At 38.2% G+C, this 72,089-nt stretch overlaps 2 protein-coding genes across 2 annotated transcripts; both read right to left on the bottom strand.

Moving 5' to 3' along the window:
• Window positions 1–51,125: 51,125 nt before the first annotated feature.
• Window positions 51,126–51,743, bottom strand: LOC128659576 (speedy protein 1-A-like). The gene has a single exon (XM_053713168.1). It carries the CDS (start codon window positions 51,696–51,698, stop codon window positions 51,126–51,128), a length of 573 nt encoding a protein of 190 aa, XP_053569143.1. The 5' UTR covers window positions 51,699–51,743.
• A 4,645-nt stretch (window positions 51,744–56,388) lies between these two features.
• On the bottom strand, window positions 56,389–57,006 carry LOC128659575 (speedy protein 1-A-like). Its single transcript, XM_053713167.1, has one exon. It carries the CDS (start codon window positions 56,959–56,961, stop codon window positions 56,389–56,391), a length of 573 nt encoding a protein of 190 aa, XP_053569142.1. The 5' UTR covers window positions 56,962–57,006.
• Window positions 57,007–72,089: the final 15,083 nt, after the last annotated feature.

The raw sequence follows: 72,089 nt of genomic DNA, 5'->3' as shown, positions 1-72,089 counted from the left end.
CCCTCCTTGTAAATCTCACATTTGATGATGGACCACAGGTTCTCAATGGGGTTCAGATCAGGTGAACAAGGAGGCCATGTCATTAGATTTTCTTCTTTTATACCCTTTCTTGCCAGCCACGCTGTGGAGTACTTGGACGCGTGTGATGGAGCATTGTCCTGCGTGAAAATCATGTTTTTCTTGAAGGATGCAGACTTCTTCCTGTACCACTGTTTGAAGAAGGTGTCTTCCAGAAACTGGCAGTAGGACTGGGAGTTGAGCTTGACTCCATCCTCAACCCGAAAAGGCCCCACAAGCTCATCTTTGATGATACCAGCCCAAACCAGTACTCCACCTCCACCTTGCTGGCGTCTGAGTCGGACTGGAGCTCTCTGCCCTTTACCAATCCAGCCACGGGCCAATCCATCTGGCCCATCAAGACTCACCCTCATTTCATCAGTTCATAAAACCTTAGAAAAATCAGTCTTGAGATATTTCTTGGCCCAGTCTTGACGTTTCAGCTTGTGTGTCTTGTTCAGTGGTGGACGTCTTTCAGTCTTTCTTACCTTGGCCATGTCTCTGAGTATTGCACACCTTGTGCTTTTGGGCACTCCAGTGATGTTGCAGCTCTGAAATATGGCCAAACTGGTGGCAAGTGGCATGTTGGCAGCTGCACGCTTGACTTTTCTCAGTTCATGGGCAGTTATTTTGAGCCTTGGTTTTTCCACACGCTTCTTGCGACCCTGTTGACTATTTTGAATGAAACACTTGATTGTTCGATGATCACGCTTCAGAAGCTTTGCAATTTTAAGAGTGCTGCATCCCTCTGCAAGATATCTCACTATTTTTGACTTTTCTGAGCCTGTCAAGTCTTTCTTTTGACCCATTTTGCCAAAGGAAAGGAAGTTGCCTAATAATTATGCACACCTGATATAGGGTGTTGATGTCATTAGACCACACCCCTTCTCATTACAGAGATGCACATCACCTAATATGCTTAATTGGTAGTAGGCTTTCGAGCCTATACAGCTTGGAGTAAGACAACATGCATAAAGAGGATGATGTGGTCAAAATACTCATTTGCCTAATAATTCTGCACTCCCTGTAATGTAGTAGTTTAACGTCTATATTCACCCATCAAATAAGTCATAATAAGCTGTAAACATATGAAGTATCCTATGGTAGCATTCATTGGAAATAGTAAAGTTCAGTACGAAAACAAGAAAAGTAAAACTGAATTGCCTTATTTGGTAAATTAGTTAATGTGGAATAAATTCAGAGGTACAACTTTATATATGTTAACATTTTATACAATAATTAGAATTTGGGGCAAACATTTATATCAACTTCAAAATAACATGTTAGAATACAGCAGGTGTTCTGTAATATTTGCCTACTGTGTTACGTTTTCCTACCTACGTAACGCTAGATAGAGCACTTTCCTATCCTCCATTTTCATTTCAAACGATGATCAAATGGTTATATTTGGCTGTTTTGATTGCAGATCTCGCTCAAACATAAAACTTTAAAACCTAAACCAAAAATATTATATATGTTATTAGCTTGTGATGATAGCATTCATTTTATAAATGTAGTTTTTAAGGGTACAGATATGTTTTGATTATTTTTTGTTACATAGCCTGCAAAATGCATTTATAAAATTAACGTTATCATCAAAAGCTAATACCATACATATGATTTTGTGTTTATGTTTTAATTATTTATGTTTGAGCGAAATCTGCACTGAAAACAGCAAAATATAACGTGGTTGGAAAATTATACAGAACATAACCATACGATCACTATTTTAACATCAGCCTCCGTTTGAAAAATTGGCAGATATGAAAGTTCTCTATCTAGATGTAGGCTTGGCCATACCCATTACGTAGGTGGGATAACGTAACAAGGTAGGGAAATATTACAGAACACCGGCTCTTCTGCAAAACCTAAATCCATTAAGCAGCAGTGAGGAGTAATTATCCCTACTGCAAGGTACAGCACAGCAGCATATAGCCATTTCTATTGGAGCATTAATGCAGTTTAGTAACTGTGCAGGCCAGACAATTCTATATCATAATGTGTTCTATAATAGCCTCTAGTACTGTATATTAAAATCCTGTGTCTAATATTGCAAACAACAACTGTTATCAAAATACACAGCCTTAGTAAAGGTAAATCCATTACATTTTATAGCACATGAATGGCTGCTTATGTGATTTATAACCATACAAAGATCATGCATAGGTGTCTGACATTAATTTATGGAATCTGTTAGAAGGTGATAAATAAGACAGTGGACTAGATTCATAAAGACTTGTGAGGTTCCCATGGGATCTTGTTGTAAAGGTGAGATAAAATTCAGTGAGTCACACTCTGCCAGTTTGTATATTGGCATTCCTATCATTAGCATCTATAGATGTGTTAAGTGTGAAACATGAGCCACTAGCTATGTGGAAAAACAATAATTACAACATCAACACTTTGAAAATTCCTTATGTAAATGCAATTGTAAAATATTTGCATGTCTGTTTTATTAGGGTAGTCTGGCACCACAGAATGAGAGGCAGCTCTGAAACATCTCAGATAAAATGAGGGCTGACTGTGAGCATTCAGAGGCATGATCAAGGGTTTTCACTTGAACGTCAGCCAAGTATGTGGAATTCATATTGACTCTACTGCCTGCATTAGGTGTCTTGTCTTGCAGTAAAGTCTCACTATTAAAGGGACAGTCAAGTCCAAAAAAAGTTCATGATTCAAATAGGGCATGTAATTTTAAACAACTTTCCAATTTTCTTTTATCACCAATTTAGCTTTGTTTTTGGTATTCTTAGTTGAAAGCTTAGTTGAAGGCTCATATGCTAATTTCTTAGACCTTGAAGTCTGCCTCTAATCTGAATGCATTTTGACAGGTTTTCACTACCAGAAGGCTTTAGTTCATATGTGTCATATAGATAAAATTGAGCTCACGCACGTGAAGTTACCTAGGAGTCAGCACTGATTGGCTAAATGCAAGTCTGTCAAAAGAACTGATATAAGGGGGCAGTTTGCAGATATATAGATACAAGGGGTAGTTTTAACCAGCAGCGGATGCTGCAATCTATCCCCGTATTTTTCAGATGCTGGAAACAGGAGTTAAGAAGCAGCGAGCGTAAGACCACTGAGGCGGCAGAAAGCAATCAGCCCGATCGTATAAGATCGGGGTTTTTTACACCCTCTGCTAACAGCCGATTGGCAGCGAATGTGCAGGGGGTGACATTGCACAAGCATTTCATTAGCAATGCTTGTGCAATGATAAATGTCGACAGCATTTGCTGTCGGCATTTATCGATGTCCGCCCGCACAATGATAATTTGGCCCCAAGGTAGGTAAAACGTGTATTATTATAACTGTGTTGGTTATGCAAAACTGGGGAATGAGTAATAAAGGGATTATCTATCTTTTTAAACAACAAAAACTCTGGTGTTTGGCAAGACATCTTATCTATTAACCGGAAAGGGAGGAGCTACGCTGGGTGCGTTAGCTCAGAGTTTGCAGCAGGGAGAACACTACATCCCAAGGTGTTTGAGGCCTTAGGCATACACTTCGGTCATTTAGACCAAGTCGGCAGGGTCCCAGCTGAGAGACACCAGATGTGTAAGGAGGACAGCATACTACACGAGGCTGAGACATAGGCAGTGTCGGTCCTTCACAAACTGCTCCCATAACCCCTGTAAGAGTTAACGGCGGATTACATAACCTATGTACGGGCTCAGTTTGGTAGAGCTGACAGGGTAGTAGCACGCACGGTAAAAGCACCAAAGAAGGGACCCGGAAGGCAGTGCAATACACGCAGCAGAGCAATACTCTAGAACAAGGCAGTGATCAGCCTCTCCCATTATCCCTGAAAAGACAGCTACGGAGGAAGTGCAGTCTGCCCACGGGCACAGTGCAGCGATCTGACATGGTAGGAGCGAGCACAGTTACAGCACCGCAGTGAAGGAGGACTCAAGGGTAGCCGACAGAGATCAGACATGGAGCAACAAGGCCTGTCAAGATAAGTACAGCATGATAGTGCTATGACTGTATATTATTCCGCTTGAAGTGTAATTGGCCGCACATACAAAATGCCCTATGATTGTAATCTGGGTTGACTAGTTGAGGTTAATACCGGACATATCTCAAAAAAACGTATATGCACTTTATTCTTAAGTGTCTATTTAAACTTGGAAATGTTGTAAAGGTAAACATACACACACACAGACACACTCATACACTGAAACACACACACACACACTCACACATAAGGATTCACATATAGACACGCAAAGAAACACACTCAGACACAGACATCCAAACAGACACTCAGCACTTGTTTACATTGACCTGACAAGTAATGAGGTAAACTACAGTTTTGTTAAAAAAAAAAAAAAAGGAGATTTAGAAAACAAAATATGGATTTCTGATTATCTTTTTGTAAAGGAAGATGCCAACTAAATGATGACAACAGCATGCAGTGGCTGAAAGAAAGGGCCCTGAACTGCCTAAACAATAATTTAAAGGTTAAATGGTGGATTAGGTGACTTCCGGAAAGGTCTCATTAGTCTAAAAATCTGTAGAAAGATGTGAATAATCAGTAGTAATGTCAAAATGTCCTAAAACGGAACAGTCAATGGACACACACACAAACTTAAACTTGCACATACACCCAAGGAAACACCGACAGAGACAGCCTCAGAAAACACACAAAGACATACACACACAGACACCCACAGAATACACACAAATACATACACACACAGAGAGACAACCACATAAAACACAGAAAGACATACATACACACACCCTCACTGAGACATCCACAGAAAACACACAAAGACATACACACACCCTCACAGAGACCCCCACAGAAAACACACACCCTCACAGAGACATCAACAGAAAACACAGACATACATACACACACACACACACCCTCACAGAGTCATCCACAGGAAACACAGACATACACACCTACCCTCACAGAGGCATCCAGAGAAAATACACAAAGACACACCCTCACAGAGACACCCACAGAAAAAAAATACATACACACTTAAAGAGACACAAACCAAAGCACAAAGACATAAACACAAACACCCACAGAAACACTAACAGGAGGAAACATGTATGCACCTTGCATCCCCTAAATCAACAGTGTGTGACATGCATGATAAAAAAAATTGCAGAAATTAAGAGATCCCTTTTTAAAGAATCATATTTGTAAATGTGCAAACAAAAATAATTCTGTGAATTCAAAATTGTACATTAATGATCTGGGTAGATGGCTAGATGAAGAAAAGTACTTTTAAAAGGTTGACATATGTTTGTTTGTTTTTTCCCCATTTTCCCCAACCAAGAGCACCACTTCAAATATAGTGTACAAATTTTCCCATCTGTCAGCTGTACTTATGGATTTTGAAAATGCTGTACTCTATGTGGTCTTAGTGGAACCATAAGCTGTGGTACTCATACCATTAGATCTGGTTAAATGCAGGATTTAGGCTTGTTGGTATGTATTTTAAAATTAAGTCAGCTGTAGTGTAAATTGAACAGTTTTAAGTTAACCTGTATAATTTCAAACACTGAGCAATCTTAGTCTGAGAGTATAACATTTTATGCCTCCTTGCATCTGGAAAGTCCTTGTATAAAGGGTCAGTAAACTGGATTGTAATATTATATATATATATATATATATATATATATATATATATATATATATATATATATATATACAGGTGGCCCTCGTTTTACAATGGTTCATTTTACACCGTTTGAGAATAACAACCTTTTTTTCCAGTCATGTGACTGCTATTGAAAAGCATTGAGAAGCAGTGCATTGATTAAAATAGCCAGTAGGTGGAGCTGTCCGCTTTTGTTGCAGCAAAGCCAAGCAAGCTGAAATTAATCAGTTTAACCAGACCTGAGCTATCAAGTAGATTTCAAAGGAACAAGATCTTCCTGTCTATAACACAGTCCAGATTGGAATGCATAGAAAGAACAGTTTGCAGAAAAATGCAAGTGAAGTCTGTGTTGTGTGATTATTTTATTAGGTTTATAATGCTGTTTAGCAAATGTTTTTGTTCATTTAACTTAGTTTAATTATATATTTTGTGTTGTGTAATTATTTTATTAGGTTTATAATGCTGTCTAGCATTTAAAGTCTTCATTTCAAAGCTTTAAAAATAATGTATTAAGTGTTACTTATGACAATTTTGAGAGGGGCCTGGAACCTATCTCCCTCACTTCCCATTGACTTACATTATAAACTGGGTTTTAATTTACAACAGTTTCGATTTACAACCATTCCTTCTGGAACCTTACCCCGGCGTAAACTGAAGGCTACCTGTATATATATATATATATATATATATATATATATATATATATATATATATATATATATTAAAAAAAATGCATATCTGCCAAAAGGGCAACTACCATTTGTGTATTGAGGAAGAAACATTTTTGTATGGTCTTAAATATAGAATTTCTACAGCATTGTCAAACAATCATAAATACACTGCTGCTAAAAAAATGTGTTTTTATGGACCCCTGGCCCCACCATACAACTACTACCACAATGAAGTTACAATCCGAAATTGCACAAAGAAATAAAAAAAAAATTGCTAAGTAAGTCCTACCTCCTCTACAAATGAAAGTGATCTGCCGTCTGACTCAGGCACACACTGTACAAACAAAGTGCCAAGTCTGTCTCACACTGTGCATAGTGGTTTAGTGCACACTAAGAAATCCTCTCAAATGCTAATACTTTACTCCTTGTAATAACATTTCCCATGCTCAATTAGCACTCTGCTTTTTTTTTTAATTCTTGCCTCATGGGGCCCCCCTTGCACATTGGGCCCCTGACAGGAGTCACCCCTGTCACCCCCTGATGGCGGCCCTGCCTGGAAACATAAGCTTTGGGATGACCTGCTCGTATATATATGTAAGGAAAACAAGCTTACAAATTCTATTAAGTAAAGGGAAAGCTTTTTCAGTCCCCACGTTTGATAACAAGTGACATCGGTTGGCAACCGGTGTGGGATAAAGTCCAGAGAGGCACTTGAAAAACAGCTGGGCCATATCTCAAAGGCTGGTTTTCTTAAAAAGACTGCTGAACTCTAACAACGTGGTTGCACGGACAGAAAAGGCATTTTCTCTTTTTTATTTTTGTCATGCCCTTCTGAGGGGGTAATTGAGGAGAAAAAAAAACAACAAAAAAGGGGTTATCAGCAAGTAGAGGTTCAGAATCATCACTATCTAGTCTCCAAAAAAGATACTGTCCACAGGTGGCATGTTTTAAAAGTAAAGAAAAAGGAGACTATTGGTTTGGGTGGTAGAAATATCAGGCACTTTGGCACGTCATTACAGTGCCTTTTGTGATGATTATTTAATCAATAGAATCCAGTCATTTTGGTGTATTATTGTCATCATTACCCTTTTTGTGAGTGCAGAAGGTTGGAAAAAGAAGAGGCTTAATGAAGGGGTCTGCATCCAACAGTGAACAGCAGCAGAAGCTGGGAGACAACCTGGCTGGACTATAACTGCATTTACTAATTTAGGTGCAAAAATCTGTTATTTGTATTAATCATTTGTCTAGAATTACTAACTATCCGATTACTGTAAATTGATAAACCTAAGCAAGTGATATCCGATATTCTTATACAGAGGCAGGGGCCCCACCTGTATATAGTTAAGATAAGCTTGTTGGTGAAGATTTAAAAGATGTGATTCTGCCTATTATATATATGATATAATATAAGATTTTGTTGGAGATTTTTATATAGACAAAAACAAAAATCAGGCGTAGTTAAGCTGCATTGCTTGACTGAATGTTATAAGTTGTTACCATTTCTTCTGTGGGGTCAGGGGGAGAGATATCCCACTAGTTTTTACACCATTTTTCACAGTTATTCACATATTACTGTTTTTTTTTTGTTACGGAATAATTAAGTGTGTTCCCAGTTTGGGAAATTTTAAGTATACGAAATTGGAGAAGGTTAAGCACTACATAGGGTTTTCTTGAATATCAAACTGGACATTTAGACACGTCAAAGGGGGGAAGGTCCAATATAAGTGTGAGTTATTATCTTGTAAAGAAGATTAAGAACAAGGATCAGAAAGAGTGATAGTACAAGAAAGCGTAAGTCACTTCTACACCCCTTATTAGGGGTGCACTTACAGGAAGTCACATATAAAGTAATAAAGGGCACATTTTATTTAGTTTTTTGGATTGGCTTTTTCTCCTTATGGAGAAATACACTTTCAACACAAAGATTAAATCCCCAGGGATGGCCCCTAAACAGAGGAAAAATAAAAATAAAGCTAATGCAGAATTTTCAGCAGACAACATCTCTGAAATAGAGCAAATACCATCAATGGTAGCTTCTCAAGGGCTGGCAAAGCAAATTTCAGAGATGATGGCGCCACAGTTTGATAAGATAAGAAAAGATTTCTCTCAACTTTCTGCAGAAGTAAAAGAGTTTGCTGCAAGATTGGGAGTAGTGGAGGATAGAGTATCCGACTTAGAGGATAGCACTAATTCTTAAGAACAAGTATTACAAAATCAGGAAACTAAGATTAAAACTTTACAGAACAAGGTAGATTAATAAATGGAAGACAGAGCTAGAAGAAATAATGTCAGAATAGTAGGTCTTCCTGAATCAGTAGAATACCAGGACATTTTACATTTTGCCGCCAATAAATTACCTGAGATCCTAGGGATGCAAGTAAAAGATATTCCAGTTGAGAGAGCTCATAAAATCAACCAGAATAGAGAACAGGGACAGGGGAATAACAAGATAATAAAATGCCTGAATTTTTAGGATAAAGTTAATATCTTCAGACACTATACGAAAAAACTACCCCTGAAAATAGGTGAGAACACCATTCTAATTTTTCAAGATTTCTCCATAGATACCACAAACAAAATATGAGAAATGGCACCATTTTGTACACAATTAATTCAGAAGCAATTATTTTGTATCCAGCCAGACTGAGAATATATCATAACTCCGAAGTCATTTTATTAGATATGACTCAGGAAGCAAAGGGGTTTATGGATAGTTTAAGCTAGGAAGTGTTAGTCTGATATCGTCAGTAAGACGGTCAGGTTTTTTAAGAGAAAAGTTGTTTTTACTTTTGTTTGTTTTAAAGAAAAAACATTTTAATATGTGGATGTTGACTTTGCTGTTGATGGAGATTTCAGTTAGATGTTTTAAAATATTTGCAGTTGTGGAAAAGAAGAATAAGCAAATGCTTATAGGTTATCTGTTCACTGTGTTGATGATTTTGCTTTGGTCAATATTACTTAGTACACTTCCTATAATATGGGTTAAGGTGAAATCAAAAATTGACAGAGCTAAAGGGTCCAAGAGGATTTACCCGTTTCCCCCTTCCCCCTTCCACTTTCCCCTTTTTTTTTTCTTCTTTTTTTTTTTCCCCCTCTGGGGCTTTGGTTAAATACTAGACGTTTAGTAGAGCCCTAAATCTGGTTTAATGGACTGTGGGAGGTTTCACCTCCCCCATTAAAAGAAAAAGGGTGATCAAATATCTGCAAAACTATCACCCGTATATTGTTTTTATCCAGGAGACCCACTTAAATTGCCAAGAGAAAAGTAAATTAAAAATAAAATGGGTTGGCGGAGTGGTAACGACATCATGTAGCTCTAGGAAAAAGGGAGTTGCGTTTCTGTTCAATAGAAAACTAGATTATAAAATGATTATGCAGGAATTAGATAAAGAGGAAATGTTCTTAATAAATCAAATAGAGATCGCTAAGAATAGATATACTCTCAGTAATATATATGCTCCTAACCATTTTGACGGTAAATTTTGGGAAATAATGTATACAAAACTACTGCCTTGCACTGATTCCAATCTTACTATCGCAGGGGATTTTAACATGACCATGCATCCACTTTTAGATAGGATGAAAGGGAAGTGCATGAGGCAATATAACAGAGAAGCACATTTTCTAGCCGATATGTGTAAAAGACTAAAACTAAAAGATATTTGTCGGTCACATAACCCAGATAAGAAGCTATACACTTGTGAGTCCAAGTCACACAAGACTTTTTCTAGGATAGATTTTTTTCTGGTAGGAGAAAGTATGTTGGGACTGGATCTAGAGACGGACATAAAGGACATGTATCTATCGGACCACGCAGCAATTACATTGAAATTCAGACACAACATACAATCTAGTGCAAATGACTTCTTCTTTCCCAGATATTTGTTACATAATATAAAATTTCAGAACTGGATGGTAGAAAAATGGAGAGAATTTGTGCACTATAATAATTCTTATACGGAAAAGATAGAAATTGTTTGGTAAACAGCAAAGGTATTTTTCTGTGGAGAAATTAAGGCTTGGCTTATCAAATAAAAGAAGAAGTTGAAAGCTAGAGAAATACAACTTGCAAACAGCTTAAGGAATAGTTATGCAAGGTATTTGGAAAACCCGCCAAAAAAGATTATGGGATAAATATACAGAAGCCAAGTCAGAAAGTATTGTATAAACGATATAAAAAAAACTCTTCTTGCTTTCTTGCTTAGTTAACTCACGTAAAAAGAAAAATGATATAGATCCGAAAGATATACTAACACATCTCAAATTAAAGAGGCTTTCTATAATTATTTTAAATGAGTAGACTCTGCAGAAAACATTGATAGTCTAAGCAAACAGATTTTCTGGGAGAATCAATATTTGCGTACCTAGATTAGACAGGGAAAAGCTGGAAGATCTGAACGCATCTATCACTAAGAAAGAAATTTTAAGTGCTATTAAACTCGCCACGGCAAATAAAGCTTGAGGCCCAGACCAAGTCCCTATCAAATTTTATAAGATCTTAAAATACCAAATAGTCGCCACCTTACAGAGTTTTTTTAACAAATATTTCATACTTTCTCTATGGTCAATCTTATTTTTAAAAAAGTCCCAGAGTTAGTGGATTCGTATAGACCTATTTCTTTGTTAAACAACGATTATAAACTTCTAACAGCAATCATAGCAAATAGGCTCAAAAAAGTTATAGGGACCTTGATACATCCAGACCAATAAGGCTTTATGGACCGTCGTAACCCTACAAAAAATATGCGCAGAGTCCTATTGGCAATTGAACAAACGTGGGTTAAAGCATTACGGTGCAAGGGTTTAGAGAGAGGGGATGCAGCCCTAATTTTGATAGACAACGAATAGGCATTCTATTCGATCACTTGGGACTATCTATTTACATCATTAGCAAATTTTGGATTGATACAGGTCACTTTAGCACATTCATTAAATTGATTTGCAACAACCCTTATTCTATGGTTTTGGTAAATAGTCTTCTTACACCCTTTCTCCTTTACTATTTAATTTATCCATAAAGCCATTGGCAATTTGTCTTAGAAAGGATCTAGAAGGAATCTTAATAGGAAAATCTAGAATAGTATTGTCTCTATACGCAGATGATCTGTTATTATTTATGGAAAACTCAAGGAAAAATATAGCTCTTTTATTGAAGATAGTTCAAAGCTTCAGTGCCTTTTCGGGTATAAGATCAATATATCAAAATCAGAGATCCTCTGGCTTACCAAAAACAAGAAAAGTCTAAAGAATGTGCCTTTTAAAGAAGAACAGAATCAGTTTACATATCTTGGTATTACCCTAAGCAAAAATCCATCAGAATGGTACGAGCTAAATTACAGAAAACTATGGAAGGCAATCCTCACGAATCTATCGAAGTGGGGAAGTATTCCCCGCTCTCTTTCTGCAAAGATTCAGCTGGTTAAGATGATCCTGCTGCCAAAAATATTGTTTCTTTGTCAAAATCTGACGTTATATATTAAAGATAGAGATATAAAGAAGTTCAACTCTTGCTGCTCTCAGTTTCTATGGAACAAAAAGAAAGCTATGCTAGCCTTAAGGAAACTATCACACAAAAGGAATGGGGAGGGCTGGGCTTTTCAGATCTTAAACTTTATAATCTCTCTTGTATGATGAAAGTGGCCAGTGATTGGATCACGGGAAACAATTTGGTGTCTTATACTAACATAGAAAATGATTTGATCAAGATAGCTTCATTTACAGGATTACTCCATTTAAAGAAAAAGGACATTCCAAAAGTGATAAAAGACAGGAAAATAATATACAATATCGTAACAGCCTGGCTGAAAACACTTTTTTTTAGGTGTAAATAACCAGCTATCCAAATATCTACCGTTCTGAGGTAACGTGGAATTCGTTCCTAGTCTGGGCACGAGTATTTTAAAAAATGAAACCAGAAGGGTTTGATGTTTATGTATCAATTAGAAGATCTGTCTTTAGGGACAATCAAATCTTTTGAACTTCTCAGGCAAAAATTCACATTGGCAGCAAAATAAATGTATGCTTATCTGCAGGTTAGGCATTATTATAATTCCTTAATTAGGAATCATGGAAGGAATTGATCACTTGGAGAGTTGGATCAAGGGATACAGTTATACAAAGCAGGGATTATCACAATTTTAGTTTGGTATAACCTGTTTATGCAAAAATCAGGCTTAGAAATTTTAGAGAGACTACAAATCAAATGGCAGGAGGAGTTTATGGAAATTACAGCGGAAGACATTAGAGATAGCTTATTGGTAGTACTTAATTGTACCAATGTGCAAGTGTGGTCTCCACGGAAGATTGCTGTTTGTTCTAGATGTTCTCTCCCAATGGCTGATTTGATACATTGTTTTTGGTCTTGTCCAAAAGTGAAGAAATTTTGGCATTAAGTAAATTTCTGGTTGAACAAGTTTCTAACAAGAAATGAGACACTTAACTAGTGATGTCGCGAACCTAAAAATTTCAGTTCGCAAACGGCGGACTCGAACTTTCGCTACTGTTCGCGAACCGGCGAACCGGGCGAACCGCCATTGACTTCAATAGGCAGGCAAACTTTAAAACCCACAGGGACTCTTTCTGGCCACAATAGTGATGGAAAAGTTGTTTCAAGGGGACTAACACCTGGACTGTGGCATGCCGGAGGGGGATCCATGGCAAAACTCCCACGGAAAATTACGTAGTTGATGCAGAGTCTGGTTTTAAGCCATAAAGGGCCTAAATCACCTAACATTCCTAAATTGTTTGGAATAACATGCTTTAAAACATCAGGTATGATGTTGTATCGAACAGGTAGTGTAAGGGTTATGCCCGCTTCACAGTGACAGAGCAAACTCCCCGTGTAACGCACCGCAAACAACCGCAAACAGTCCATTTGCACAACCACGAGATAGATAGATTTGATAGATAGATACATAGATTACATAGATCAATAGATGCAATATACATATGATAGATACAAATTACAAAGATCAATAGATGCAATATACATTTGATAGATACGAATTACATAGATCAATAGATGCAATATACATTTGATAGATACGAATTACATAGATCAATAGATGCAATATACATTTGATAGATACGAATTACATAGATCAATAGATGCAATATACATATGATAGATACGAATTACATAGATCAATAGATGCAATATACATTTGATAGATACGAATTACATAGATCAGTAATATGAGTGGTGGCACTGAGGCTGGCAGTGGCAGGCTGGCCTGGCAACTGAAATTAGATTACACTAGCAGACTGATGTAAAAGTTTTTTTAAAAAAAATTTACACCAATGTTACACCAGATATGAGTGGTGGCACAAAGCAATTAGGCACAGTATATGCTGTGAGCCTGATACACAGGCTGGCACTAGTGGCAGGCTGGCCTGGCAACTAAAATTAAATAACACTAGAAGACTGATGTAAAAGGTTTTTTTTTTTTTTAAATGTACACTAATGTTACAACAGATATGAGTGGTGGCACTGAGGATGGAAGTAGGCACAGTATATGCTGGGAGCCTGACACACAGGCTGGCACTAGTGGCAGGCTGGCCTGGCAACTAAAATTAAATAACACTAGCAGACTGATGTAAAAGTTTTTTTAAAAAAAAATTACACTAATGTTACACCAGATATGAGTGGTGGCACTGAGGCTGGAAGTGGCAGGCTGGCCTGGCAACTGAAATTAGATTACACTAGCAGACTGATGTAAAAGATTTTTTAAATTTTTTTTTACACTAATGTTACACCAGATATGAGTGGTGGCACAGAGCAATTAGGCACAGTATATGCTGTGAGCCTGATACACAGGCTGGCACTAGTGGCAGACTGGCCTGGCAACTAAAATTAAATAACGCTAGCAGACTGATGTAAACGTTTTTTTTAAAAAAAAATTACACTAATGTTACACCAGATATGAGTGGTGGCACTGAGGCTGGCAGTGGCAGGCTGGCCTGGCAACTGAAATTAGATTACACTAGCAGACTGATGTAAAAGTTTTTTTTTAAAAAAAGTTACACTAATGTTACACCAGATATGAGTGGTGGCACATAGCAATTAGGCACAGTATATGCTGTGAGCCTGATACACAGGCCTGCTGGCAACTGAAATTAGATTACACTAGCAAACTGATGTAAAAGTTTTTTTTTTTTTTAATTTACACTAATGTTACACCAGATATGAGTGGTGGCAGTGAGCAAGTAGGCACAGTATATGCTGTGAGCCTCACACACAGGTTGAGAGGCAGGCAAATGCAATTAGATTACAAAAAAAAAAAACGACTGAAGTTCTAGCCCTAAAAAGGGCTTTTTGCGGTGCTGTCCTTACAGCAGAGATCAGATGAGTCCTTCAGGACTGTAGTGGACACTGAATACACTAGCCTAGCTATCAATTTCCCTAAAAAATCATCATCAGCAGCAGCAGCACTGTCACTCCTCTCACTAAGAATGCAGGATCAGAATGAATCTAAAATGGCTGCTGCCCAGGAGCTGGGAGGGTCTGGGAGGGAGTATCTGCTGCTGATTGGCTGTAATGTGTCTGCAGACTGTGAGATACAGGGTCAAAGTTTACTCAATGATGACGAATAGGGGGTGGATCGAACATCACATATATTCGCCCGCCGCGGCGAACGCGAACAAGCTAAGATCGCCGGGAACTGTTCTCCGGTGAACTGTTCGCGACATCACTACACTTAACTTAGCAGATTTTTTTTTTTCTTTATAACGGATATGCAGCCAACATAAATCAGGATCTGATAATACTTGTATACTGATGAGTAGGAATATAATTGCACGTACCTGTAAGTCCAGAGTCAGTCCCAGCATGCAGGAATACATTAATAAAGTACAATATCAAATTACGTTAGAACAGCATGAGCCAAATACAACAAAAGAATTGGGAGTCAAATTTTTTTTTTTGCTAAATGGGGTAAGGTGATACTTTCATACCCCGAAAGAACACAAAGAAAAATAGTAAGATTGTTCCAAAATTCAGACTTTCTTTGGATTTCGGTTCTAAATGGACGGTTTCCAGATTATTGGCTAGAATAATAAGACTCAATGTCCTTTGATTTTGATACAACCTTGAGTATACAATGGCTAGTTATTTTCTCCACCACCCATATCATTTGGAGTCAAAGAAGGTCCTCTCCTCCCTCCCTCCCTTTTTTTCCCTTTCCCTCCCCTTTTAAACAGGTATAAACTATGTATAAACTATGACGTTTAAGTCTCAGTGGTACCTAGCCACCCTTTATGATTAGATAATAAGGCGCGAATTATGATCAACCTGGGTCTGAGACACCGTTTTTTTGTTTTGTTTTGTTTCTTTGATACTGTTCCTTAAAGAAAGTCAATTTTGCTTTTGTATTGCTGTTGCTGTAATGTTACAGTCTGCTGTAAGACTGCTAATGGGATTATAAAAGGAAAAAAAAAATTTGAGTTAAATAAAGGTAAATAGCATAAATTATAATTGGTAAACATGGAATTATGTCTTAATTAGGTATTTTGCAATATGTCAGGGTGAGACCCATTGTGACTGTCTAGAGGATTAAGCTGGGTGGTCACAAGGGGTCAATATGAGTTAACCTTATACAAATTGGTTATAAGAGTGCATTAAACCAATGTATGTGATGTATTCTAGATGAGGAGCTGTGTCTCCAGGTTAGCAGCACTTTGAATACATGATTTATGTAAGATAAAATAAGTGTAATGCTATGTTATGTTAATTTAAAAAATGATAAATAAATATTTTTTTAATAAAACTGTTGACTGTCCCTTTAAGTTTTTATTTCTCTTTTATTTTTATTTTACTTTTCAAAGTTTGTTTGTGCACATGTTAGAGAGGTATATATTATAAATATATTTTTGTCTTGCTTGTCCCAAGACTCCAGCAGTAGCAGCAGTTGCACAGCTGGGTCATGCGTTAACTCCTCCTGATTGGTCCAGAGATACTTCTGTGCAACTGCAGCAGCTGATTGAGTCAGAGCAGTTTCTGCTCAGGACCAGCAGGACAATATATACTGTATATATATATATATCTATTAAACAGTCCACACTAACAAATGCAAAAGTAAACTATAAATGTACGAGAAATAAAAACCCTTACTCATAATTGTGTCAGCGACAGGTTCAACTCAGGGCCCGCAGTTCTCAGCAGCTCCTGATCAGTACTTAAACTATGTATTTAACTCATAAACCCATAGGTTAAACACATAAAGTTGCAGGGCCACTTGTGTTAAAAGTACTTCAAATTAGAGCAAAAAGGCAATTTAACTTTATGTAAACTCGAAAATGATTGCTGACAGGTGCACATACTATGTACTTGCCTGTCAGACAAGCGTGTACATGCTAGCACACACCTATTCGCAGCTAAATACACTGTGAGAGGTGCCAATCTCTTGCTTAAGCTGCCTTGTTTTTACATGCTTATAATTGCAACGTTTTACAATGATATTAACTGTTAAATCCCCAAAGTGAAGGTCAATTTTGACGAATTAGTGCCCGGTTTTTAATAATCCTATTAAAAACAAGGGCATTTTAATTCATCAAAATTGACATTTGAAGCGTTTTCTTAAAAAACTTACCTTTAAATCCTGAGAGCCGCTGCAGCGCTTCCTCTGCCCGTCGCAAGCCCTCTTCGCGGGTCCAAAATGACGAATTCAGGATTCAAAGGTAAGTTTTTGAAGAAAACGCTTGACATGTCAATTTTGATTAATTAAAGGGCCCTTGATTTTAATAGGATTATTAAAAACTGGGCATTAATTCGTCAAAATTGACCTTCACTTTAAGAATATAGCTGAACATTCATTTCCATTCATTTTGGCTGTGTATATATTTAGCTGCCACGTAGGTGGGAAAAAAATCCTGCAAAAAGCCTGGGAAAATTATGTTTGAAAAGAAAAATAAACAGATTAATTTAAATTTTTATGCAAAAAGAAATATTTTTATATCTTTCAATATTATTCTTTCACATGCATGATATAAATGTGTATAATGACTAATTTACTAATTTAAGCGGAAACACCTCTTATAGACTCAAATACCACAGAACTATAACTAAATGACATAATTCAAATTATTGGGCCTCCAGATGTTATGGACTACATCTCCCATGATGCTGTGCCAGCATTATGGCTGAAAGAGGATTATAGGAGATATAGTCCATAACATCTGGAGGGCTGATAATTGCCCACCCCTGAGTTAGACCCTAGATTATTCAGTCTGCTCTATGGTCATCCCCCCACAGGAACCCTTAGGTAAAAGAATGTAACCAAAATAACTAAATAACAATGATGCAGCGAACACCAGGCAGATTTAATTTTCTTCTACTCATCCCAATATCTTTATTATTTTTTAAATCATATTTGAATCTTTTTACTTATTATGTTGCTTATACATAGAACGCCATCCATGTAAAAAAATAAAAATTACCTTGTAAATTCCATGTACCTTTGTGGTTTAAAAAAGTTTCCACAGTTACCAGCAGACTACCACTGACTTAGAGTGAGTTAGGGAAAATAATCTCAACAACCGGAGTGAAGGAGACTACACTGTTATTAAAGAACCAGTAAATACATTAGATTTGTATAATAAACAAACGTATGATTAAAAGACAATGCAGGCTCGCCGGAATCATAAGACCATTGCTCATTAACTCGTCTGCCACCTCTGAGGTGGCGGACAGCAATCGTCCTGATTGGATACAATCGGGTTGATTGACACCCCCTGCTAGCGACCGATTGGCCGCGAATGTGCAGGAGGCGGCATTGCACAAGGATTTCACTAGAAATGCTTGTGCAATGATAAATGCTGACAGCGTATGTGTGGCGGATTTATCATTGATAAATCTACCCCATTCTGACAAATTTCAAAGTTATGTCTATTTCCTCTCCCCCTGTATAATGTGACATCCATCAGCCAATCACAAATGCATATATGTATATTCTGTAAATTTTTGCACGTGCTCAGTAGTGAGTAACATGAGAAGAGCTCCACACTCTGCAGCGGCATCGAATGTGACCTCAGCACAGTGTAAGTCTTTTGGGACTCTGCCTTTGGTGGTGAGACACCTATTCAAGCTATATACCTGACAAGACTTTTATATGTTTTTGCTATCGTAGCATTAGGATCCTGTGTTTTGAAATGATCACTTATGACCGTTACTTATGAAAATGACTCTGATGTCACTGGGTCACACTGTTAACTAAGCTATAAGCTTTTGGTGTACGTTTTGTGAAGTTACAAGGACTTGTTCAGTATTGGTGTTTATTTTCCCATTTTCTCCTTGGTTGTTTTTTCATTTGAAGTGCCTACAGGCAGCACTTGGGAAATTTAAAGGGCCATGAAACCCACATTTTTTCTTTCATGGTTTAGAAAGAGAATGCAATTTTAAACATCTTTCTAATTTACTTCTATTATCTCATTTGTTTTATTCTCTTGATATTCTTTGCTGAAAAGCATATCTAGATATGCCCAGTAGCTGCTGATTGGTTGCTGCACATAGAAGCCTCGTGTGATTGGCTCACCCATGTGCATTGCTTTTTCTTCAACTAAGAATATCTAAAAAATGAAGCAAAATAAATAATAGAAGTAAATTGTAATGTTGTTTAAATTTGTATTCTCTATCTGAATCATGAAAGAAAGATTTTGGGTTTAGTGGCCCTTTAACACCATGCAGGATATTCAAGAGGGTCAAGTAGTACAACAAACATACTTTTCATTGTTACCCTATGAGACTGAGACAGAACCAAGTTTGGAACTAACAAGGATCTTCTCCACTGACAGATCATTTAACTCATTAAGTGAACTGTTTGATGAAATGGAAAAATTAAAAACCAAAGAAACTAAGCTACAGTGGGACATTTGGTCCATGAGCAAGTATATACAGTTACAAATCATTCCAAGCGTTCTCAGGGTGAATAAGTTCCCCACATTTGAAACTGATGATAAAGAATTTATAGAGAATTGGAATGCTGTGCTAACGGACTGCTCTGTACGCCTGATGTTGTTATTATGTGATTATAAAACTAAAATGTTGTCTTTGGTTAGAAAAGATATTTGTTTGCTACAATCTGAATTGAATTTGAGACAAAGTAACACCGATTATGCTAAATTTGACTTGGTGATTGACATAAAACACTCTAAATACATCTGTGATCAGACAGATTATGATTCCCATACTGTATATATATATGGAATCGTGACCAACGTACTGTTAATAGGAGACAACAAAATAAGAATAGGTCTAGAAACAGGAGACGTAGAAATAGGAGGTGGGGTGGATGACAGAGCCAGGTAACATTTTCTGATACAGAAGCAGAATCAGGTGAAGATGGTTCAGCTACTAGTGGAGATGAGTTACCCACAATAAGTGGGGTTAAGGGTATCTTGAAAAATACATCAGAAAACACAAGTGAAAATCCCCAAACCTGTGCTACAAGTCAAACACAGGCGTTAAGACCTAAGAATAGCTCCAATTCCTATAAGTATATAGCTAGTACCACCAGTAATATGGGAACTCAAATAGGCACACACACACAATCTGTTAAGGACCAGTCTCAACTAGAACAGGTTTTTTCCCGTCCTCAGAGCAAACCAGACAGAGGGGGGAATCACAGTTTAGAGAAACAGGGTTACAATTTGAGGGACAAACAACAGTCGAAGTACAAATAGACTGTGTTATTAATTTGTCTAAAACCGTTTTAACTAGCACCCAACTTAGTGTGCTTACTAAAGGTTTGGGATTTGTTCCCTCTACCAATTTTAATCTGATTAAAACAATAATTGATGTAAATCGATTAATACATAACCTAATCCTAAAGTGTCATTTTTCTGGCGTTAATGTTGCTGAACCCACTGACAACACTACCAATAGGTGGGTTACTACCCACCTTAACACCAATTTACCTTTCACTGAGTCATGTGATCTGATCACTCTATCCAACCTCCAGAAAGAAGGTGAGAGTTCCACTACTAATACTCAAACAAACAGAGTAAAGGGGATGAAACCACCATCAAAATGTTATCCCATACACAGCAGGGGTGACACAGTCGAGAATGTTTATGATAGAGTTACACGAGACCTGAAAATTCTTTCGGAGTCACCGAATAAATCAAGAAATAACCTTACCAGGGATGAATTAGAGGCTGTTAAACAATTAGCGAGTAATTCAAACATTGTTATCCGCAATGCGGACAAAGGTGGCTCTGTGGTGGTCCTTAATAAGGATCAATACATTAATGAGGCAATTCGACAATTGGAGGACAGTAACTCTTAAAGTATATTGTCATCTAATCCCACTATTAGGTTTCAAAAAGAACTTGGACACCTTCTGGATGATGGTTTGGAAGAAGGGTTTCTTGACCCCGATACTGCGAGGTATCTCTATGTTGCAAATCCTGTAACACCAGCCTTCCACCATCTCCCGAAGGTGCACAAGTCTTTGACAAATGTCAGGGGCCGCACCATAGTTAGCGGCATACAGGGCCGGATTTACATCTCAGGTGCCACAAAAACCTGAAGCGCCCCCCTACCCCCCCCCCCCCCAAAAAAAAAGTGGAAAAAAATAAGAACACCAATTGCAATATTTCTTGTAATGGAAGTTACACCAAAAATCAATATTCACTTGACTCAAATGGCCATACAATTTCTATTATGTATAACAAAAACAAATCATGTTAAACTTTTAATGCAAAATATTCTAAAGAAAACCCTATTTAAAGGGACATAAAATGTGAAAGTTTGCTAGAGCATTTTAATATTGCACTAGTGCTTGCACAGAAGTATGTTAGACTCTTGCAAAAGAGTTAAACACATAGTCAATATCAGTTCTGAGACAGCTTTTCTGGAGATGACTTTGACTATGTGCTTAACATTTTGTTGGAGTTAAACACAGTTTTGTGTAAACAATAGCAATATTAAAACTAGCAGCATGCAAGCTCATCAACAACCTGTGCAGCCAGTGGAAGAAAACATAAAATGTAGGTATTTTTTCTACTACATGAAAAAAATCTTGTGAACTCTGATATTTTTGGTACAAATACACACAGATGTTACATTTATTTTGTTCTGAAATATAAATATAATATGATGTTGCTCTCAAAGGAAAACATGGAATGTTGTAGATTATATGTAATCCAGGGGTCAACAAATGTGTTTAAAATTAGAAATTCAATTTACCACAATACAAAAATACCACACTTACTTGATAAATGAACAGATTAACAATTTTGTATGTGATGTGTGTATATATATATATATATATATATATATATATATATATATACATACATATACATATACATACATATACATACATACAAACAAATATGCCATGTGAGTGGTTTACACACATACACATTTTACAGCCTTACAGTCTACAAACTTTGTTGTCAAAGTGCCCTAAAGGCTGTAAAATGTGTAAATCACAATTGGCAGCTTGTAATAAAGAGCAGAGCAGCTAGTCCCACATAACCTCCACACCTCCAAGGCCTTTATAAAACAAAAACATTCATCCTGAAGCAGAATTTAACCCCCTGGCTATAAAAATGCCCTACAGCACATAATAAGTGAATACACTGCAACCCTCTCTGGTAGCAAAGGGGTTAAAGTGTTCTGCTTGTTATGTTGTCATTCTAGGCAGCATTAGAAGCCTTGTACAATCCTAACCTGTTGTTTTGAAGCTTTCATTCCTCAACAAAAAGTGTCTGCTACACATCAGCATGGAGCTTGGCTGTGTGAGGCCACAGAAGTACATAAAATAAAAGTGAAACTGGGGGGGGCGGAGCCGACCAGCAAGCCGAATGGTCGCACAACACTCGAGCTCCGGCTAATGCTCTCTATAATGGGCACTCTATAACGAATTACTGACTATCACTGGGTCACTAATCACAAATACAGACTAACTGAGGCTGAGCGTGAACTTTTTATTAAGAGCCGGTGATTTCACGGAGCTCTGCGGAGGAAGATACAGTGTGGGGCCTACTGACAGTCCCTGAGGACGGAAGAACACAGAAGAGAGATCCGGCATGATGTGGTGAGATCCGGGATGAATCAGACTACAACTAGCTATGAGGAGATCGGAATGATCGCTACCTACAAACACATAAACCGGCAGCCATAAACAGTTATTAGGATGATGTGGATTCACGGAGGTGGCGCACCCTGGGCCTGTTAGCCGAAGTGACGCAGGTGGATATTCCGAACCGGGCGTTCAGCATTCCTGAAGAGGTGAGCTAAAACCTTACAGTATAGCCCTATCACCCTGACAAACTAGGCCACCACACCATATACAAGCTCACGGATACCAGCTGCCCTATAACCCGGTCTCCTATAACCACAACTTGCATGATCCGGGACTCATTACCATTAGCCTCCATTAACAAGTGGGACATCATAAGCCTGTTCTTTTTTCTATCTGTGATGCAGAGTTATGTTAATTAATACGCAAAACGGCTTGGATATACTGCACTACCGCAATGCTTGATATAAACCTCCCATATATAAGGTACAAAGGGAGAGCTTGGACATTAATAACTAAGATACACCACACACTAAAGCAGAAAGACACTAGGCCTCCTAGGCTTGTTCATAGCTCGAGGCGGGCAGACATACGGAGTGTTTGCAAAACTTTTTAGTTAATGCTGCATGGGCACAGTTCCTGATATAAACCTTCTGAAAGAAAACGGAAGAGAACACCTAGACATTTATAAACAAGAGAGGTGAAAATATATAAGACACCCTAACAAAATGACCTCCAAAAGTAAAAACAAGACTGACAAGGCACTGAAGGGGAATATAACTGCAGGAGGCAAACTGAACTCTTATTTCAAAAGCCAAGACACATGTGCCATAGGTGACATGAGACTACAGGCTCCTGATTCACCAGAATCCATTTCCCAGACTGCCACCACAGTAATAGATGACACAACCCATATCACACGTGCTGATCTCCAAACCCTGTCTACCAAAGCAGATCTAGCAGCTATTGTTCTACAAGTCAGTAAAGCCATAAAAGACGGCCTGGCAGAAGTGAAGAAAGACATCAATGAACTGGGTGATAGGGTCCTGGAACTAGAGGAGCAAGTAGAAGAAGTTAATAAAGCTGCAGATAACACCACCCAAGCCTTCCAGTATCAACATGAGGCTATAGAAAGTTTACAGATCCAAATGGAAGACCTTGACAACAGGGGACTGAGACAGAACCTCAGGATAAGAGGTATCCCTGAAAAGATACTCCCACAACAGCTTTCCTCCTACCTCCAGAACCTCTTCAAATTTCTGCTCGACCCGGAGAAAGAACCCATCCCTCTAGACAGAGCCCACAGGGCCCTGAGACCAAAACCTTCTGACAATTTGCCCCCCAGAGACGTCATCCTATGCTGCCACAGATTTGCAGACAAGGAAAAACTCCTGCAAGCGGCCAGAAAAAAGGCACCAATCTACTTTGGAGAAGATGCCCTACAAGTCTACTCTGACCTTAGCCCAATCACTTTGGCTAAACGCAAGGAAGCTAGGTACTTAACCTTACACCTGCAGGATCTAGGCATTGCTTACAGATGGGGCTTCCCTTTCGCTGTCAAGGTGCTGAAGGATGAGAAAACCTATGTATATCGTCGCCCAGAGGATCTAGAGTTATTTTGCAAACAGCTTGACATCTCGCTCCCATCATTGCCTAAGATTTCAGAAGCTGCAAAAAGCGACCCCCAGAGGAGATCATCTTCACCCAAACCACAAAGAAGGAGCTGGTCTACTAGACCAACCAAGAGAAGGAACACCACAATGACTGACCCTCTTATCCACTCTAAAGATCCGCCATGAGAAGATGTCTGATAATAGAGGTTTTTCTTTTGACTCATCTCATCCTTTCTCCCCGTTCCCTCTTTCTCACTTCCTTTATTCATAGATAATTTTATAATATGGATACGGGACTTATCATTTTGTCCTTACAGCCTTTTTTATACGGACCCAGTTGATTGAGACAGACTTCATTTAGTAATATGTTTACACTAGCTCATTTATGCCCATTAGTGAGTTGAAGGCTAAGTCACCAGCCTTAGTTTCCCCCCCGCTCACCCATTATCTGTTTATTCTTTTAAATGAATAGTGATGGAAATGTTCCTATTATGTTTTACTTGTTCTATTTACATGTCTATTTTTATTTGTTTGTTATACTGACCGATTGTATTGCTATGCTTACTCCTCCTAGATTTCCGCTTCCAGGTTTTTGTAGCTTTTTTGGCCCTGATTGTCCACACTTCCCTACAGCCATGCTGCTGTGTTTTGAATACAGAGGGTCCCTATATACTCCACGCATCTCCATTTTTCAGGTAAGACAGACTCAACAGATGCCCACTTCCAGTAAAACTCATGACGGTTCCTAATATACAGATTATATCCCAAAACACTAAGGGCCTTAATTCACCTAATAAACGCTCTGTTGCCCTAAAACACTTCGCTAAAACCCCCCATTCCATCATATTTCTACAGGAAACTCACTTCGTAGCGGGTTCAGAACCTTCCCTGACTTCAAGAGATTTCCCTGTCAGTTACCATAATGCATACCTCACTAAGAAACAGGGGGTTAGCATACTTCTCCATAAACACTTGCAATTTCAGTTGCATAATAAGGTTGTAGACACTGAAGGCAGGATTATTATTCTAGTTGGGCTTTTGTTTAATAATCCAATTACTCTTGTTAATATTTATGCCCCCTTTAGCCGTAGAAAACGTTTTTTCCAAAAAATGCTATCCATGGTTTTGGAACATAGGAGGGGCCCAATAGTTATGGGTGGAGATTTTAACACTACACTTGACCCAACCATGGACTCTTCCGCAAAATATGGACAGTCTAGAACCAGGGCACCGAACACACTTCTTACCTGTATGGAAGAATTAGGCCTTTTAGATGCATGGAGAATACAACACCCGACACAACACAATTACACCTTTTACTCCCACCCTTGGGCAACCTACACCCGTATAGATTACCTGTTCATTGACCAGGATCACCTATCCCTGTTGAAAGACTCTGACATCCAACCTACGGCCTGGTCCGACCATTCCGCCATAAGCATGGTTCTAGAGTGGCCTGACACACCAAACACAACTTTCACTTGGAGAATAGATGACTCACTCCTTCACTACCCCCCAACCCAAGAAAAATTACAAACGGCAATCTCTGAATACTTCCAATTTAATGATAACGGTGACTCACACCCTAGCTATGTATGGGAAGCACATAAGGCCTTTATCCGAGGGGAATGTATAAAACAAAAAGCTAGATTGAAAAAACAGTATCAGTCCTCCATAGCTTCGCTAACTGCACAATTACATGGTCTAGAAACGCAACACAAACATGATCCTTCTAACAGAACACTCCTATCACAGGTTACGAAGACTAGACTAGAAATTAATAACATACTATCCAAAGAAGCACAGAGAAAGGCATTAGCTCTGAAGAAAATGTATTTCTTCGAAAGCAACAGAGCAGGGCCCAGACTAGCTAGACTATTGAACCAACAGCACACAAAGTCCCACATTAACAAACTAGTGACGCCGTTAGGCCAACAACTGATAGATAGTGGGGAAATAGCGAATCAGTTCAGAAGTTATTACTCAGAGTTATACAATTTACAGACACCCAGTTCCCCGAACAGGCTGACCGCTCTTCAAGCCTACATCACAGAGGCCAATCTCCCTAAAATACAAACACAGCTACGAGATGACTTTGAAACACCCATTTCCCTCCAAGAAATTCTCTCGGTGATTGCGAAATTACCTTCCAAAAAAAGCCCAGGACCCGATGGGTTTACCGGTACTTATTATAAAATGTACAGATCCTCCCTCGCCCCACACCTTTTAAAGTTATTTCACACCATAGATGACGGCCACGCACTCCCCACAGAGATGCAGCAAGCCCACATCTCAGTTATCTTAAAATCTGGCAAAACTCCCACAGACCCTAGAAGCTACAGGCCTATCTCCCTGCTAAATGTAGATCTCAAGATCTTGGGAAAGATCCTAGCAAAGAGACTGAACAAATTACTTGAAAATGTTATACACACCGACCAGGTCGGATTTATCCCCCACAGAGAGGCCAGAGACAATACAATAAGAGCCCTGACCCTTATGTCCTATACCAAATGTCATAATATCCCGACAGTCTTCTTGGCAACAGACGCTGAGAAGGCTTTTGACAGGCTCGATTGGCAGTTCCTTAGAGAAACCCTACTAGATATTGGACTAGGACCCCAGATGCTCAGTAGAATCTTTAGTTTGTATGCACACCCCACTGCGAGGGTACGGGCAAATGGTGTCCTCTCTCCCCCATTCCAAATCAGGAATGGGACGAGACAGGGCTGCCCGTTGTCCCCCCTCTTGTTCGTACTTACCATGGAAGTACTAGCAGCGCATGTCCGCAATAATCACTCTATAAAGGGTGTGGAAATCGGCCCCCATAATTTCAAGATCGCCTTATATGCGGATGATGTTCTTTTCACTATCACAGACCCAACACAGTCCCTATCAGCAACTATGCATGAATTACACAGATTTGGAACCCATTCTAATTTTGTAGTAAACACAACCAAGTCAGAGTTATTGAACATTTCCCTCCGGCGAGAAGAATTTATGAAACTTGCAGAAATCTGCCCATTAACGCTTAGAACAGATTCTATAAAATACCTAGGTATTCATTTATCTCCCAACCCCACCACCCTTTTTTAAAAAAACTTTGAAGATCTCCTATCACGAACACAAAAAGACTTAAATTCCTGGGCGACAAAACCCCTGTCTTGGTGGGGGAAAATACAGTGCATAAAAATGACAACCTTACCAAGAATCCTATATATATTTCAAGCTCTCCCTATAGCGTTTGTGAAAAAAGGGATTACCAATGGCACTACAGGTATAAATAGGACCTGTTTTATTTAAATGTCTGGCCAACTAGTGGGGCCTTTGTGTTGTCAGCCAACTGTGTGGCTAGATTTGGTGCTATGTGTATAATACTGATTTCTGGAGCAAGAAAGGAAAAGAATACACTTGGAAGCACTCACAGGTCACTTATTGAGTCATTTTAATAACGAGAGATCAAAAAATGAAATCCAAGAATGGAAGAGACATACACTTAACTATAATTAAAATTTAACTTTTATTGGGGTTCGAAAATAAAATAGGAAAAAACTTTAAAAACACACTTATGTACCGATTGTAGTCTATTTGGCTATGTCGTGTCACTGTACAGAATACTTGAATTACTTCTGCAAATACTCCTATATATAATATATAATTTGGGTTGCAGTTAATTAACCTGCTAACTATTCGCTGTTGTTTGTGTATACTATACTTATGTATACCTTAAATTGAGTGTAAATGTTACCGGTTAAGTTGGATATATTACCAGGTTTAACCACCTACAGAGAAAGAGCAGTTATAAAAATATAGTCTTTCTTCGCTCGATTGTCTGAGAGGTTGATTGTATCTCTCTTCCCACATATGTATGTGTTTCAGTCTGAGTATTAAATAATGAAACAGTGTCTCAACTACACTGTTGTATAATAATAATGCACAAGACTGTTTATGTATTAGTGTGTGCTGATGTCACACCCACAAGCATATCAAACATAAACTAAATATTTGTTCCCACGCGTATACCTATTTCAGTCAAATTATTAAATATTGATGCAGTGTTTCAAATACACTGTTAAGTATTAGTGGTTCGCAAGACTGTTTGTGTATTGGCGTGTACTGGTGTCACTCTTACATGCATAACACAATCCAAATATTTCTCATTTGCTCTGTTGTATATTAATAATTCAGCAGAGTGTTTTAGCATTAGACTGTGCCTGTATTCGCTGCTTATAGTGTGTAATAAACTTGTATATATCTCAATTTAAGCAATATAATTTGTCGTTAAATTAGGTATATTACCAGCTTCAACCCTCTTATAAATTATACAAGGCAGTTTATCAGTGTACTGTGTTTATTCAGTTGTCTGAAAGGTTAACTGTGTCTCAGTTTTTACACTCTTATACAAATTTCGGTCTAAAGAGTTTTAATAAAAATCACAGTAGCTTATGTCCTGTCATGTAATAGTGATTCACAGGATCTTATTTGCCTGCTCAGTTTTGTAAGAGGTTAGCTGTGTCTATCTTTTTACACACACTTGTGTCTAATAGTTTCAATCTTAAATAATGTTGCAACGACCTAACTGTACATTCGTGACTGTTTATGCATTAGCGTATACTGACATTTGCGGCTATTTTTCTAAAAAATTGATATGCTTATATAAATCACAGTTTGGTACATACATGTAATCCGTGATATTAGGTATACTGACTAAATTTACAGCTGTAACCGTTAACTGTCTGGGAGAGTAATATGCTCTCCAGCGTTCTCGGGTGCTAGGTTAATTAGTACAACATGATTGTCAGTGACACTTGGCTAGCCGGATCAAATGTAAATATTGAACCATTCCTAGCTCTCAGTAGACTTCGAATAAATTGAGTGAAAAAGACTACAGTAATTGAATCGGTAGCTTAAGGCTTGCTAAAAACACAGGAGCTCCTAGGACTCCTCACCATTGCCCTAACGTCCCTGACATGTTTCGCCACGTAACGTGGCTTTTTCAAAGGTGGTTCAAAGGCACCTTTGAAAAAGCCACGTTACGTGGCGAAACATGTCAGGGACGTTAGGGCAATGGTGAGGAGTCCTAGGAGCTCCTGTGTTTTTAGCAAGCCTTAAGCTACCGATTCAATTACTGTAGTCTTTTTCACTCAATTTATTCGAAGTCTACTGAGAGCTAGGAATGGTTCAATATTTACATTTGATCCGGCTAGCCAAGTGTCACTGACAATCATGTTGTACTAATTAACCTAGCACCCGAGAACGCTGGAGAGCATATTACTCTCCCAGACAGTTAACGGTTACAGCTGTAAATTTAGTCAGTATACCTAATATCACGGATTACATGTATGTACCAAACTGTGATTTATATAAGCATATCAATTTTTTAGAAAAATAGCCGCAAATGTCAGTATACGCTAATGCATAAACAGTCACGAATGTACAGTTAGGTCGTTGCAACATTATTTAAGATTGAAACTATTAGACACAAGTGTGTGTAAAAAGATAGACACAGCTAACCTCTTACAAAACTGAGCAGGCAAATAAGATCCTGTGAATCACTATTACATGACAGGACATAAGCTACTGTGATTTTTATTAAAACTCTTTAGACCGAAATTTGTATAAGAGTGTAAAAACTGAGACACAGTTAACCTTTCAGACAACTGAATAAACACAGTACACTGATAAACTGCCTTGTATAATTTATAAGAGGGTTGAAGCTGGTAATATACCTAATTTAACGACAAATTATATTGCTTAAATTGAGATATATACAAGTTTATTACACACTATAAGCAGCGAATACAGGCACAGTCTAATGCTAAAACACTCTGCTGAATTATTAATATACAACAGAGCAAATGAGAAATATTTGGATTGTGTTATGCATGTAAGAGTGACACCAGTACACGCCAATACACAAACAGTCTTGCGAACCACTAATACTTAACAGTGTATTTGAAACACTGCATCAATATTTAATAATTTGACTGAAATAGGTATACGCGTGGGAACAAATATTTAGTTTATGTTTGATATGCTTGTGGGTGTGACATCAGCACACACTAATACATAAACAGTCTTGTGCATTATTATTATACAACAGTGTAGTTGAGACACTGTTTCATTATTTAATACTCAGACTGAAACACATACATATGTGGGAAGAGAGATACAATCAACCTCTCAGACAATCGAGCGAAGAAAGACTATATTTTTATAACTGCTCTTTCTCTGTAGGTGGTTAAACCTGGTAATATATCCAACTTAACCGGTAACATTTACACTCAATTTAAGGTATACATAAGTATAGTATACACAAACAACAGCGAATAGTTAGCAGGTTAATTAACTGCAACCCAAATTATATATTATATATAGGAGTATTTGCAGAAGTAATTCAAGTATTCTGTACAGTGACACGACATAGCCAAATAGACTACAATCGGTACATAAGTGTGTTTTTAAAGTTTTTTCCTATTTTATTTTCGAACCCCAATAAAAGTTAAATTTTAATTATAGTTAAGTGTATGTCTCTTCCATTCTTGGATTTCATTTTTTGATCTCTCGTTATTAAAATGACTCAATAAGTGACCTGTGAGTGCTTCCAAGTGTATTCTTTTCCTTTCTTGCTCCCTATAGCGTTGCCTGGTTGGTTCCCACTGAGGCTCCAAAGTCATATAAACAGGTTTATCTGGGGCTCTAGCAAACCCCGAGTTAACAAAGCTACGATGTACAGAACTACTCTGGCAGGTGGGCTGGGTCTACCGAATCTTCAGGTGTATTTAGAAGCCATTGTACTTCAGAGAGTTTATGATTGGCACGCGTCCTCAGAGCACAAGGCATAGATAGCATTAGACTCACAGATCTTAAAGGTTCCCTCAGTGGGAGCTTTATGCTGGGTTCCTAGGTCCTTGAGACCTCCAAGTTGCATAACACTTCCTATACACAAACACTTTTTTGAGGCATGGGACACAATTAAGCATAAAAGACGAGACATCACAGGCCCTAGATCCCCCCTCTTTCCCGTTCCCCTCAATGCTGAACTTACAGGAGGACTAGATAAGAACTTCCAAAGGAGAGCTGAATGGGGATACACCACCCCTTTAGCGGAGTTTATAAGAGAAGGTAAACTTAAGGATAGAGAAGAATTAAAAGAGGTGGCGCATGGCGCATACCATCCTTGGCTAAAATATAGGCAGCTCACACATTTTCTCCTTACTACACCATATAAGACAGACTTTTTGAGGCCCTTGACTACATTCGAGAAGCTTTGCTCAACCAATACTCCAATGCCCCACACGCTTTCTAAAATGCGCGGCATATTACAGATGTATATGAGAGAGAAACTCCCTTCATACACTACTAACTGGCACAGGGAACTGGGCGACACCTTTAACACAGAGGACTGGGGATCAATATTTCTTCATACTAAAAAATCCTCAACCTCACCAAAGATCCTAGAATTAAACTTCAGAGTGTTAACACGCTGGTACCTAACCCCGACAAGACTACGCTCTATATATCCAAACTCTAGTGACTTATGCTGGAGGGGCTGTGGGAATAGAGGAAGTTATCTTCACATGTGGTGGGAATGCGACTTTGTTAAACAACTCTGGCTCTACATTGAGGAACATTTTAGAAACAGCTTAATCACAGACCTCCGCCTCACACCTCAGATAGCACTACTAAACAAACCCCCTCAAGTTCCCTGCAAGATTAGGAGACAATTATTGCAGATAGGAATTAATAGCGCCAAAGCCCTAATAGCATTGAGATGGATATCACCTACTCTTCTGACTGGACAAATGTGGTTAGTCAAAACTGAAGAGTTGCTGAGCCTAGAGGAATTTGGCTATCTTAAAAGACTCAGGTTAGAATTCTTCCATAATATGAGATTCCTATGGGATGAATCACTGACAAGGACTAGACCCCACCCCAATTTGACTGTGCCTCGACAAGACCTTGACACAGGTGTGATGCGTGGAGATAGGGACCCTTCTCCCCCCTTACTGGATGGAGCTAACACATAGGCTTCTCCATAAACCTGATAGGGGCCTCAACTAATGATATAATTGTAGGGAGCCTAAACCCTTTTTCTATCACCCAATTATGGAACCAAGATAGAGGGGATAAGACTTGGTCGTATATACCAAACAAAGGAGCCTGGCTAACAGAAAGGAGACTTCACAAATCTTCAACAACCTCTCGGTTCAGGGACATCCATAAAGGGAAGACACACACCGGTCAGTATACTTAAAAACAGGATCTTTATTGGAGTGGATAAAAACAAAGTAGGAGACAAGGCTCCATTAAACAGGAAAAAAGGCTACAGCGTAACTGACTGCAGACATGTTTCGCGTGTGTCTACACGCTTGTTCACTGCTGTCTGTCAGCTGTACAATTTGCCTCTATTTAAAGAGGCCTGTCTCAATTAAAATCAAATTTGCAGTTAACCCTTTCCCTTCTGGTTTGATTGATGGTACACAGAATCAGATGAAAAACAAAGTCAGTTACTAAGATCATATACATATAAATAGTTAACACTGGAAAGACTAAGAAAAACTCTATGTGAGTAGATATTTTATGTTCTAAAGCTGTATGAGGTTAAAAAGCTCTTAATATTTTCTACAGATGTACCTTAATGATGAATTCTTACTTGGATTTATTAAATAAATAAATTAACATCGCTCTCCTTATTGATACCATTAGGGTGACTGGTTTTTAACTCAAAAATCCACTTTGCTTCCTTGAAATTGAGTCTATATTCCCTGTCTCCCCCTCTTTTATGTTTCTTCACATAATCAATTGCCTGTATGCAAAGCAATGAGGCATCCCCCTGATGCATATTTTTAAAGTGTCTTGAGACCGGTGTATCCCTATCTGGGTCCTCAATGTCTCGTATATGTTCTAGAGCCCTATCTTTGACACAACGTTTTGTTCTACCAACGTATTGGATCTGGCACCCCCTACAGGTCAAGAGATATATGACATGTGTTGATTTACAATTTAGATTAAATTTAATGTCATATTCACGGCCTGTTACTGTAGACTTAAATTTGGTTCCCTCTTTTATATAGTCGCATGTTTTGCATCTCTGTGCTTTGCATTTAACTGACTTTGTTTTTCATCTGATTCTGTGTACCATCAATCAAACCAGAAGGGAAAGGGTTAACTGCAAATTTGATTTTAATTGAGACAGGCCTCTTTAAATAGAGGCAAATTGTACAGCTGTACAGACAGCAGTGAACAAGCGTGTAGACACACGCGAAACATGTCTGCAGTCAGTTACGCTGTAGCCTTTTTTCCTGTTTAATGGAGCCTTGTCTCCTACTTTGTTTTTATCCACTCCAATAAAGATCCTGTTTTTAAGTATACTGACCGGTGTGTGTCTTCCCTTTATGGATGTCCCTGAACCGAGAGGTTGTTGAAGATTTGTGAAGTCTCCTTTCTGTTAGCCAGGCTCCTTTGTTTGGTATATACGTCACAAGTGTACGCCGGAAGCGGAGGCGTTAGGACCAGAGCTCCAGGAAGCATCACCGGACGAAGGACATGTGCCTACGCTGAAGCGAACGCAGCCTGAATGCACGGATCCCTGGAAGTGGTAAGCGCCAACCTTCTTCTTTCTTCTGTTTGATAAGACTTGGTCACCAGCTCAATCTCACTTAGCATATGCAATTCTCTCTAACAGCTACAAAGGTATCAATGGTCAGTAACGTTTTGTTCTTGTTTTGTTTCCGTTCATTGTTTTCTTTCTTTTCTTTACTTTTGTTTGTAATGTGTCATATTTAGCCTTAAAAACACCATCTGGGACTACTTTGCTACTGAAAGTACACCTATTATATTGTATCGCCTTTACGGTAAGTGTACCGTTGTTTGTAACCTTTTCTTATTTCGTACTTACAATCAATAAAGATGGTAATTTAAAAAAATAAATAAAAAAATAAATAAAATAAAAGTGAAACTAAACATGCCTGGCAAAAATGGGAGGGGTTTAGTTTTAATATTTGCCCCTCTCTCCTTCATGGCTCCCTCAACTGCTGTAACATATTACCAATAAACACTCGACTCTGTAAGCACCTGGCAGCATAATTCTTACTAAAATTAATGCCCTCACTAATGCCCTCAAATTTTTTTTTTTTTTTTTTTTATTACTGACAGGCAGGCGCCCCTCACTGCAAGGCGCCTGTAGGCACATGCCTACTGTGCCTAATCGGAAATCCGGCCCTGGCGGCATAGGATCGCTTTTTGAACACCTGTCTCAATGGTTAGACATGATTCTACAACCATTTGTAGAAGCACTTCCCAGTTACCTTAGAGACACGAAACATTTGGTCAATCTAATGAGAGATCTGGAATGGGAGTCTGATATCTACAGGTGGGCTACTATTGATGTTATAGCATTATATTCCTCCATCCCACATGATAGAGGGATGGAGGCGGTTGCCTTCTTTCTCAGGGAATGGTCAGATATCTCCTGTGGATTTCAGACTTACATTCTTTGTGTCCTTAGGTTTCTTCTAACACACAATTTCTTTGAATTTGAAAACACCTTTTATCTCCAGAGATGTGGGACAGCAATGGGGGCCAAGTTTGCCCCCTCCTATGCCAACCTGTTCATGGGTTGGTGGGAGCTGTCCCACATCTTTGGAGATAGTAATGAGTATAAGCACAACATTATATTCTATCGTCGATTCATAGACGATTTGATTATTGTCTGGGAAGGTGATGAAAGTGAACTAACATTATTTGTCAATAATCTTAATGCTAACGATGTGGGTATACAATTTACTTTTGAAACTCATCAGAAGTGTATCAATTATCTTGATATAACTTTATGCGGTACAGAGAGGGGCCAAGTTACCACTAGTCTCTACAGGAAGCCAATTTCGGGCAATTCCGTATTACATGCCACCAGCTGTCATCCCAAATTTGTACCTTACGCAATTGCGAAGGGACAGCTCATTAGAGTTAAACGGAATTGCTCAGATGAGGTTTACTGTAAAGTACAAATGGATGATGTCTGTGGTCGACTCATGAGAAGGGGCTACCCACGTAAAGCTATTCATAGAGCTTATGGGGAGGTTTCCAGACTGAATAGAACTGATTTACTAAAGAATAAACCTAAGAAAACAAACACTGTTGTCAATAATGGAGTAACATTTGTAACAGACTACAGTGCCCAATATGAGCAAGTGGTTAATATTGTTAAACATCATTTTAACATGCTCATTGCTGACAACAGACTAATTGATTGTGTACAAGAAGGATTAAGATGTTCCTATCGTAAAAATCGTACTCTAGGCAACATGCTATCTCCCACTGTGCTTAAAAAACCTTAGTCCTCAGATAGTGCTTGGTTAACAAGCAAGGGGTCCTACAAGTGTGGGAGCTCCAGATGTGGAGTTTGTGAATACCTCATTGTATCTGGTCACTTCAGGTCTACTGTAACTGGTAAGACTTATGAGATAAATGTTTGTCTCAATTGTACATCTGAGTTTGTTATCTATTGCATAACATGCACAAAATGTGGAAAACAGTATTTTGGTCTCACCACTAGGGACATAAGGTCCAGGATGAGGGAACATCTCTCCACAATATGTGTGGGAAAAGCTACCACACCTTTAGTCAATCACTTTGCCAAGTTCCATAAACAGGATCTGTCCTGTTTTTCATGGCAACCTATCGATATGATACCCCGACCACGCAGAGGGGGTGATAGAGAGACCCTGTTGAACAAAAGAGAAATGCTGTGGATTTATAAACTAGAGACCAAAGTACCTAAAGGTTTAAACTCTGAATTCGATCTTATTAACTATTGGGAATGATATGGTTGTTAGCTCCCGATCTAGTCTTTGGTGCTTAGAATCTCCACAGTATTTCACGATCCACAGTAGGTCTCGATCTCTTAATGTACATGAATGGATATGTATAGTCCCCTCTCTGTACATCTATATGTTTCTAACCTGTTAGATCAAATTGTTCTATACATATGGGATATTTAACCATTCATTAATGCATATTAACATACTACTAGACAATTTAGACATGTATATATATATATATATATATATATATATATATATATCAAAGTATGCTATTTACCTTAACTCGTATGATGGTCATTTTTACTACCGCTATGTCCACTTGTGTGATATGTATCTCATCTCTATCTGTACATAATGATTTGTGCATTGGTATACACTTAGTTGATTATTGTTTATGCTAACACTACCCATTGTGTATAGATGTATGGTTGGGTAAGGTATTATGAGGTATTGCCTATGTGCAACTTAACATGCCCAATTTAGATCATAAGGTTTTGGTCTTTAGGCCCACATCAATGTACCTATATGAGTTACATTGTGTTTTTTGGTCTATTTATACACAACTGAATACACATGTGTGGTTCTATATATTAAAATCAACTTTAACGAGTTATTGGTATTGTTCTACTCTGATATGCCTTATTTTGGCTCCAAAAGTGGTATACATGAATGCACCTTTCACACTAGTTGTGTATAGCGTATATTGTCATTCACACTGAGTTGTTTTAGGTAATCAATTAATATAGATTATCTATAGTGTAAAACATAAGTAAAAATCATGTATTAACATTCTTGCTATGATATCGTTACATCTATATATGTATGTTTAGTAAACATTTATATAATGTGCTTTAAATGTTTTCATTTAGTTTCACTATTGATACATGTATTATTGAAGAGATCTATATATTTAACATGTATTCCTGTATCTACCTACAGTGTGTTATATATCTGTATTATAATCTACTAAGTACTTCGTTTTGTCTCAGACATGTAAGAGTTACACCTTGTGGGCGTGTTTGTTTTATTAACATGTCCTTCAATTTTTAACCAATAGAATTGAGTAGAACTGTGTATAAATTATACACCTGGGACTGGCAAACTATGCTATGACTACGGCGTAATGCCGAAACGCGTAAGCCTGCCAGCCCCAAGGTGTTCGTGACTCTCATAGGATGTCTCCTTGATCCTGTTTTTAAGCTATTTGAATAAACGCTACGTTTTACTTTTACCCGCTGGTTTGCTCTCTCCTTGTTTATTGGCAAATTATGTATGTGTATATGCATGTATGAATATGTGTGTATGTATCTGTATGCATATGCATGTGTATGTATAGATGTGTGTGTGTGAATAAATGTAGAGGAGTGTGCATGTATATAAATGTACCCTGCAGTATCAACTTCCTTAATCACTCTGAAAACCAATGAAAGTATAAAAACAAAAATATATGACCATTTTATTTGTTGAGTTTTGTTGTTACATTTGGCTTTCCTTAGAATACATGTAATCTATATGCAAATGCTAATTTGCATAACAGCCAATGCATTCCATATATACATCTCACTTAACAGTTTTATTTAAAAAAAAAAGTAATTATTAATATGATAATTATAAATAATTTAATTTATTGACTTTAAAATTAAAAATATAGCTTCAACATCTTCACTAGTCATGAATATTTTCAAGGTTAGCATCTGATTATAAAGACTTTACAAGTATGTGTGTGTATATACATGTATCTGTGTCTGTGCAAATGAGTATTTATGTGTGCTAATGAGTGTATGAGTGTGGCTGCATAGATGAGTGAGTGTGTGTAGATGAATGTGGCTGTGTGTATATATATATATATATATATATATATATATATATATATGTATGTGTGTAGCACTTTGATAATGTAATATAATGTGTTTGCAAAAAAAAAAAATCATGATTTTTTTAGGGGGGGGGGGGTTAGAGGGGGGGCCCTTTGTGGATTTTTGCACCAGGGCCCTGAGGTTTCTAGTTACGCATCTGAAACCTAGGTAGGTTTATAGGTGCTCAGGAAGGTGCATATGTATTTAGCACTCTACTTCAGCAGTATTTGAAACAATGTTTGTATCAGTTTTATACACTGTTGCAAACACTGCTACCATAGAATGAGAAAACATATGCACAGTCCTAGGCTTATTGTTCAAGAAATGATACCAAGATAATGAAGCAATTTGATAACAGAAATACATTAGAAAGTTTTTTTTCTTTTCTTTTTAAACTGCACACTCTATATAAAGTATTTAATTTTAGTTTTGACTTAAAGGGACAGTCAAAAATAAACGTTCATGATTCAGATAGGGCATGCAATTTTAAACAACTTTCCAATTTACTTTTAGCATCAAATGTGCTTTGTTCTCTTGGTATTCTTAGTTGAAAGCTAAACCTAGGTAGGCTCATATGCTAATCTCTAAACTCTTGAAGGCTTCCTCTTATCACATGCTTTTTTATTTGCTTTTCACAACAGGGGAGTGCTAGTTCATGTGAGCCATATAGATAACATTGTGATCACGCTCGTGGCTTGTGGCAGACACTGCACTAATTGGCTAAAATGCAAGTCAATAGATAATAAATAAAAAGTCATGTGATCAGGGGGCTGTCAGAAGATGCTTAGATTCAAGGTAATCACAGAGGTAAAAAGTGTATTAATATAACCGGGGTGGTTATGCAAAACTGGGGAATGGGTAATAAAGGGATTATCTATCTTTTTAAACAATAAAAATTCTGGTGTAGACTGTCCCTTTAACTGTCCCTTTAAATCTCATTGACAACCACCATAATATTCTCACATATGTTCAAGTCACTCTAAAGGGGCACAATTAATAGGACATAAAGTTGAAAAAGAAAATAGGATTCTTGTGTGATAGTAAAATTATCCCATTAAAAGCTGGTGGGGTGCTTGAGTGTTGCTGGATACGCCTGATTGGAAAATAAAATAGATATTTTAGCAAATATTTATCTATCTATCTATCTATCTATCTATCTATCTCTATATATATATATATATATACATACATATATATATATATACACATATATACAGTATATATATATACACATACATATATATTTATATATAAATAAATAAATATATATATATATATATATATATTTATATATATATATATATATATATATATATATATATAGTGTTGGGGCTATGGCTTTAACACCAGAACTGATCCTGAGAACTACAAGACATAAATGCGGGCGGCTACATGCCTTCAAGGGACTGAGCTTATTTCTTGTGAAATTGCTAAAAGGAAACATATTCTTATGATTTGCACCTTTAGAACTGACTGTTTTACCTCTGGCTCCCTGACATGCATTGACTTGCCTTGTCTTAGCTCAGCTTGCCAGTGCACTATTAATTCTTTCTAATGCTCTAAAATCCCTTCTTTCCCTTGTGTTTGCTCTTTTCATGTGTCCCTGTGTTTTGATTGATTCTCTGTCTCGTTTGTTTCTTGTATAAAGTGCTACAAAATGTAAAGACAACCATAAGAAATATTTAACCCTTCTGATTTCAGTAACGGCTGGTTGCACATGGAAGCAATCCTGTCAGGAATTTAATGGGACATGAAGATAAAAATCAAACTTTCATGATTCAGACAGTATGTAATTAAAAAAAAAATACTAATAATTATTTTAGCAAATTTACCTCTTGATAAGCTTTATTCAAACTTAGCTTCTTTCTATAAGAGCATACTGAGGTAGGCTCAGGAAGGCTCAGAATGTGCAGGTATCTAGAGTACTGGATGCATGGGCATCTAGAGGGGCAAATTCATTTCCCTCCCTATATCTAATAATAAGTGCCTACTTAACTCACTGCTATATAGTGCTCAAGACGTGTATACATTCCTTAGCCTACCTCAGTATGCTATCATTTAAAGGCGGTACGTTTCCACAAACTTTATTAAGAGATAGAGAAGTAATCTGGATTTTTTTTTCTAAATTGCACATTACAGTTGAATCATGCCATTTTAATTTTGACTTTCCCCCACACACTCACAGCTCTCTTCCCAGCAGTAAAGCTGGCGCTATTCTCTTTTTTTTAGTGTGCACATATGAGTCACAGGAATTCACTGATGTTCTGCTGTGCTGCACTATTTTACTTTTACTGGGAATCATGTATTTGCTGTTTTGTGCTCAACGTTATTGGAGGATTGGTGGGATGGTTACAGGGTTACATTATTTGTACAACATATATATTTATACGTTTTATATAAATGTATTACATGTATGCACTGTATGGAATTATGCTAAAGATATGAATATCATTTTATAGATAGATATATAGTAATAGATATGAAATTATGTTTGCCATGCACACTAAGTTTTACGATGTTGGATATAAGCAAAGCACAAGACTAAAAATGTTTTCCGGGGAAATGTGCATTAACGCTGAGCTGGTGACATAATTCATGATATCACCAGTAGCACAGTCATTCACAGGCTCATATATATATATATATACTGTATAAACTAGACAGAAATCCCCTTAGTTGTTTTAACAAAGGCAAGGTAAATATGTGAAATACAGGCACAGTACTGCTAGGTTGATGAATGTAAAAACATGGGTCAAGTCCTACAAAAAAAGTGTGGGAACTCACCAAGACTTCCACCCCCCTCACAATTAATATTGTTTTATACACACATATGTATATAATCTATACACTAGAGCCTCACACACTTAAAGGGACAGTCTACACTCGATTTTTTGTTGTTTAAAAAGATAGACAATCCCTTTATTACCCATTCCCCAGTTTTGCATAACAAACACAGTTATATAAATACACTTTTTACCTCTGTGATTATCTTGTATCTAAGCCTCTGCAAACTGCCCCCTTATTTCAGTTCTTTTGACAGACATCCATTTTAGCCAATCAGAGCTTGCTCACTGGAACTCCACGTCCGTGAGCACAGTGTTATCTATATGACAAACATGAACTAACACCCTCTAGTGGTGAAAAACTGTCAAAATGCCCTGAGAGAAGAGGCGGCCTTCAAGGGCTTAGAAATTAGCATATGAACCTCCTAGGTTTAGCTTTCAACTAAGAATACCAAGAGAACAAAGCAAAATTGGTGATAAAAGTAATTTGGAAAATTGTTTAAAATTACATGCCCTATCTGAATCATGAAAGTTTATTTTGGACTAGACTGTCCCTTTAAGGTGCAATAGTCCATTTCTGCTGAGGGGAGCTAAATAACATAAGAGCAAGCCACACAGAAATGTAAGCACCATGTGTTACACACAGTGCGGGGTGATCACACAGGAGGATGGCTGAAAGGCTTGCATTTAGTGCAATGTAGGAAGTGTTACTGCCCATTACTAAATGATCTCACTATCCCTCTAACCAAACTGTGCTCCATCTCCCCACACCAGCAGCAGCAGTGTTTACTGAAGCGTTTCTGCTCTTTGTCCAGAGGGAACTTAGTTTCTCCTGCAAAAATAATGCAGGAACTGCGTCCCCATGCGTTCCCGCCCGACTTGACCCCAGTAAAAACATACCTTTATTTGAAAAGTTTAAAACAGTCAAAGCAGTCTAAGAAACAAGACAGTGACCTGGAGTGTAAGAAAGGGGTTTTTAGGTGTGGTAGGCTTCCTTGCAGTGTATGCCAACACTCAGGGCTGCCACTAGAAATTTTGGGGCCCCTGACTGAGCCAAAAAAATATTAAGCCTGCCACCACATCACATGTTTCATATACCAAAATTAACTGAAAGGAGCAATGTCAAATACATGTCATACTCTGCAGCATGCATAACAAGTCATTGGTAAATGGTAACATATCAATGGAAAACAAATGCACAAAATCAATGCAAGGGACATAGAACCCCATAAATAACTTCCTAATTACCTCTGTTATCATATGTGCTTCATTCTCTTGGTATCCTCTACTGAAGGAACAACAATGAACAACTGTGAGCTAGCTGAACACATCAGGTAAGCCAATAACAAGAGACATATATGAGTGCAACTTCCAATTAGCAGCTCGCTCCCAGTAGTGCATTACTGCTACTGAGCCCACCTAAGTATTCTCTTCAACAAAGGATACTGATAAAACCAGTTAGAAAGTTTTTTAAAATAGCATGCTATGTGTATTAACATAAGGTATCGTAACCACCTAAACATACTAAAAATAATTCTGGAATATATTTCTATGAAAATTGGTTATTAAATAAAATTTATTTTCCAATAAATTTGCCACCAAAAAGCTCACATTACATTAAACCTCCTCCAGATTTAATGAAGAATGTATTCTTCATGTGTGCTCTAAACCAGCATTGCATGTATAGCTACACAATATGAACTTCTAAATTAATGTTATAGTTGTTTAGTTGATTGCTAGCCAGACCTGGAAATTAATTTCTATGCAATTGATTTGGTTTAAACAAATATAGCTTAGCTGCTGACATAATTAGTACTTAATACTGTACTTATCAATGTAAAAAAAATCAGCTATAAATGGCATTATTACTTCTCTGCTTTTGAGGACTGCAACACATTGCATAAAAAGAGGTGACCCTTGGATTCAAAGAGGTTAAAAAATGTAAAAGTAAATACATAATAGGAAAACTGAAACAAATTTCTTCAAAATACAATCCCATGTATAAGCAGCATATACATTTATACTTATTCTACACTGTGTAGTAGTGCCCCCTACCTTGTTTTGTCACTGACTGTGAATCTATACCTTGCTCCAGGCTCTGTCTCAGTCCTCCTCGGTCAGACCAACTCCAAGCCGCAGCATCACACCCTGAGTCCCCCAGTGACATTGTACAGCCTGAGCCATCCTGCATGTGCCACAGACCCACAGTGCCTAGATATTATAAGGCCTAAGGATCGGCCAGTCAGGGAAGATCCTGTGCGCTCTATTGGGACTGTGGAGGGATGTCGTCGGCAGTCGGGCCCGGTTCTGAAGCCCCCCCCCCTTTTTAAAAAAAGTTTATAAAACTTAATTTTTTTTTGTACAGCACTAAGTACTGTGAAATTCATAAAAAAACTACAGCTATGTGCTATGTCAGTCATGGGCCCGGCCGGGGCTTAAGCTGACCGGGCCCCTTACTGTAGTCAGCCCTATCACCCCCTGATGGCAGCCCTGCACAACACTGCACAGTAGGAGACTCCTTCACCCCACAACTACAGGTAAAACCTTCAAAACAAATTATAGAATGGACTGTTGTTCCCACTATGTCATCTATTTAATCACCTGTAAGCATGTAAGAAACATGCTGCAAAATCTGTTGGCGCTCTACAAATACCTGATGATAATAATAATAATAATATAATGAGTGAACAAGTAGATTTTTGAAAGATAGAATTTGTGAACACTTTACCTCTCTAGAAAAAACTCCAACTGCTAAACATTTCTTTTAACATATAAACAGGAAACGCGAGGATACCAAGATGCCAAGCTAGTATCTATAAAAGGCGCCAAATGGTATAATTAGAGTGTAATAGACAGTATCAATATAAGCAATAATATGATATTCTCTAATCTTAATACATACTAATACCCAATTTGTCCAGTATACTAGATTGTGTATAATAATATCTATAAAGTGTACAGGGCAAATGCAAGATAATATATATGGCAGATGTTCGTATGTCACAATATATACACAACCATTACCATATATGCAGCATGGACATATGAATGAAACAAGGTCTAGATATTAGACAATATTAAGGACTAAAGTCCAAAAATTATGTAGAGAGGTCAGGAGTGGAGTCCTTAAGTGAAACTAAATCCAATAACAAGGGGATTCCACAACTTCAGGCAGCTCCTCTAGTGTGTCGCGCCACAACACAGGGTAAGAAGGTCTACAATACAAAAGATAGAGGGCGCCAAATAGTGCAAATCAAACTGGTAAGCCAATGGTAGAAAAAGGTGAAGTAGATCCTACTCACGGGATGGTCAGCACAATTGTGCTATACAGGAATGCCGGAACCAATAAGTCGTCCGGCAGACTCTAAGGCACATCTGGAACAGGGAATATCCTCGTACCACCAGAGGGAGTCCAGAGATAATCACTGGGAACCACAGTGAGAGCCAGACGAAGGTCAGCAGTGATGACCAACACTCAAATGTTGGCAAATAGCAAGCAGTTTGTTGATATCCAGGGTAAAGAAGATGCAGCAGCGGGACAAGTGGTTAAAAGTTTAATAAAAGGATTAAAACAACAGCAACACGTTTCTCAGTGGCACAGCACTGTTTCCTCCTGCTATTCAAACAATCTCACAGCTGCTACACTTATACCTAATGACATCCAATCAGCAATCAAAATGAATACACACCCACTAGATACAAAATATCATAATATAACAACACATATAACTGAGTATTTTAAATGAGGAAAAATCCCAGCAGACTTAAAGGGCCATGAAACCCACATTTTTTTCTTTCATGATGTAATTTTAAACATCTTTCTAATTTACTTATATTATCTAATTTGTTTTATTCTCTTGATATTCTTTGCTGAAAATCATATCTAGATATGCTCCGTAGCTGCTGATTGGTTGCTGCACATAGAAGTCTCGTGTGATTGGCTCACCATGTGCATTGCTTTTTCTTCAACTAAGGATATCTAAAAATGAAGCAAAATAAATAATAGAAGTAAATTGTAATGTTGCTTAAATTTCTATTCTCTATCTGAATCATGAAAGAAAGATTTTGAGTTTAGTGGCCCTTTAATATTCATAATCTCAGCGTTAACAGAATAATATTCATAAAAGTAATAATGTGATGTATAAAAAACATCTATAATACAACCGACAACGCTAATAGCGTGGAGGGGCGTGGTAAGAAAACCTCAGATTCGTCATATTGTTGATATAGTGGAAACAAAAAACGTAGAATAGACATCATATACAAACACCATTGGAAGCATCTACTAGCACATATAACAACCAAGGATCTGTGATGTGTAAAAAACATATCTATAATCCGACAAGCAATGCTAGTGGCGTGAAGGGGCGTGGTCAGGACCGTCAGAATCATCATACTATTAATACAATAAACACAAAGAGAAATAAAAATAAACATAATATAAAACGTATAAAAACATCTTTGAAAACATTAACTGGCACATATAACGATCAAAGAATTGTGTCGTGGGGTCGCCTATAAGAGGTCACTTGTGAGGGGTACATGTACTAGGATCGTATAAAGACTAACCCTAATCGTTATTATAATAGTGAAGGGGGGTGAAATAGTTGCGTGATGCAAATCATAATAAAAAGGACGCTATAAAGCATGATCAATGTGTGGCATAGGATTGAAAAATTCTATAAGACATAAATATGTGGCTAGAAGCTTGAAAGCACAGATAGTGACATATTATCTGTAAGCGTCATGTAGCCTAAAAAATATGGGCGTGAAGGGTGACGTAAAACAAGTCACTGTACTATAATAATGTGTAGAGATGGCTGCTGGGAATAGGGCGATGTGTATTAGACAGATAAGGGCCAATAGTAGGAAAGAAGGCGTGGATATCGAGCTGTCAGAGACAGCACTATCACCTACAGTTAGTAAACTTGTGATAGTACTCGCTAAAGTGATGCTTATAAGTGCAAAGATACAGAAGGTTGTGTGCACGTATATTGAAAAATCAATAAATAATAGTATATAAATAATGAAAAGTCAATGTGAGGGATTGGTCACGTACCATGATGTGGGACAAAATATATATAATTAACTATAGAACGATAGATGATCAAACTATCAATGCAAATGTGAGGGAGGTGAGATGTGATAAATATATATAGCATCCTAGACCCAGTATAGGCGCCAATCTATTTTTGGCCAACATATAACACATAGGAGTAAATGAATTAAAGGGAAAACACAGTGAACAAGGACATAGCAAAAAGCAGTAAACTCTAGACTACGTAGGTAATAGTGCATGACAGATGTTGGTGAATGGTGTATATTTTACTAGTAGTATGGGAAGAAAAAGAATTACATCCAGGATTAATGTATTTGCACATGTTGCAATTTTTAAGATGACATTTAGCCATCCCTTTCCTTGTAAGTTTATCCTGAAATGACATACGATTATTAGAATTATTTGCTAGTTTTATATTGTCTTTATCCCTATTTTTGTGAACAACAACCTTACTAGGTGCCAGGTAGTTTTTTAGCATAGGTACTCGTTTAAAGACGCACTTAGGTTCAGGATCTAGTAGTTTTCCAAATATGGGGTCCCTACATAACAGTCCCCAATGTTTTCTTATAATGCGTTTGATCCTCATATGGTTCATGCTATATTAAGTGATAAAAGTTGAATTAGCTTGATAATTAGTTCTAGTATTGTTTATATTTTTTGGTCTTTCGATCGTCTGTTTTTGCACGCTCATATCCGGCATCAATCACATGTTTTGGATAGCCCTTTTCAAGAAAATGTTTCTTTAAAATAATACTCTGTCGTTTATAATCATCCAAGAGACTGCAATTCCTATGTATCCTTTAAAATTGTCCATATGGTATATTGTTTTTCCATGAGCTATTATGATTGCTTCTATAGTTAAGATAGCTGTTACAGTCAACGGTCTTAAAATGGGTAGTGGTTATGATTCTGTTATCCAGAGAGAAGGACAAACACAAATCCAAAAATACTATGGATTTTTCCTCAATATTACTAGCAAAGGTCAAACCCAAATCATTAGAATTAAGATGTGCAACAAAGGAGTCAGCAGAACTAATGTCGCCCTTCCATAAAAACAACAGATCATCAATGTATCTGTCATAGTAGACCAGGTTCACCCGGTATATTGAGCTGTAAATATACACATCTTTAAAAACACCCATAAATAAGTTGGCAAAACTCGTGGCGAACCTGGTCCCCATGGCAGTACCTTTTAGTTGCAAATAAAAATCATCTTGAAAAACAAAATAATTATGTTGTAATATGAATGCGATCATTTGTAAGATAAATTCTTTCTGCAGGTCAGGAATATAAAAATCACCTGCCAAATACTTAGAGATAGCTTAAAGGCCCCACGTATGTTGTATATTAGAATATAAGGCATGCACATCACACAAGATCCATATATAATCCTCATGGATCACATACTTGTCCATTTTTTTAATCAAATCAGGAGAGTCTTTAATGTATGAGTCTAGTGTGAGTACGTACCTCTGTAAAAACAATCAACATATGCTGATATATTATCAGTGAGGCTACCAATCCTCGCAATGATAGGTCTTCCTAAAGGACACTGTGCATTTTTGTGTACCTTAGGTAGGTGATAATAAAATGCACAATTGGGTATCACGGGATTAAGTAGTCTCTTTAAGCCTTTGATATAATACCCTCCTGGAAACTAAAATTAACAATACCTAAAAGGATCTTAAGATATCTATCTGTGGGGTCTGATGATAATTTCTGATAATAATTCTTGTCGCTGAGTATTTTATAAGCCTCTGTTAGGTAATCTGGTAGATCCTGTAATATGATCCCCCTACCCTTACCCGTCTGACGTATCACTAGATGAGGATTATTTTTAAGGCATTTCAATGCTGTCTTTTCTTTAGCATTGAGATTAGATTTACTGTGATGTAGATTTTTAGGAAGTCTTTCCAAATCCTCATATATTCCTTAAATAGGAGAAAAGTTGGATTTTGGTTTCAGATTAGTATGTACATAGTCGTCCAGTAGGTGATCTGTTAAGCTTTCTGGCTCATGATAAATTATATTTTTGGATGTCCTAGTATCCATATTGTCTGTTAAAATAGGGCACATATCAGATTTCAGTTTCTTTTCGGCAAAATACTTTTGCGTACAAATCTATTAACATCTACATATAACTAGAACATATTATGGGAATTGGAAGGGCTAAAAGAGATACCTTTTCCCAATATTCTAATTTCATCTTCTGATTATTTATGGGAGGATAAATTAAAAATCTCACTTGCTAATCTCTGTAATCTATTCTCTTTGAGGGTTGATTTTCATCCTCTATTTCCACGTCTGGGCCCTTTTCCCTCTCTGATTGGGAATGTTTGTAACGAGTGGTTCTAAGAATTCTGCAATTTTTGGCTGATGGAATCTTGGATTTGGGTGCCTGTCTAAAAAAAGACTGATTATCATGGGTGCCACTATCGCTTCTACAGAGTTCAATATTAGAGGATTTGGATGGTGGGTTATATGACTGTTCATCTAGCCTAGATCTTAATAGGGTATCAGGGGGTGGACCCTGGTTGGGGGAATTATAGTTGACATTTTGGCGTTTATCATTATGTGGATGGTGATTAGACGCCTGGTTAGTTGTATGATAACTCAATGTATAATTTTGAGTAACTATTGGAATAAGGTCTATACACAGAGTTGTAATGAGACCTAGGAGAATAATGCTGCTCATGTCTAGGGGCATAATGCTGCTCATTTCTGGAGGCATGGTGTTCTTGATGTCTGGTTGGTCTCTCCTCTCTTGAAACCTTGTATCGGTATTAGTGCTACTATAATTATAGAGATAGTCCCTATTTTTAATCGTGCCATTTTCTTTCATTGCAGACATTGTCAGGGTCACTATATATATATATAGAGGTAGTCTCTTTAGGATTTATCATATTAGAATCTGTTCCTCCCCACTTGATATATGGAACACTATCATATGGATAATGCTATTTGTTTTTTTTTTTGTATATGGTACGATCATTGTGCATGATATATATAATTCTGTGTACTTCTTGTAGTCCATGTCCGGCATGAGTTCTTTTCCATTGGACATTTTGTCAGTCTAGTATATTGTTGGCATTAAGCCACTCCTGTATTTGCTGCAGTTTACTGTTTTTGCTATGTCCTTGTTGACTGTGTGTGTTTTTCCGTTTTATTAATTTACTCCTATGTATTATATGTTGGCTAATAATAGATTGGTGCCTATACTGGGTCTAGGATGCTATATATATTTATCACATCTCACCTCCCCTCCCTTATAGTACAGTGATGTGTTTTTTGTCACCCTTCACGCCCATATTTATTTTTTAGGCTACATGACGCTTACAGATAATATGTCACTATCTGTGCTTTCAATCTTCTATCCACATATTTATGTCTTATAGCATTTTTCAATGCTATGCCACACATTGATCATGCTTTATAGCGTCCTTTTTATTATGATTCGCATCATGCAACTTTTTCACGCCCCATTCACTATTCTAATTACTATTAGGGTTAGTCTTTATACGATCCTAGTACACGTACCCCTCACAAGTGACCCCTTATAGGCGACCCACGACACAATTCTTTGATCGTTATATGTGCCAGTTAATGTTTTCAAAGATGTTTTTATACGTTTTATATGATGTCTATTTTTATTTCTCTTTGTGTTTATTTTATCAATAGTATGATGATTCTGATGGTCCTGACCACGCCCCCTTCATGTCACTAGCGTTGCTTGTCGGATTATAGATATGTTTTTTTACACATCACAGATCCTTGGTTGTTATATGTGCTAGTTGATGCTTCCAATGGTGTTTGTATATGATGTCTATTTCTATGTCTTTTTGTTTCCACTATATCAACAATATGACGAATTTGACGTTTTTGACCACACCTCCTCCACGCTATTAGCGTTGTCGGTTGTATTACAGATGTTTTTTTATATATCACATTATTACTTTTATGAATATTATTCTGTTATCGCTGAGATTATGGATATTAAATCTGCTGGGATTTTTCCTCTTTAAAATACTCAGTTATATGTGTTGTTATATTATGATATTTTGTATCTAGTGGGTGTGTATTCATTCTGATTGCTGATTGGATGTCTTTAGGTATAAGTGTAGCAGCTTTGAGATTGTTTGTATAGGCTGAGGAAAAATTGCTGTGCCACTGAGAAACCCGTTGCTGTATCCTTTTATTAAACTTTTAACCACTTGTTATCTTGCTGCTGCATCTTCTTTACCCTGGATATCAACATACTGCTTGCTATTTGCCAGCATTTGAGTGCTGGTCATCACTTCTGACCTTCGTCTGGCTCTCACTGCGGCTCCCAGTGATTATCTCTGGACTCCCTCTGGTGGTACGAGGATATTCCCTGTTCCAGATGTGCCTTAGAGTCTGCCGGACGACTTATTGGTTCCGGCCTGCCTGTGTAGCACAATTGTGCTGACCATCACGTGAGTAGGATCTACTTCACCTTTATGTCTTTTAACATGGTGGAATAAGTAACAAAAAACTATTAAAGTTTCAAGCCATTGATTTTGTACCCCCAAAATATCAGAGGAGGAGATAGGTTTAGAAAGCTATTGGATAAGGAGGCCCTATGGATTTATAAGTTGGGAACTAAAGAACCAAAAGGTATTAACTGTAGATGGGCCCTCGATCTTTATCAGGGAACATAACAGCCCACATATTCATGATTTAATTCCTATAGGGTTTCATGTTTAAAATTGTTATTATTTTTCTTATTATTTTTTCTTACTATTATAATTTCAGAATCCCACTATGGTGTAATACCGTTCGAATTTAATTTAATAAACCACAAGAAAGAGATTATCTTTTTTTTTTTTTTTTTTAAAGTTTAGCTTGTGATTTATTAGTGACAATTTTAGAGCATACATCATATTTACAGGTAACTGACACAACCAACCACATTTGAAATAGATTTAGTTATGTTACAAAGAAGAAAATAAATATATATACACATGGGGGCATATGTATCAAGCTCCGAATGGAGCTTGATGCCCCGTGTTTCTGGTGAGCCTGCAGGCTCACCAGAAACAGCAGTTATGAAGCAGCGGTCACAAAGACATCGCCGGAAATCAACCCGATCGAGTACGATCGGGTTGATTGACACCCCCCTGCTGGCAGCCTATTGGCCGCGAGTCTGCAGGGGGCGGCGTTGCACCACCTCTTGTGAGCTGCTGGTGCAATGCTGAATATGGCGAGTGTATTGCTCTCCGTATTCAGCGAGGTCTGTCGGACCTGATCCGCACTGTAAAAAGTGCTTAGAAGACATCCAATCAAATACAGATGCTAGAGGTGCCGCTGAACCATTGAAAGCCTTCCCCTCCAGGTTCCAGCCCAACTATTGTTTATGTGTAAATGTAAGTGGGCTCTGGACCTAAAGTAAGCCCAGGAGGCAAATTGTAGAGTTCATGAGTCAAATCCTCATTGTCATAACAAAGATGTGAGAGCTCTGGTGAATCGCTATAGAATGATCTGTTGTCTTCTGAAGTGCTACATCTCTGGCACAGCTCACAGCTAACTGGAGAGAAATCAGGTCCTTGAGGGAACAAATCATACTCGAAGTATCTCTGTAGGGTATCACCATGGTGGGCTGCTCAATCTCTGCTCCAGGCCCAATGCAAAGGGTCTCTGGACATGATCTCATCACAGCACCTCCGTGTTACAAAAGATCTGTAATTCATGCAGGCCCAAAAGTTAAAATGAACTCTTAAAAAATGGTGATAAAGTTCACAGCAAAATTTTCCTAGGGCCCAGGGGAAGATCTCAAATTTATGATCACTCTCTTCTTCCACGTTATTTGCCAGATATAAACTAAGGAAGAAGTTTGTAGTTGTATATTCACTTATGTCCAATCCTGCCCTCTTAAAATAGGCTAGACCCATGACTAAAAGATACTTATCTGAAATCCTTAAGCAGACATCTTTTGAAAGGAAATCCTGAATCACTTCAGTTTCTAAGAGATGAAAATATACCATGCTTTTATTTGGCAATAGGTCGAGATGTGCTGGGCTTGCCACCTTTGGTTTTGCTGCTTTTTCCTCTCTCTCAGGGATTCGCTTTTTGCATGCTCCAACAGCCCGAGTGCTTGGATGACGCCTAACAATGCATTGCTTTACTCTGCTGCCAACACAGGGTGTGGCCTGGGTACAGCTCTCCATGTGCCTCATGATAAAAAGGTGTAAGGGGACACCAACTCTAAGACTGATCTGAGCAGAGGACAAAGCTAGCAAAGGTGGCTAAACACCACAAACAACCTCCCACAAGATGACTAGAGATTATCTTTAACTACCTATGAACATAAGAAAATATTAGAAGGATTACACTGTCTATTATCCACAACACTAAATTTTGGATAGTGTATTTTTTTAGGGATATTTTACTTCTATTTACCTATATTGTTTATAATATTGTAACAAAATGGAAGGCTCTTTTTATACAGCATGTCAAACTATTACGGTATTGCTGTAATATAGGTTGCCCATCTAATCATTAAACAAACCTTCCAAACCACTGTCCGCTTTGTTTTTCAATATAAATGCCTTATGTACTGACTTTTATTTTTTTAAAACAAGACGGTTAGGAATTTGACTAGCCTTATTTGAGCAATTCAGTTTCTATTCAAATCTAATACTTGAACAACCAGAAAGTGGGTAAATGAGGAAAAACTGTTTATGATCCTTTTTTCTGATGTGTTTAATACTAAAATGGCCAATCCGATCTTACAAAACAAGTACTATCTACTTACCGTATATATTTTAAGCTCAAATTACAGTTTGCAAGCTATCAAAAAAGGTTACCCCATAGCGTTCTTGTAAAGTTACTTCAATCAGTTACTTAAATTATATACAATATGACTGACTTTGTGTTTTTAATTGTAACATTGTAACTATGTTTAAGGTGTAGAGGAGGTGCCCAAATTTGTAGTATCAACGTATAAGAAGGCACAACTCACTCACTCACTCACCTATCTTTGACAAAGCGACCGAAGGGCGTGATACGCGTCAGATGACGCCACCCTCCGCTAGTACCTACACTCCAGGTCACTGTCTTGTTTCTTAGACTTGTTTGACTGTTTTAAACTTTTCAAATAAAGGTATGTTTTAACATTCATCAACCTAGTAGTACTGTGCCTGTATTTCGCATATTTACCTTGCCTTTGGTAAAGCAACTAAGGGGATTTCTGTCTAGTTTATACATTTTAACTGCTAGCAATCTGCTAGGCAGTTTACTGGCTCCAGGAGAGACACCGAGCTGCCCCTGTTTACTGTAAGGCTATCTATCTTCCTTTTGAACTATATCTTTGTTATTATATATATATATATATATATATATATATATATATATATATATATATATATATATATATATATATATATATATATATATATATATATACTGTATATACAGGTACAAATTTGGAATTATTCTGAAATCCTTTTTTATGAATATTTTTTAAAAAAATCCTATATATTAAAAGGCCAAGTGTGTTTGACCGAAGCTGTCATGTGCAGTAGAGACTGAGCATGAGGACAAACACACCTGGCCTTCAAGACTGCAGACCTCAGAGTGAATAGCGTGACGGGCCGCCGGGCTTGACGTGGGCGTGGCTGGAAGGGGTTGGGTGGGTCGTAGGTGGGCCGGGTGTGGCATGGGCGGGGCATTTGAGGCCATTCAGAGAGCTAAAAAGAGGGGGGATAGAGAGAGCAAACGAGAGGGAGAGAGACAGCAAATGAGAGGGGGCAGGGAGAGCAAAAGAAAGGGGAGAGAGAGATCAAGAGGAGAGATAAAGAGAGCAAAAGAGAGGGGGAGAGACAGCAAAAGAGAGGGAGAGAGACAGCAAAATAGAGGGGGAGAGAGCAAAAGAAAGGGGAGAGAGAGATCAAAAGAGGGGAGATAGAGAGAGCAAAAGAGAGGGAGAGAGACAGCAAAAGAGAGGGGGAGGGAGAGCAAAAGAAAGGGGAGAGAGAGATCAAAAGAGGGGAGATAGAGAGATCAAAATAGAGGGGGGAGGGAGAGCAAAAGAAAGGGGAGAGGGAGATCAAGAGGAGAGATAGAGAGAGCAAAAGAGAGGGAGAGAGACAGCAAAAGAGAGCGGGAGGGAGAGCAAAAGAAAAGGGAGAGAGAGATCAAAAGATGGGAGATAGAGAGAGAGAGAGAGAGAGAGAGAGAGAGAGAGAGAGAGAGAGAGAGAGAGAGCAAAAGAGAGGGGGGGGAGAGAGCAAAAGAGAGGGGAGAGAGAGAGCAAAAGAGAGGGGGAGAGAGAAAGCATAAGAGAGGGGGGAGAGAAAGAGCAAAATAGATGGGGGAGAGAGAGCAAAATAGAGGGGGAAAGAGAGCAAAAGAAAGGGGAGAGAGACAGCAAAAGAGAGGAGGGAAAGAGAGCAAAAGAAAGAGGAGAGAGAGCAAAAGAGGGGGGGAGAGAGAGCGCAAAATAGGGGGAATGGAGACAGCAAAAGAGAGGGGGAGAGACAGCAAAAGAGAGGGGGGAGAGAGCAAAAGAAAGGGGGAGAGAGAGACCAAAAGAGGGGGGAGAGAGAGAGCAAAAGAGGGGGGATAGAGAGAGCAAAAGAGAGGGAGAAAGAGCAAAAGAGGGGAGATAGAGAGAGCAAAAGAGGGGAGATAGAGAGAGCAAAAGAGGGGAGATAGAGAGAGCAAAAGAGAGGGAGAGAGAGAGCAAAAGAGAGGGGGAGAGAGAGCAAAAGAGACAGGGGAGAGCGCAAAGAGAGGCAGATAGAGAGCGCAAAAGAGGGAGGAAAAGAGAGGGGGGAGAGAGAGAGCAGGAGAGGGGGGTATAGAGAGAGAGCAAGGGGTGGAACCGCTGTACTGCAAAAATTGACCCGTGTACACAGGCTTTAGGACTAGTATATTATAAATTATCATTTTCCCCTACCAGTAAATCACAATCACAAAAGTTATTTGTGCCCTAAAATGCAAATGATTTTACCTTTCTGATTATAGTACTGTATTATCTTTATGATGGTACTATGTCTACAAAAGTATTAAAACTTATCTAAAACTACCTTTAGGTTGTATGTATAAGCTGTATTATGACATGTAAATATTGCCTAAATGACATAAGATGTTGTTGTTTACACTTGATGACTCATTTTACAGATGGAAATATACAAATATTCCAAAAGCCAAACTATTCTCAAATCCAAACCTTTTCCATCCCAGGGAGTTTGGATAAAGGATTTTGTATCTGTATAAATATAAACATGTCTGTGATTGGTCAGCAGTGATAATGTTATATAAAAGTTATATGTGTTATATGTGTTGTTATATTATGATATTTTGTATCTAGTGGGTGTGTATTCATTCTGATTGCTGATTGGATGTCTTTAGGTATAAGTGTAGCAGCTTTGAGATTGTTTGTATAGGCTGAGGAAAAATTGCTGTGCCACTGAGAAACCCGTTGCTGTATCCTTTTATTAAACTTTTAACCACTTGTTATCTTGCTGCTGCATCTTCTTTACCCTGGATATCAACATACTGCTTGCTATTTGCCAGCATTTGAGTGCTGGTCATCACTTCTGACCTTCGTCTGGCTCTCACTGCGGCTCCCAGTGATTATCTCTGGACTCCCTCTGGTGGTACGAGGATATTCCCTGTTCCAGATGTGCCTTAGAGTCTGCCGGACGACTTATTGGTTCCGGCCTGCCTGTGTAGCACAATTGTGCTGACCATCACGTGAGTAGGATCTACTTCACCTTTATGTCTTTTAACATGGTGGAATAAGTAACAAAAAACTATTAAAGTTTCAAGCCATTGATTTTGTACCCCCAAAATATCAGAGGAGGAGATAGGTTTAGAAAGCTATTGGATAAGGAGGCCCTATGGATTTATAAGTTGGGAACTAAAGAACCAAAAGGTATTAACTGTAGATGGGCCCTCGATCTTTATCAGGGAACATAACAGCCCACATATTCATGATTTAATTCCTATAGGGTTTCATGTTTAAAATTGTTATTATTTTTCTTATTATTTTTTCTTACTATTATAATTTCAGAATCCCACTATGGTGTAATACCGTTCGAATTTAATTTAATAAACCACAAGAAAGAGATTATCTTTTTTTTTTTTTTTTTTAAAGTTTAGCTTGTGATTTATTAGTGACAATTTTAGAGCATACATCATATTTACAGGTAACTGACACAACCAACCACATTTGAAATAGATTTAGTTATGTTACAAAGAAGAAAATAAATATATATACACATGGGGGCATATGTATCAAGCTCCGAATGGAGCTTGATGCCCCGTGTTTCTGGTGAGCCTGCAGGCTCACCAGAAACAGCAGTTATGAAGCAGCGGTCACAAAGACATCGCCGGAAATCAACCCGATCGAGTACGATCGGGTTGATTGACACCCCCCTGCTGGCAGCCTATTGGCCGCGAGTCTGCAGGGGGCGGCGTTGCACCACCTCTTGTGAGCTGCTGGTGCAATGCTGAATATGGCGAGTGTATTGCTCTCCGTATTCAGCGAGGTCTGTCGGACCTGATCCGCACTGTAAAAAGTGCTTAGAAGACATCCAATCAAATACAGATGCTAGAGGTGCCGCTGAACCATTGAAAGCCTTCCCCTCCAGGTTCCAGCCCAACTATTGTTTATGTGTAAATGTAAGTGGGCTCTGGACCTAAAGTAAGCCCAGGAGGCAAATTGTAGAGTTCATGAGTCAAATCCTCATTGTCATAACAAAGATGTGAGAGCTCTGGTGAATCGCTATAGAATGATCTGTTGTCTTCTGAAGTGCTACATCTCTGGCACAGCTCACAGCTAACTGGAGAGAAATCAGGTCCTTGAGGGAACAAATCATACTCGAAGTATCTCTGTAGGGTATCACCATGGTGGGCTGCTCAATCTCTGCTCCAGGCCCAATGCAAAGGGTCTCTGGACATGATCTCATCACAGCACCTCCGTGTTACAAAAGATCTGTAATTCATGCAGGCCCAAAAGTTAAAATGAACTCTTAAAAAATGGTGATAAAGTTCACAGCAAAATTTTCCTAGGGCCCAGGGGAAGATCTCAAATTTATGATCACTCTCTTCTTCCACGTTATTTGCCAGATATAAACTAAGGAAGAAGTTTGTAGTTGTATATTCACTTATGTCCAATCCTGCCCTCTTAAAATAGGCTAGACCCATGACTAAAAGATACTTATCTGAAATCCTTAAGCAGACATCTTTTGAAAGGAAATCCTGAATCACTTCAGTTTCTAAGAGATGAAAATATACCATGCTTTTATTTGGCAATAGGTCGAGATGTGCTGGGCTTGCCACCTTTGGTTTTGCTGCTTTTTCCTCTCTCTCAGGGATTCGCTTTTTGCATGCTCCAACAGCCCGAGTGCTTGGATGACGCCTAACAATGCATTGCTTTACTCTGCTGCCAACACAGGGTGTGGCCTGGGTACAGCTCTCCATGTGCCTCATGATAAAAAGGTGTAAGGGGACACCAACTCTAAGACTGATCTGAGCAGAGGACAAAGCTAGCAAAGGTGGCTAAACACCACAAACAACCTCCCACAAGATGACTAGAGATTATCTTTAACTACCTATGAACATAAGAAAATATTAGAAGGATTACACTGTCTATTATCCACAACACTAAATTTTGGATAGTGTATTTTTTTAGGGATATTTTACTTCTATTTACCTATATTGTTTATAATATTGTAACAAAATGGAAGGCTCTTTTTATACAGCATGTCAAACTATTACGGTATTGCTGTAATATAGGTTGCCCATCTAATCATTAAACAAACCTTCCAAACCACTGTCCGCTTTGTTTTTCAATATAAATGCCTTATGTACTGACTTTTATTTTTTTAAAACAAGACGGTTAGGAATTTGACTAGCCTTATTTGAGCAATTCAGTTTCTATTCAAATCTAATACTTGAACAACCAGAAAGTGGGTAAATGAGGAAAAACTGTTTATGATCCTTTTTTCTGATGTGTTTAATACTAAAATGGCCAATCCGATCTTACAAAACAAGTACTATCTACTTACCGTATATATTTTAAGCTCAAATTACAGTTTGCAAGCTATCAAAAAAGGTTACCCCATAGCGTTCTTGTAAAGTTACTTCAATCAGTTACTTAAATTATATACAATATGACTGACTTTGTGTTTTTAATTGTAACATTGTAACTATGTTTAAGGTGTAGAGGAGGTGCCCAAATTTGTAGTATCAACGTATAAGAAGGCACAACTCACTCACTCACTCACCTATCTTTGACAAAGCGACCGAAGGGCGTGATACGCGTCAGATGACGCCACCCTCCGCTAGTACCTACACTCCAGGTCACTGTCTTGTTTCTTAGACTTGTTTGACTGTTTTAAACTTTTCAAATAAAGGTATGTTTTAACATTCATCAACCTAGTAGTACTGTGCCTGTATTTCGCATATTTACCTTGCCTTTGGTAAAGCAACTAAGGGGATTTCTGTCTAGTTTATACATTTTAACTGCTAGCAATCTGCTAGGCAGTTTACTGGCTCCAGGAGAGACACCGAGCTGCCCCTGTTTACGGTAAGGCTATCTATCTTCCTTTTGAACTATATCTTTGTTATTATATATATATATATATATATATATATATATATATATATATATATATATATATATATATATATATACTGTATATACAGGTACAAATTTGGAATTATTCTGAAATCCTTTTTTATGAATATTTTTTAAAAAAATCCTATATATTAAAAGGCCAAGTGTGTTTGACCGAAGCTGTCATGTGCAGTAGAGACTGAGCATGAGGACAAACACACCTGGCCTTCAAGACTGCAGACCTCAGAGTGAATAGCGTGACGGGCCGCCGGGCTTGACGTGGGCGTGGCTGGAAGGGGTTGGGTGGGTCGTAGGTGGGCCGGGTGTGGCATGGGCGGGGCATTTGAGGCCATTCAGAGAGCTAAAAAGAGGGGGGATAGAGAGAGCAAACGAGAGGGAGAGAGACAGCAAATGAGAGGGGGCAGGGAGAGCAAAAGAAAGGGGAGAGAGAGATCAAGAGGAGAGATAAAGAGAGCAAAAGAGAGGGGGAGAGACAGCAAAAGAGAGGGAGAGAGACAGCAAAATAGAGGGGGAGAGAGCAAAAGAAAGGGGAGAGAGAGATCAAAAGAGGGGAGATAGAGAGAGCAAAAGAGAGGGAGAGAGACAGCAAAAGAGAGGGGGAGGGAGAGCAAAAGAAAGGGGAGAGAGAGATCAAAAGAGGGGAGATAGAGAGATCAAAATAGAGGGGGGAGGGAGAGCAAAAGAAAGGGGAGAGGGAGATCAAGAGGAGAGATAGAGAGAGCAAAAGAGAGGGAGAGAGACAGCAAAAGAGAGCGGGAGGGAGAGCAAAAGAAAAGGGAGAGAGAGATCAAAAGATGGGAGATAGAGAGAGAGAGAGAGAGAGAGAGAGAGAGAGAGAGAGAGAGAGAGAGAGAGAGAGAGAGCAAAAGAGAGGGGGGAGGGAGAGGAAAAGAGAGGGGAGAGAGAGAGCAAAAGAGAGGGGGAGAGAGAAAGCATAAGAGAGGGGGGAGAGAAAGAGCAAAATAGATGGGGGAGAGAGAGCAAAATAGAGGGGGAAAGAGAGCAAAAGAAAGGGGAGAGAGACAGCAAAAGAGAGGAGGGAAAGAGAGCAAAAGAAAGAGGAGAGAGAGCAAAAGAGGGGGGGAGAGAGAGCGCAAAATAGGGGGAATGGAGACAGCAAAAGAGAGGGGGAGAGACAGCAAAAGAGAGGGGGGAGAGAGCAAAAGAAAGGGGGAGAGAGAGACCAAAAGAGGGGGGAGAGAGAGAGCAAAAGAGGGGGGATAGAGAGAGCAAAAGAGAGGGAGAAAGAGCAAAAGAGGGGAGATAGAGAGAGCAAAAGAGGGGAGATAGAGAGAGCAAAAGAGGGGAGATAGAGAGAGCAAAAGAGAGGGAGAGAGAGAGCAAAAGAGAGGGGGAGAGAGAGCAAAAGAGACAGGGGAGAGCGCAAAGAGAGGCAGATAGAGAGCGCAAAAGAGGGAGGAAAAGAGAGGGGGGAGAGAGAGAGCAGGAGAGGGGGGTATAGAGAGAGAGCAAGGGGTGGAACCGCTGTACTGCAAAAATTGACCCGTGTACACAGGCTTTAGGACTAGTATATTATAAATTATCATTTTCCCCTACCAGTAAATCACAATCACAAAAGTTATTTGTGCCCTAAAATGCAAATGATTTTACCTTTCTGATTATAGTACTGTATTATCTTTATGATGGTACTATGTCTACAAAAGTATTAAAACTTATCTAAAACTACCTTTAGGTTGTATGTATAAGCTGTATTATGACATGTAAATATTGCCTAAATGACATAAGATGTTGTTGTTTACACTTGATGACTCATTTTACAGATGGAAATATACAAATATTCCAAAAGCCAAACTATTCTCAAATCCAAACCTTTTCCATCCCAGGGAGTTTGGATAAAGGATTTTGTATCTGTATAAATATAAACATGTCTGTGATTGGTCAGCAGTGATAATGTGACACTACAGGACAGGGGAAAAAATAATATCTTCAAATTGAATGCTCGGTTTACGGTTGCGGAAAGTGAGGATTGATTGCAGACATATACTATGTAAAGCTATATTGAAAACAGAGTATATTGAGTTGTCCTTTAAGTGAAAAAAAAGGCATTCAAATATATTAGGCAGTCTAGTCATCTCACTTTTGTTTTAGCCACATATCTCTGAAAATCCATGCAAGAAACTACTTGAAAACCATACAAATACTCCACAGCACTAAGCAGTGGGTTATACTTAATACAAATCATTGCAATATGTATTATTTATCATTTTAAAACATTTTTAACTTGTATTTCTTTTTTTTTTACTTCATTTGTGCAGGGTCCATTACTTCATGTCACAGCCCCACAAGGGGAGTGGGGTCTCTACAGTAAGGCATATATAGCTTGATGTATGTACAAAACACTTAACAGCGCTAATAAGAAGTGACAATGATGTGAATCTAAAATAAAATATTTTTTTCTATAAAAAACAGATTGTCAATCAAAAGGTATTTGTTTGAAACCTTTTGTCCTGTGTCTTAAAAATGTTGTATCATGGTTGTACTTTTAGCTTTGTACCCATGGATGGTGCTGTGCTAAATAATAATAATAACTATCCATACTGAAATATTATGCAATTCTCCCAGGCAGAAAATAGAACCAGACAATATGTGTTATTATTTCTTAACACTCCAAATGATTCCATATCATAAGACTAATTTTCAAGGACAATTTGCTTAAACAAAAATATGACAGAACACAAAATATTTTTAATCTGATGCAAATATTACATTTTCCCCTCTCAATTTCTAAAGAAGTGACTTCAGCATCTGACAAACCAATGTTAAAATATCACAAAAAAGTCATAACATTAAAAATAAAACTTTCTATAAAGTCATACATTATTATTATTTGCTATTGATGCTTTATATTTGCTAAATAAATGACAATATGTAGGAGCTTTGGGTGTAACGAGTGTACTGGCCTGGGCGGCAGGATGGTGATTGCCCCCCAGGGCCCCGGTTTGTTATGGATTCATTGCCGAAGCAGGTGCAGTGCCCAGCAGTTTATTTTTCATAGGCATTCTCTTGGTATTTTCCTGGTGTGCACAGTAAATCACCTTATAGGTGTGCACAGGGACGCCACTAGAAATTTTGGGGCCCCTGACTTAACCATTGATCAGGCCCCCCCCACCTCCTTTGATATGTGCAAGTTTTGACCAAGTGACTAAAACGTATATGCACTTTATTCTTAAGTGTCTATTTAAACTTGGAAATGTGGTAAAGGTAAACATACACACAAACAGACACACAAACAGACACTCAGCACTTGTTTACATTGACCTGACAAGTAATGAGGTAAACTACAGTTTTGTTAAAAAAAAAAAAAAGGAGATTTAGAAAACGAAATATGGAGTTCTGATTATCTTTTTGTAAAGGAAGATGCCAACTAAATGATGACAACAGCATGCAGTGGCTGAAAGGAAGGGCCCTGAACTGCCTAAACAATAATTTAAAGGTTAAATGGTGGATTAGCTGACTTCCGGGAAGGTCTCATTAGTCTAAAAATCTGTAGAAAGATGTGAATAATCAGTAGTAATGTCAAAATGTCCTAAAACGGAACAGTCAATGGACACACACACAAACTTAAACTTGCACATACACCCAAGGAAACACCGACAGAGACAGCCTCAGAAAACACACAAAGACATACACACACAGCCACCCACAGAATACACACAAAGACATACACACACACAGAGAGACAACCACATAAAACACAGAAAGACATACATACATACACACACCCTCACTGAAACATCCACAGAAAACACACAAAGACATACACACACCCTCACAGAGACCTCCACAGAAAACACACACCCTCACAGAGACATCCACAGGAAACACAGACATACACACCTACCCTCACAGAGGCATCCAGAGAAAATACACAAAGACAAACATACACACACCCTCAGAGAGACACCCACAGAAAAAAAAATACATACACACTCAAAGAGACGCAAACCAAAGCACAAAGACATAAACACAGACACCAACAGAAACACTAACAGGAGGAAACATTTATGCACCTTGCATCCCCTAAATCAACAGTGTGTGACATGCATGATAAAAAAAATTGCAGAAATTAAGAGATCCCTTTTTAAAGAATCATATTTGTAAATGTGCAAATAAAAATAATTCTGTGAATTCAAAATTGTACATTAATGATCTGGGTAGATGGCTAGATGAAGAAAAGTACTTTTAAAAGGTTGACATATGTTTGTTTGTTTTTTCCCCATTTTCCCCAACCAAGAGCACCACTTCAAATATAGTGTACAAATTTTCCCATCTGTCAGCTGTACTTATGGATTTTGAAAATGCTGTACTCTATGTGGTCTTAGTGGAACCATAAGCTGTGGTACTCATACCATTAGATCTGGTTAAATGCAGGATTTAGGCTTGTTGGTATGTATTTTAAAATTAAGTCAGCTGTAGTGTAAATTGAACAGTTTTAAATTAACCTGTATAATTTCAAACACTGAGCAATCTTAGTCTGAAAGTATAACAATTTATGCCTCCTTGCATCTGGAAAGTCCTTGTATAAAGGGGCAGTAAACTGGATTGTAATTATATATATATATATATATATATATATATATATATATATATATATATATATATATATATATATATATATATATAAATTAAAAAAAAATGCATATCTGCCAAAAGGGCAACTACCATTTGTGTATTGAGGAAGAAACATTTTTGCATGGTCTTAAATATAGAATTTCTACAGCATTGTCAAATAATCATAAATACACTGCTGCTAAAAAAATGTGTTTTTATGGACCCCTGGCCCCACCATACAACTACTACCACAATAAAGTTAAAATCCGAAATTGCACAAAGAAATAAAAAAAAAATTGCTAAGTAAGTCCTACCTCCTCTACAAATGAAAGTGATCTTCTGTAGTAACCACTGGTGGCTGCAAAAATTTTAAAAAAAAATTTCTTTTTTTTTAAATTCTTGCCTCATGGGGCCCCCCTGTCACCCCCTGATGGCGGCCCTGGGTGCGCATTTGCAGAGCACACAACCCAATTATTTTTTTTTACTTTATCTTTTATCAGAGCTTTCAATGGATATCACGACCACCCAAATAGCCCTGGAAGAATTACTATGACTTGAGACCTGACATAGTGTAAGGGATACAAAAAATATCACAAAACATATTCAAATAAACCATTACAATCACACACATATATATATATATATATATATATATATATATATATATATATGTGTGTGTGTGTGTGTGTGTGTGTACATACATATACACTTTTTAAAAAAAAAAAGAATAGAAGAGGTGGGTTGCTATACCTAGGCCACTATTCTTGACCCCAGGGCATAATTTGCCAGTCCTCCCCCAGGGTGTAACACATCAGATGACCTTTGTTAACCTGCATGCAAGATATGATCTGAAGTAATATGTGCTGAAAATGTTAATGTTTATATGTAGTGGGACAAACAGCAGCAGAGACCCAGTTTTGTCTGAACTAACACAGGATATCCTTAATAGTTTGCCTCTGATTGAATTTTAATGTCGCCTTCTTCCCATCTATCATTTATCTCAAAAGTGACTGATAAAGTAATGTAAATATTTATTAAATCCTTCCCTTCCTCTTCCCCCTTGAAATTCATGAATGTAATGGAATATAGTTTCTACTTCTTAAATATGTGGCAGCAGGCTCGCTTATGCAAACCTGCTCCACATAGCCAAAAAAATAATAATAAATCTAGTGAATTACATCATGGGACTTTTCTTCTGCTTTATTTGAGGTTTCCCCTGGCCTAAAGTGGAAGAGAGAGGACACCCATGCTGATTTATTCCCATATTACCCATTATGATTACATTGTTTTAGTATATTAGTGTTTGTTGTTTTATATCTATATTTTTGTCATTTCTTACACGTTCATATTGGAATTATAACACTGTTATGTAAGTTTGCTGATTCAATGTTGCCAAACTGTCTTTGTGTACAGAACAGAATCTGGCACGTAATCCCCATCCTGTATAGTGAGAATGAGAAGTTACAGTTTTCACAAAATGGTGAGATTTCCATTTGTCACTATTGAAAAACTGCTGAACTGCTTCAATGTCGCCACACTGTAAGTTCTCACATCCTACTAATCCTATTGCACAGAATGGGATCCCGTTCTGTACACAGAGAGTGAGAAGTGAAAACTTACAGTTTGGTGACATTACAGCGGCTCAATAGTTTCCCAAGAGTAGCCAATGGAATTCTCCCCATCTTCGGCAAAAGCATGATTGAGACGGTGCAAATTGCTTGACTGTTTATAATTACTGTTGTTAGAGAATAAGTTGGGAATTTCTGACACTTTCTTCTGCAACTTCATCATAACCCGCACTGTTGATTTTTTTTCTATAGCAAAACCTTGTCTGGTTAAAAAAAGCGAGGCTCCCATTGGGGAATATGGAAGCATGCTTTGTAAATGCAAGGCTTTCCAGGCAATGCAAATGTGAGGTCGGAGTCCACATTGCACTTAACTTGTAATACTACGCTAGTATTACTGAGTGGAGTGCAAATATTGCATTTGCAAAAGCGCTATTTTGCACTCCACTTGTGATCTAGGCCTAAATGATGATAAAATAATTACACATATAAATTTATCTTTTAATCTGTGTAGACTGACATGGTGATGTAGTATTCAAGTCATTGTTACTTGTGGCTTACATGGAAGGGAACCTGGAAAAGCAATTAACTACCTCTCCCTACTAGGCATAAATAAGATAGTCCTTTGTGTTTTTTTTGCAGTCACAGCCAATTCAAGTGTTGTTCTAACAACTAATGTAATAAAGAAATTATCTCCTCATCTCTGAGCCAATATCTCTCAGACATTTTTTTTAAGCCACTGCCAAAACACTCATACATTTTTTATGTGTCTCGTACATACTAAAGAATGACAGGGTACAAAGAGGTGAAAAAGGACTATGAGGTCAAGCCTAATAATGGTGCAGATGTGGCCACTTGCAATCACCAGTTACCCTGGTGATTGAATGTAAAAAAATTCAACTTGGAAAAAAAAACATAGAATTTAACACAAATGGATGGTTGGGCAATGTACAAGAGAGAATAGGCAGTTCCTTTGTTTTAAGGAATTGCTTCCACAACCAGATACCACGGGGATTTTCTGTGAGTAACTAAAGCTATCTCTTCCCAAACTGTCACAAAAGGGAGAAAAGTTTCATTTTTGTTTGTGTTATGTTCAGCTTGCATGTAGTTTAAAGTTTCAACTGCAGTGCAAATGAAATAGTGGCAAAATGTGTGGTGCATTGTGCTGTTCCAGCATTTTCCTGGCCAATAACCGGATACTCTACCATCAGGTACAAGACACCATTGCCAAACAGACCAATCTATATATGCTGACAGTATTGAAAAGAAAAATGTACACAAGCATTATAATACATTACTGACACCTGTATTATAATGTTGCCATTATCACTACTGCCACACTTTAATCTCCCTTGAAATGTAAGGCAGTTTATCCCATCTTGGGCAGGAAGGTCATGTACTCAGCAACTCTTGGTGTGAGCTGTGACCACTGAGGGTTGAGGATTTTGTCAGTTATACAGTAAACTCTGACTTTAGACACTGCTAGGTGGGCATGAAAGCAGGTCTTGGGCAACTAAATTTCACTATCTCTGAAGCACTTCTATCTCTTGTAAGGGTATAGATGTCCCCGACCAAAGAATCGAGGGCCTCAGCACAAAATGCTGCTCCTCCGTTCATTTGTGTCTCACTGCATCCATGAGGATGAGCAATGGAGGTTAAAGAGGAAAAAAGTTGTGTAGTGCTGCTTCCACCATTGCAAGGAGCTTTCTTATGCTTTTGCTCTTCTCCCTCTCACTTTTTTTAAACTCAAGCACCCTATGCACAAGCTTTTCTCTCCAAATGGAAGATTTTTCATACAATGTTCCGCTTATCTTGTGAGGCCAGTGGCCGATGAATCTTCAACACCTCCTCTGACCTTATTTGTACTGCTACTGCTGATAGTAGCCGTCAATGCTAAGGTTGTGGTTCTGCAGTTTTGTGTGGTAGTACTGCTCCTATGCTCACCAAGAAGAACAGCCACATGATGGGAACATAAGTGTTGGTTCATTCCTCAGCTGGTAAGATGTCCCATCACTCTACCATGGCTGACTTCTTTGCTGTACAGTCAGCACCAATCTCCCACTCTGCTCTAAAACAGCTACTGCACTCCATGATGTCAAGGGGGTGCTCTGCTCCTGCTTTAAGTGCATAGACTGCCACTGCTAGTGGTGGTAAATGCACTGGTAGTGGTGATAGCAGGTGCACTAGGCCTAAAACTTGCAGAGCATTTCTGGGCTTCAAACCTGGTGTTGTGAATTTGGTATGGCCCCAGAAGGTCTACAACTTGGAAGAGGCGATGGTATTGAATGAGGAGAGGCAGTGTTTTACGAATCATCTGCACCTTCCCCTGTCGAATCCTCTGGCTTATAGTTTAGTTCCTCCTCATGTAAGGCAAATACAAGGTCCTTGCATCCCCTGTTGAAGAAGGTATGAAGTCCCTTCAAAATGTGTAAGGAGTACACTAAGGATGCTATTAACTATTTCTGATTAGACTTGCTATATCTAGAATTTTGCTATATCGATATCTGAGACTGGGGCCAGCTTTTACCATATATGAGGACACACTGGATTTATATGTGTATTTCATGATTAGCCAACATGATCTAAATACCTCATAATTAATAAGGTCTGCTTTGTGAGTGTGTCATTTTAGTTTTATATTTTATTAAAACAATATCAAACTATTGCTTATCCCATGTTGTTTCCTCTTACAAACTGAGGAATACAAGCCATATCGATAAGCTGACCTCTACCATAATACAAGCAGCAGGAAGCTGATCCAGGAGGAGCTCAACCAGGGATACAGGTTCACACACATCTCATACCTCACTGCACTTACCACATAACTATATATATATATATATATATATATATATATATATTAGTTTCCCAGAAAAAATAAGCACAGTCTTACGATATAGTCACAGCCGCCAGGGTGCACTTCCTATTAGTGTAGACAATTCCCATGAAAAAAAGGCACTCACTGGACTTCAGTACAGTATCCAAAATTTTAATTCATCTTCAAAAACATCTCGTAACAGACATAACGTTTCGGTGTTATTTCAACACCTTTGTCAAATGTCAAGTTTACAGAATAAACATATCCCCATAGAAATTCATAACACCACATCCCAAATACCAACCTTATATACATTTTAAAAAAGCCCGGTTTGCCACATCGCATCGGCTCTCGACAACGTCATCACGCTATTACGTGAGCGTAACCCGTCATCACGATTTGATTTGCTAAGGGTTACCATAGTAACCACCCAAACAGAGCTTGTAATTTAGTCCGCGATCACGTATGGCATGACTGTAAACAACAGTCAAAAGGAAGGTGTTATTGCAAAATTATCAAGTAAAGCACAACAGTGCCCAGCCTAATCAAATACCATTATATGAAAGGATCTACGTAAAACTCAATTAGTCCTGAGAAAACACCACCTTCATGTCATACAGCGAGAATGCGGATCTATCACAAATAATTAAAATCAATGCTCATACCATTGCATAAATTCTATTATGTTATTGCAACAATACACAGCCAAATTCTCACAAGTAAATTAGCCATATAGCTCTAGAGGTGACATAAATTGACCCATTATATCAAAGTAATATACTATACACAATCCTAACTCATTACTTCATGCCTCTTGTATATGGATAGAAACTCGTGTGTACCCACTAGAATGAAGATTCATGTAGGCTCCTTACATGGGTTGATGCATATTGGAGTGGTTAGATAGTGTTAATATATAGTCATTTTGTAGGTTATCTGGTGTAGAATGGTCCGAAATCAAGATAAGTATTGAGTCCCCTAGGTATTAGGGTATCAAGAGTATAGATCCACTTTGTCTCCATTTGGAGAAGCCGCTTTGCTCTATTGCCTCCCCTGGACAGCGGGGGAATGTGATCAATTACCATCGTTCTCATGCTGGATACACTGTGCTTATACTGTGCAAAATGGTGTGCCACCGGCTGTTCCGAATCCCCTGTTTTGAGGGCTTCCGGAATGGCACAACGATGATTCGCCATCCTATCCCTGAAGCTTGTGATTGTTTTCCCAATGTATACCAGGGAACACGGGCAAACCAACATGTATATTACATGTGTACTGGTACAAGTGAGCCTATGGCGGATGGTATAGCATTGATTGGTGTGGGGATGTTGAAAGGTTTTGCAGTTTCCACACGTAAAGCATCCTTTGCTTGAAGATTTTTGCCAAGTTTCACTCTGATAGCATCCTACTGGATCAGTTTTTACCAGTAGATCCCGCAGATTGTCTGCCCACCTATGTACCATCCGTGGTGGCTTGATCCCCTGGAATGGGAGCGTAGCATCCGTCTCCAAAATAGCCCAATGTTGGTGTACCGATCTCGTCAGTGCCCGACTTATTGGAGTATATGTGCTCACAAAGTTCAGCTGTGATGTTAGCTCTTTTTGTGCTTTTGGTACATTCTTCGCTGTGCTTTCCAGCAACCTCTCTCTAGTATCTCGGACCATCGCACCATCATAACCCCTTTTTATCAACTTAATTTCCATCTCGTTTAACTGTTCCAGCATAGTGGGTACAGAATCCTATCAGCCAATCAGAATTAAGGTAGGAAAAATCCTATTGGCTGATGCAATCAGCCAATAGGATTGACCTTGCATTCTATTAACTGATTGGATTTTTCCTACATTAATTCCGATTGGCTGATAGGATTCTATCAGCCAATCGGAATTCAAGGGACGCCATCTTGGCTAACGTCACTTAAAGGACCAGTCATTCAGTCGTAGGCCGCCGGATGAAGAGGATGCTCCGCATCGGATGTCTTGAAGATGGACCTGCTCCGCTCTGGAAGGATGAAGATAGAAGATGCCGCCTGGATGAAGCCTTCTGCCGGTCTGGATGTCCTCTTCTTGCCGAATAGGATGAAGACTTCAGACGCTCTGGAGGACCACTTGTGCCCGGCTGGGTGAAGACGGCTCAAGGTAGGGGGATCTTCAAGGGGGTAGTTTAAGGTTTTATTAAGGGGGGATTGGGTGGGTTTTAGAGTAGGGTTGGGTGTGTGGGTGGTGGGTTTTAATGTTGGGGGTGGTATTATATTATTTTTTACAGGTGAAAGAGCTGATTACTTTGGGGCAATGCCCTGCAAAGGCCCTTTTAAGGGCTATTTGTTATTTAGTATAGGGTAGGGAATTTTATTATTTTGGGGGGCTTTTTTATTTTATTAGGGGGATTAGATTAGGTGTAATTAGTTTAAAATTCTTGTAATTCTTTTTTTATTTTCTGTAATTTTGTGCTTGTTTTTTTCCGTAATTTAGTTTATTTAATTTAATTGTAATTAATTGTAGGTAGTTTAGGTAATTAGTTTAATTATAGTGTAGTGGTAGGTGTAATTGTAACTTAGGTTAGGGTTTATTGTACAGGTACTTTTGTACTTATTTTAGCTAGGTAGTTATTAAATAGTTAATAACTATTTAATAACTATTGTATCTAGTTAAAATAACTACAAAGTTGCATGTAAAATAAAAATAAACCCTAAGATGGCTACAATGTAATTATTATTTATATTGTAGCTATCTTAGGGTTTATTTTATAGGTATTTAGTTTTAAATAGGATTAATTTATTTAATAGTAGTAATTTAATTTCGTTTTAATTAAATTATATCTAAGTTAGGGGGGTTAGGGTTAGATTTAGGGGTTAATAAATGTAATATAGTAGCGGCGACGTTGGGGGCGGCAGATTAGGGGTTAATAAAATTAAACTAGTGTTTGCGAGGAGGGAGTGCGGCGGTTTAGGGGTTAATACATTTATTAAAGTGGAGGTGATGTCCGGTCAGCAGATTAGGGGTTAAATAATTTTATTATAGTGTTTGCGATGTGGGGGGGGCCTCGGTTTAGGGGTTAATAGGTAGTTTATGGGTGTTAGTGTACTTTGTAGCACTTTAGTTAAGAGCTTTATGTTACGGTGTTAGCCCATAAAACTCTTAACTACTGACTTTTATATGCGGTAGGAGTCTGGACAGGAGAGGATCTACCGCTCACTTTTTCAGGGGATCGTAATACCGGCGTTAGGCAAATCCCATTAAAAAGATAGGATACGCAATTGACGTAAGGGGATTTGTGGTAAGCTAAAATCGCGAAAAAAAAGTGAGCGGTAGACCCTTTCCTGCCTGACTCGTAATACCAGCGGTGAATGTGCTTAAAGGGACAGTCTACACCAGAATTTTTATTGTTTTAAAAGATAGATAATCCCTTTATTACCCATTTCCCAGTTTTGCATAACTAACACAGTTATAATAATATACTTTTAACCTCTGTGATTATCTTGTATCTAAGCCTCTGCAAACTGCCCCTTTTTTCAGTTCTTTTGACAGACTTGCAGTCTAGCCAATCAGAGGCTGCTCCCAGATAACTTCTCGTGCACGAACACAGTGTTATCTATATGAAATACATGAACTAACACCCTCTAGTGGTGAAAAACTGTTAAAATGCAATCTGAAAGAGGTGGGCTTCAAGGTCTAAGAAATTTGCATATGAACCTCCTAGGTTAAGCTTTCAACTAAGAATACCAAGAGAACAAAGCAAAATTGGTTATAAAAGTAAATTGGAAAATTGTTTAAATGACATGCTCTATCTGAATCATGAAAGTTTATTTTGGCCTAGACTATCCCTTTAACTGAACTCTGTCACATGCTGTGGTAATGGAATTTGGGATCTATGCTTTATTTTCCATTCCGAATGTAGCTATACCTTAGCACAAACATACTGATTTAGACAAACTTGTCAATAATTGTCTTTCTCCTCCGCACTATGTGCTTATTTTTAACGGAGGTTATATGTATCAATTGGTTGATATTAGTGTCCCTTTTTAGATTCATCTGTGCTTCTCTCAGACTATAGTGATAGTATTTACCCATAGGCATTACCATGTAAAGGGCAGAGACCCTTCATTAGAAATCTCTTTCTTTAACAGATTATATATCCTAATACACTTCACTGTAAGCTCCGCTGCTACAAAGTAAGATTAACAGCTTTTTAAAATATTACTTTGACTTAACGCTTGTGCGCTTTTTATAATCTTTTTTATTGTTACTTATTAAGATCACCCATTCACATTGTATCACAATCAGTTTCAGCACGCTAATCACTGACTAAGAGGCATATTTATCAAATGTCTGTCGGACCTGATACGACAGTGCGGATCAGGTCCGACAGTCATCGCTGAATGCGGAGAGCAATACGCTCTCCGTATACAGCATTGCACCAGCAGCTCACAAGAGCTGCTAGTGCAATGCCGCCCCCTGCAGACTCGCGGCCAATCGGCCGCCAGCAGGGAGATGTCAATCGGGTTGAATTCCGGTGATGTCTGTCCACCTGCTCAAAGCAGGTGGACAGGGTTATAGAGCAGCGGTCTTTAGACCGTGGCTTCATAACTGCTGTTTCTGGCGAGTCTGAAGACTCGCCAGAAACACGGCACCTTAAGCTCCATTCGGAGCTTGATAAATGGGCCTCTAAGTGTAACATAGTGTCTCAATATTATGTCTACAATCGTTTTTGTTTAGTATGATCACCATGGTAACCCAGGGGTCAGATCAAATGGGAGAGTAAACCGGAAGTGGTTCAGGATTCAAACTGCTATGGTTTTCTAACTGCTCAGAAAGGTATATTTGAATGCTCAATTGTTTGTTCACATTTTGATTATTTGCATAATTGATTATACATGCTATGTAAGTGTTTTTTCACTGTTGCACTGTCTGAGGAAGGGGCTTGCGACCCCCAAAAGGTCACAGTAGTGTAAAAAATTGTTTGCTTGAAGTTTCAAATCCAGTGAGTGCCGCTTCCCTACCACAACTTCTGCATGGGTTCTTTTGAG

This window comes from Bombina bombina, chromosome 5, assembly GCF_027579735.1.
Source record: "Bombina bombina isolate aBomBom1 chromosome 5, aBomBom1.pri, whole genome shotgun sequence".
Taxonomy (NCBI): domain Eukaryota; kingdom Metazoa; phylum Chordata; class Amphibia; order Anura; family Bombinatoridae; genus Bombina; species Bombina bombina.
Note: the sequence above shows the minus strand (reverse complement) of the source record. Positions and strands in the feature narration are given on the sequence as shown.

Bases quoted from the DNA above. Each gene is read 5' to 3' on its own strand.
- LOC128659575 (XM_053713167.1), bottom strand. From the start codon at position 56,961: ATGAGGCACATGGAGAGCTGTACCCAGGCCACACCCTGTGTTGGCAGC.
- LOC128659576 (XM_053713168.1), bottom strand. From the start codon at position 51,698: ATGAGGCACATGGAGAGCTGTACCCAGGCCACACCCTGTGTTGGCAGC.